This window comes from Gymnogyps californianus, chromosome 5 (assembly GCF_018139145.2).
Source record: "Gymnogyps californianus isolate 813 chromosome 5, ASM1813914v2, whole genome shotgun sequence".
Taxonomy (NCBI): Eukaryota; Metazoa; Chordata; class Aves; order Accipitriformes; family Cathartidae; genus Gymnogyps; species Gymnogyps californianus.
This window is the reverse complement of record NC_059475.1, coordinates 1,653,648-1,723,802: the sequence shown is the minus strand read 5'-3', so window position 1 is coordinate 1,723,802 and position 70,155 is coordinate 1,653,648. Positions and strand designations below refer to the sequence as shown.

At 47.6% G+C, this 70,155-nt stretch overlaps 1 protein-coding gene and 1 long non-coding RNA gene across 3 annotated transcripts in view; both read left to right on the top strand.

Moving 5' to 3' along the window:
- LOC127016706 (uncharacterized) overlaps positions 1–4,344 on the top strand; it is a 35,591-nt gene extending 31,247 nt beyond the window's left edge. For both annotated transcript variants that reach the window (XR_007766512.1, XR_007766513.1), the window contains one exon: positions 4,211–4,344. This is a non-coding gene — a long non-coding RNA (uncharacterized LOC127016706). The remainder of the gene's footprint in view (positions 1–4,210) is intronic.
- Positions 4,345–14,042: 9,698 nt separating this feature from the next.
- Positions 14,043–54,779, top strand: DAGLA (diacylglycerol lipase alpha). The gene is made up of 19 exons (XM_050897375.1): positions 14,043–14,140; positions 14,685–14,896; positions 17,301–17,402; positions 17,997–18,135; positions 21,419–21,506; positions 25,909–26,043; positions 26,744–26,821; positions 28,074–28,198; positions 29,386–29,542; positions 29,869–29,952; positions 30,073–30,150; positions 34,313–34,393; positions 36,617–36,759; positions 38,330–38,398; positions 39,479–39,551; positions 40,648–40,844; positions 41,218–41,347; positions 42,382–42,563; positions 45,101–54,779. Exons 1-19 carry the CDS (start codon positions 14,046–14,048, stop codon positions 46,026–46,028), a joined length of 3,096 nt encoding a protein of 1,031 aa, XP_050753332.1. The 5' UTR covers positions 14,043–14,045; the 3' UTR covers positions 46,029–54,779.
- The last annotated feature ends 15,376 nt before the right edge of the window (positions 54,780–70,155 follow it).

Here is a 70,155-nt window from a genome sequence, read left to right as displayed (position 1 = left end):
AGATTCAGGAAGAGTCTAGCTACTTCAGTTTGGCAGGATTCAGCCCAGGATTTCAGTTTTATCTTGCTGTGTCATTAGGGAAGCATTGGACGGGCAAGAATTTCTGGGAAGAGGAGGAAGCATTTGGTCTGCTTGTCCCAGTGATCGGTGGTATGTGGAGGGGTGGGACCTGTGCTGTTGTTTGCTTTCTTGTGCCTCTTGCAGCAGTGCTGCACATGTGTGGTGACAGCATCTTTATCTGAAGCACCGGCTGGAGAAAGTGGCTAGAGGGAAAGCAAACTGATAAGTCACAGGGGAACTGCCCAGATTTGATTTCCACTGGGTGTGAATTTGGGACTTAATTTCCTGAGGTGGGAAGGAGTTGGAGCCGCATGCACTGAACAGTTGGTGATTTTACTTCTCGCAGGCACGCTGCGCTCTTCCTCAGTGATCCCCTCTGGGTTCCTAATGGACAAGCCTTTTGGGCTGGAGAACAGCTGGCAGCAGCTGGAAGGAGGAGCTCTGCTTGTCTCGAGATACTCCAGGGCATCTTAGCAACAAAAATGTGGAGAAATAGATGGAGGGCTGCAAAGCAATGTAATCAAGGGAAGCCACAGAAAATGTGGAGACTGCAAAAGAAAAGGGAGTAAGAGAATGACAGAATAATGGGGGAGTGGGTTGCCAGAGGAGAGAAAAGATGCATAAAATCTAAAGGATTGGGTGAAGAGACAAGGGAGGCTTTCAGAAAGCGGTGTGCATACGTGTGTGTGTGAGAACAGGACTGTTCTGAACACAGGAGGATGCTGTTACTAGCAGGTCTGGGACTATGTATGAGAAGAGGAGCTGTGTGTAGGAGAAGCGTGTTGGGGTGTGTGTAACTGTGGAAGGAGGTTGCTCTTAAAGCTCGTGTGTGTACAGAGCAGGGCAGACTTCAGAGGGTCTCTGTGAGGTGACTGGGATTTGGGCCTCTGCAGCACTGAGCCCTGGAGGGTGTTATTTATAGCAGCAACCGCTGAGGCAGGAAAAGTTTGCTGAAGCTGTCATTTGTGTGAGCCGGAGAGCTGGAGTCTAGCTCTCCCTCCTGCTCTTGCTTTCTTCAGATTTTCACTGTAATTAGCAAGCTTTACATGAGCCGGGTCAGAGCTAGCAGCTTTCTTTAGAAGACTCTGTTCTCCAGGCAGGAATAAGGAAAGATTTTTCTTCTGGGAATACTTAGCCTGATCACTTGTTTTATTTCAAGGGCTGTCCTCGTGCATTGAGGTGGAAGCCACGAGATGGGAGGGGCAGAACCACAATTCTTCTGAAGTTGCAGCAGCAGAAGCCAGCATCTGAAAATTCAGAGTCAGGCTTTAAATGTTCACTTTGAGCTTAGGGGTGATAGAAGAATCTTTTTAAGATTCTAATCTACTAATTTGGGCTTGTCTAGGATAAGAAAAGCATGTTAGTCAATACAAAGCTGTTCTACTGTTGTTTACCTTGAAAGCCTGTTTCCTTTAAAATCTGAAAAGCTTCCTTTTGAGTACCCAATGTGATGGATTGAGAACAGCGGAGGGTCAGTGTACGGATACAGATGGTTAATATCTGTGTTTCTGTGACAGACGGTGGCAATGCTCTGTTGTCACATGCTGTAAGGCCTCTTACAGTGTGTATATATATGTAAGTGATATTATCCAAGTCAAGGAAATTTCTAAGCTGAAATTCACGATTCTCTGCTATAGGATTTTAGCAAATATGATGTGGTGTTTACGCTATGGGTGGTATACATTAAAGGTAGTCACTGCTGTGCTGACACTTGTGTTGGTAAAAATGCCTACCATTGCCTGTGTATGTGTTCATGCGTCCTGAGCAACATGCGTATCCTTCACCAGATAGAGCTCATTACTTTGGTGTTTAATCTTTGCTTCATTAATGCCCCAGGGTAAACATTCAAGTGAAAGTGGATATGTTCCATGATATGGACAAGTGGCCTGGATTCATGCCAAGAGAAGCCCTCCTCTGGAAAGCAGCAGTCCTCTAGATGTTAGGAGATTATTAGACTTCACAAAATCTTGTTGGAAAGAAATGGATTTGGTGGGGGGGGTTGAGGTTATTTCTGTGAAGTCAGAGTTATACTGAGGAGGGGGAATGATGGCAATATAGAGTAAGGTTTCTAAATAGGATGCCATAAATATTGCTTTAGGTTCTGTTTTATTAAATGTGTTTGCAAGAATAACTGATGCTCCTGCTTGCAGCGTATCCCGATGTTAGATTAATTTTCAGTGAAGGCTCTAAGAAATCTAGAGTTGCGGGCAAGAAATAGAAGAGATTCTGCTTAATAAGGTACAAGGCTGATGCTCTCAGGAGGAATAAGCTATCGGAAAGTGGGAACCTGGAAGGTTTGGGGAGTAATGGGAGAAGGCAGACATGGGCATTTGCGATGAAATACAGACATGGTATTTTCAGGGAAATCACAGTACTTGAGAATACTCCCTCTTTGAAATAACTGCTGCAGAATGAGGAGGGCCCCTGGAATAGTGTGTTGGTGTCTGTCTACTGGGAGTTGCATTTGAACACTGGAAGGAAACGGATTGGGGATCCTGGGGGACTGGTAGGAGAGGTGGAGTTCTAGGACTTCATGGTTTTGGAGTGACCTGTTGAAAGATAGTTGTGAAATAGGTTAACTGCATTCGTGTGGCTGTTTGTGTGAGTAGAGATGTAATGGGAGAGCATTTAGCAAAGGGTAGTTCCTTGCGAGTTAGAAGAAGCAATCCGTAGTGGTGAATGACATGGAAAACAGAGCTTAATTGTTTGAGTCATTTACAGTAACCTAGAGAGAGCGCTTAAATTCAGATCTCATCCTGGGTGATTTAAGGACATGACGGAATATGCATGGCCTTTGGGGTGTATGACCTCAATGACCCAATCTTTTCAGTCTGATTTCTAGGAATGTAAGATACAGGCATGTCCTTGCCCAAAGTAAAGAATATGAAGCAAAAGTGGCAATCTGAACCCAAGTGGAGGCACAAACTGTCCGACAAGATCAGCAGATGCATTTTAGTGCAAATGTAAAAGACCAGAGAAGCAACGCAGGGGCCAGATGTTTGATTAGAAACAGAGCTGTCAGCCCATGGTCCTGTGATCAGGGACATGATTGAGGGAAATCGCTGAAATAAACAGGCAGCACCAGTAAAATGAGAACAGAATGTATCCAAGTAAGGTTTAGACTGTTTGAAGCCAATTTCCAATGTAGTTGAGCCTGGCAGTTTCACATAGTTAGCATGCACATTTAACGATTACAAATTGTATTAAGAAAAGGTGCGTTAGGGTTTAGTCTACCAAAGAGCTTGCCACAAAGCAGTGATTCGCAGCATTTTTGACTTGCAACTGGGCATATACCTGCCTAACCCCTTAGCAATGGGATGTGAGAAAAGGAGAAATCACAGGATAAGTTGTAGTGGGTTGTGAAGCAGAAAAAGAAGTGCAACCTGTGAACCCTGGTGAACAGGGGGTTGCAACGTGGAGTGAGAAGCTAGAGGCCCTGAAATTTTGCATGTGCCCCTATTACTCCTGATTATATCCCCTTCAGTGCTGGGGGGAAGGGAGAAGGGGCACTGTTTTTTAATTCCTTAGCATCTTTCCCTTCCCGAGGCTCCTTCCCTTCCTGTGTCAAGCGGTCCTTGGCTGCGAGCAGAGCCAGCATTTCCTCCTTCTGTCCTGGCAGTTGCACGTGGAGGAAACCGCTCCACAGCGATTCCCTTCGCTCGGGAGCCTGGTGCTGCCTCTCTCCTGCTTGAACGGGTGTGCTTCTGCTCGCTGGCACGCTTTTTGGGGAGGGGAGCAGGGAAGGACTGCCAAGGAGTGTTGTTGACCGCACAGTTTTCCCGAGTTTGGCACTGATCTTCTGTTCTCCCACTTCTTTCACTCTTCTCGTATTGGCAGCGGTGGTCCGTTTAGCTCCCGTAGAATGACTGGTGGCTTTCCCTCTATGTGACTCATCCTTTAGGGAATTCCTGAAGCAATGAGTCAAGTTATTGGGAAAACTGTTTGCCCACTAACGTAAACTAGGAAGGCAGGGAGCCTGCCTGTGGTACCATAGAGAGGCAGTTATTTTTTGGTGTGGCTGGGGTTGTCCTCTGTCTTCCTAAAGGCAGGTCACTTCAAGATTAGCTGTAGCAGGGATACATTGCTGAATATATTTATTTTCACCTTGAAATATACTCCTCCTGATTTTTTTTCTCCTGTTTTTTTTAAGGTGGCTGATCTGATAAGCATTCCAGGGTGGAGTAAAACTGACAGATTTGAATTTGCCAGTATTGTAGTGAAAAATAGCTTGCCTAAAGAAATGAGGCTGTCAGATTGGCACCAGTCAGCTACATCTGAAGTACTCCTTTCGTAAGTACCGTTTACCACTTCATTCTGCCCTGGCTGACTTAATCCAGCCCTTGTTATTTTTACTATAGACAAATTAATGGTTGTGTAGTTTACAACCATGAATTAATGAATTTTGGATATGGCCGTGGGATATTACAACAAAAACAAAGAACTTTGATCCCCAGTAATTGTGTCCAGGAAAAATTAACTGTCGTACCACATATGTGAGCCTGGGTTGACCAGGGTTGTTTGCATTGCCTGCTGCTGATGCCAGTTGGATTTGGGGTGCCCAGCTGCTCAGCATTTTTGAAAGTGAGGTGCTTGCTGTATCTACAGACTTAGGTCAACTCATCCAAATGCTATCTTTCCACATCCTTTCCCTGCCCCATTCAAGCCAAGCTTTTCTTGTCACTGGTTGCTGACTATTAAAGATTAGCAGATTTTATTACCCTGTAGAACAGTAAGTTCTATTTAAAATACAAAATTAGTTTCACTTTTTAATACATTTTTTTCCCCCTAGCAACTTGGACATTATTTTTGCTCAAGCTTGGAATCGTCAGAAAGCTCAGATTGTGGGCTTCGCTAGCACAAAATGTAGGTGGCTGCAGATATGTCGGCATTGATACAACGATTGGGTGTTGTTTTTAACTAAATTAGTGTCAGCAGACTTGGATTGTGCTCCTTCTCCACTCCTAGGTTTTCAGTAAAGTGGCTCACTTTAAGGTAAGCTTATCTGTCAGCTTCTGTTGTTTCTTGACCAGTTATTCATGAAGACTTTTAATTTTCTGTAGTCTGACAAGTATGAAGCTTGGAGTTAAATTGTGCTCCTACTGAGGTCAAGGAGAAAAGTACGAGTAATCTTGGAGCTGCAGGGTGAGGCTCTTTTCATCTCTCAGAACGTTATTCTTCCTGTAATTTGGTCAGTTGAAATGTCTCACGGTGATCACTGTCTTTGTGATGACAGTGCTTCTTGGGGGTGCTTTTAGGGAAATGAAAGTGCTTTTACGGAGGAGGACTGTGCTTATCCCTACAAACTTCTTCCTTTTTGCCCATGGACAAATCCTGGCCTGTGAGGTATCCCAGCTGGGAAAAAAAAGGGGAGGGGAGACTTCAGATCCTGCTAGTTTTGTTTTTTTTCCTGTTTACACACACATCTTACTAACCGCAACTAAGGCAGGTGGCACCCTTGGCAAATCCACCTATTAAGTGTACTTACTGGAAATGTGTGCTCTGCTCATGAGGGTGCCGAGAGTGCTCTCAGGATAGCGGTGTTCAGCTTGCGTATCATGAAACGGGGGTGCAGAGATGGCGGGGGGTGTCAGGGGATGCCCTCTGAGGGAACCGTTGTGATTTACGGTGTCACTGGTTTGTAGGACTGCAATCCCTGGGAACAGGCTCTGGAATACACCTCCTCTAATGAACTGGTATCAGTTCAAAGTAGAGAATTTCTTGGTTTTCTCTCTAATTTAGTGTATCCATTATCCTGTTTCTAACTGGTGGTTGTAAAGTTGTGAACAAGTGCTGTGAATAGTAGTGTTTTGGTATCATTTAACTCTACTTAGGACCTTTCCATACTCTTGCACTAAAACCAATGAGATTTGCAAGATAATACTTTTTTCCTGAAAATACCACCACCCCTGTGGACAAGGACATGCCAAGCAGATACATTGGTTGTTCTGGTGTCTCTATAATAAAAAAGAATCATTCAGAAAATGTATTCAGCTTTGCAAAGAATAGCTTTCTTCCTGAAGGCAGCAGTGGCATGGGCTAGCCAGCCCTCAAAAAGCAAATGAGCCACTGTCACAAGCTGAAGATGAGAATTTTATCTGGTTTCCTCTTGCATATTGCATGTTTGCCTGTGACCCCATTGAATGGAGGCAAATGGATGTTGCCAACTTGCAGTGTATTTGTTGTTTTCTTCTTAAATGATCACTTTCTCTCATGTTGCTGTTAGACAGGGGAAAAGCACTAATTCTTGCAGTTGCAGAAAAATGCTTGAAAACGTGAACCCTTTGTGTGCAGAGCCCAAAAATCTGACTTAAATATTTTAATGGTAGCATCTCTTTTTGAAAATACTTGTGAATTTTGACATCTCAGTTAATGGCTTAGCCTACCTGGGATTATCAATACTACTGCTCAAGAGCAGGCGATAGGTTAGCATTGGACCCTTTGCGGTGTGTTGTGCACAGCATTGTTCTACGGGAAAATAACCAGTTTGGAGTGAATAGCAAATGTGATGCTAAATCTTCTGCATTAGTAGTAAGGTTTTGAGAGCTGATTTTGTTTTTTTTTCTCATGAGAGAAGAGGGACTGTTTAAGAAAGTCTGATAAGAGGCTTTTGAAATTCGAGAGTATAAATTGTAAGGCTGCGAGGTTCAAGAAGGTAACAGGTAGGAGATGTTGTCTATGTTTGAAGATAGGGTAGGTCTCATGAGAGCTATTTCTACCCAAGGCAAGAGGTGTTTGGAGTAAGGGACAAAGGGGATGGATTTAAGCAAGGAGCACATGCACTTAAGATGTGTTTATGCTGCCTGAGGCAAAGGGGCTTTGTGAAGAAATATTAGGGAGGAATGAGCTGAGATGAGCTAGTGTTGGGCCAACTGGCCAGTAGTCTGTTCTTGTTACTACCAGTATATTCTTGTGACCATCACCAGTGCACTTCCAAGGGTATATTTATGCCAGTATTTATGATTTAAGCTGGTGGGACGTACAGGTAAGTTCTTGTCCCCTGGGTTTTGAAGGTCAGTTTATACTCCGAGATGTATTTTGGGTATTTGTGTCAGTGGGCAGTATTGTAGTTCCAGATCTAACCTAATCATATTAGTTCTGTAATGATGACATTGTAGTGAGATGATTGTGGTGCAGTGGCCTTATCCTGGGGGAGCTGCATCTGAAATGTGCCAAGCCACAAGAGGCTTTTTGAACCTTCCTTTCTCAAACCCGATGGCTTAGTCCCATGGCTCTGGCACTGACTCATTTTATTTCCTTCTCCTTGGAAAAATGGGAGACTATAAAGGAGAATCTTAAAAGTAGGTGTGAAATTGATATTCCAAAATTAAAGACCCCATTGATTTTTGCCAGTGTTCCCTGCCTATGCTGAGCAGTCTGTGGCTTGGTTGTAAATATGGCGCTTAGATGTTACATTAATACATACAATATTCTTTAAAGTACAGATCTGTTCCCTTAATCATATCCAGTCATGCTAGAACTATCCTCACAACCTCCTGGCAGCTGCTGTACCATCTCCCCCCAGGGAAGGAGCTTTCCCTGCAATTCCTGCAGGCATCGCAACAGATATCTTCTGCCACTTGTAAAAGGCACCCCTGTCTTGGAAGGGCTCATCTTCCTTTGGTGCTGTGTAATTTGTCCCCACCTTATATTATGAGCCTCTGTTCCATATTGTGTGTGTTGAGTAGGTATTCCTCCCTCTTACAAGATACTCTGAGATATTCCTACCCTGGAAGGGCACTTTTTGAGGGTTTGGATATTTTTTCATCTGTCCTACCACTTCTGCTGTTCCTTGCTAATGGTAGTTATGGGTAAACTGTATAGGGGAGATACACAGCAACAGACCTTGCCGTCGGGTTCACGCTGCACGCTGGGTCCTGCAAGAGGTGCTGGAGGAGAGATGGGTTTGTGTGCGGACATAGGCAAGCAAATGCCTCCTAGCCAGCTTCATGGATGTAACCACATCCCCCTTTCTCCCTGCAAAGGAAGAACAATTCCCCGGTTCCAAGGAACCAAGCTCAGAAATGGAAAGAGCTCCACTTAAGGCCCTTAAAAATAGCTGGATGAGGACTGATGAAGTTTGATCCAAGTTCTGATTGATGATTTCCATCAAGTACAGTAAGAGCTTATAGAAAGGCGTGCTTAATGGGAACAGGAAGTTTCTGTAAGCTGCAGGGGTGATGACCCAACCTGGGGTAGAAAGCCCATGTCCCATGTGGGACATCCTTGTGAGGAGGGGAAGGATGTGGGGTTCAAGTAGGGGTGACTTGATGGGGCTGGAACCCTATCTGTTAGTGAAGTACTATTTCAGGGCAAGAGTTTGTATTTTATGAACCAGTAGATGTTTAAGGGTCAGGACCTGTATGGTTAAGCATGCTGAATGTCATTTTTGGTCACCCAAATTTGACAAATGTGGCTATTTTAAAGTGCTGTTGCTTTTTTGGGTCACTTCAGTATAAAACCACTTTTGGCATCTGCAAGAAGTACAGAGAGCTTCAATAGCTCTAATAAATAATTTCAGAAAGAGGAAATGCAGGTATACCGGCAAGGGACAGAACGTGGTTCTGTTGGTAGAAGGAGATGAGGAAGGTTGTGCAGTGCTGTGGAGGAGTACTTGCAGTTGCCATCTTGTGTGGTGGGAGGCAGAAGGCAGTTCTAGAGGACCTAACTGGATGGAGTTAATCTGGTGGTGTTCAGACACTGTCCTGGGCCTGCCTGGGCTACTCGGGTGACTCTCGGGGACCTCCACAGTAAGCCCCCTATTCTCCTCTTGGGGCTCTCAAGCCCTGCTGCAGCACCCATGTGGCACCCTCAGAACAGGCATCTCCGGATACCTGGGCAAGGCAGCCTGGTTGTGCTGCAGGGGGAAGGGAAGGTGCCTCTGCTCTGGTAGCACAGGCAAGCGGAGGAGCAGAAAAGAACCCCCAAGGCAATGCTGCTGTTTGAGCTGCCACGACACAAACATTGCTTCGTTTGTTTTCCACATGGATTTTCCTAAGCAGCTCTAGCAGCTGATCTGTGAGAGCTGGCAGTCCTGGGCTATGACTTCTCAGCGGGACAGCACGTTGGGGTTGGGACATTCCCTGGGAACATGGTGGCATTTCATCCAGTACTGCAGGAGCGTGCCACTGGGAGGATCAGCGTGCCAGTGCACATGGCTGGATTTCTGCGGAACAGCAAAGGGCTTTGTCCTGTAGTGACTCCTGCAGCCATCTACAGAGCTAAGACCTAGAAATCACCTTTCTTTTGGGCTTCCTGTAGCCCTAAGCAGTGAAGATGAAGGTCTGGTCACTGGGCTTTGAACAGTTGTTATTTTGAGGGAGTTTGGGTGAATAATACTGTAGCACTCGAGTTGAGGCAGAATTTGGGGGAGACCAGCTGAAAGAAGGTGCTGACAGATATGAAATGCAGATGAGATGGGATTGCTTTGTCATACCTGGGTCGTGTGACTTTGCAAGCAGGTCACCATCTCAGGCTGAGGTGAAAGGTAGGTGACGAATGTATTGGGCTAGCAGGGCTTCGTCCTGCTAATGCCTCTGTGGACATGACCAGTGGTCTGTCAAAGTGAGAAGAAACTATTGGCACTGGCGGATCCAATTTCAGTGTGGTGTTGGCCTCCCATCTTCTGCTTGACAGCAATAGCAAGTAATGGTCTGAACTGCAGGAGGTTGAGTTGGGGACCCAGGAGGAGGTTTTTTGGGTGATCGAGGTGGGGATGCTGAGTGAGTCTGCAAGCCCTTGTGGATCCAGGGATGAGGATTTGCAGGGGGTTAGTGTGTTGGGCTGTGTGGGTGCAAATGTGCCTTGGGTGTCTGCATGATGCTGTGAGCTTAAAGCAAATCCTGCTTGTGGATTTGGGTGGTGGGGAGTAGCTGATTCTCTCCTGGGGCGTTGGCGTGGTGTGGGTGGTCTCCTGCGGTGCAAGATCTACTCATGGCCCTTTTCCTTCAGCTATGGCTGTGTTCAGCTCGTATTTACTTGTATACCTTCTTCTGAGGCTAATGTCAGATGTGATGGGATGTTGGATTAGACTAAATCTCCTAGGTTTAGCTGGAATGTTGTCTCGCTGTAGCATTTTTCTCCCTTGCTCTTTTCTCTAAGCCTTCCCCTACAGACAGCTAATTCTCCCCTTCCCCCACATCCTGTCATACCCCAGAGCATGTCACAAGGAATTAACGGCTGAAAAGGCCCGGGAGAGGCTGCTCCTCTGGAACAGTCTCTCCTTTCTGTGACCAGGGTGGCCCCCTCTCTGTGCCCCTTTTGTGTCCCATCCAATTCCCCTCCCCCTGGCCATTCAGTACATGCCAGAGGAGAGACCAGAGGCCCTAAGCCTTTCCCAGCCCTGCTCCGGCAGCGCTGCCCGATGCCATCCGCTGCAGCCGAGGGGCTTCCCGTGCACAGCCGGGGCTCCGGGACAAGCCTGAACCGCTGCTGCAGCACTCCCGGTCCCGCCGGCTTCTCAGCGGCAAGAGGGAGGAGGTCTGTGCTGCTGCAGTTGCTGCTGGAAGGCTTTCCTTCTCTCCCATCTCTGTACATCTCTGACAGCATCGCCTGCTCTCGCTCCCAGTCCTCCTTCCCACAATTCACATACAATTGCCTCAGAATAGGGATGATGTCACTTCCTTCCAGAGGGTGCCGGGGGTGTGGAAGGGGGGAGTCACGACCCCTGGCTCCGTGGTTCTCAGCAGCCCTGATGAATAAATGAGGTTGCTGTCTTGGAGGGAGGGCGTTGCTCTGAAGATGATGCCCGGCTCTGTCGGCAGGCAGTCACCACACCGTCCTTCCCTTTGCCGAGTGGGATTTTCAATGGCTGCGAGAAGAGTTTGCTGTTCCCTCCTTCGCTTGTGATGTCTGTCTCCGTGGATGTGCACTTTTCCTGAAATACCCTTACAGGAGAAAAGAATGTGCAGCAGCTGGACCACATGCCATGTAAGATTTCTGCTTCCATAGATCTTTCTCTGATCTGAGGGTCAAGGGCTCTGGACTCCTTGCACACAAAGCTTGTGCCTGCATGTGCTTCCTCCTAATTTCAGTGTTGGGAGCTTGGGGCTTCTTGTACTGGGGTTCAGGTTTCAAGGTCCTGGGAATTTTTCACTCTTTGCAGCAATTTTAGGGGCAGTGCAAGGGGTTCTTGCTGTTGCAAAACTAGAGTCAGTGGTCTCAGGGCTGTTTGCACTCTGACCTTCCACTTTCCTCCCAATTCCTCTGCTAGATCATATCTTCATCGTCTTAAAATGTAACTCCTGGGATCTGCTACCCTGGGATGAAGCCAAAGAGTCCTCACACTGAGAGCTTTACTTTTTTTTTGTGGGCTTTACAGTCTCAAGCATTCTACCATCTCCCTTCTTTCCAAACTAGGGGCAAGGCCCCAGACCTCATGCTTTAGATTTTCAATAGACAGTCTTTGAAAATTAATTGGGACTCTTTCTGCGGTGTACTGAAAGCCTGGTAAGCATACAGCTAGGAGTGACAGTCCCACAGTGAGTAGTCTCATGTGTGACAGTGAGTGACAGGCTGCTCTGCTCTGTCCCCATCTGTTGCTGTGGATAAGGAATTCACATGAGATGTTTGCTACTCTTGCCGATACCCTGCCTCTTAAACTGGCAGAGGATGGTGAAAGCAGGCAGAGCACAACTGCTTGCGTCTGGAGAGGTGGAAGAGTTGTGGAAAGTGCGTTGGCGGGATGCAGCCGTAAGCCGAGGGATGATGGGAACTGAGGTCTGAGCTTGGCTGGGAAGTGCTGCGGTGGCCAGAGGCAGAGTGAATGAGCATGCTGGAAAGTGTATCCACATATACTGAGCAGGGTTAGCGATATTCAAGATATAAGCGCTTCATACGGGCAGCGCATGACAGGCAGGCGGGCTATTCACGGCAAGGCTACGAGAAGTCGCCAGATGGCCAGAGGAGTGAGCAGTTTGAAGGTAGAGCTGCGATGTACTGAGTGCTCTGATTATTATGTGCTAAGGAAGTGTGAATCCAAATGGTGTTGTAATTTCACATTTGCTTTGTTTGTGGAATAGAGCATTTCCTTCACCCAAGTGAGTAACGTACTGGAAGTGTGTCAGCCTGTTAACTATGGAATCTCCCGGAAAGTGTGAAAGACTTGTGTAGGTTTTCCGTACTTGGTGACTGAAACGGGTAGGAAGGTCTAGTCCACTGCCCATAGATGTTGGTACAGGAGAGGAGACTCCTCTGTTTTGAGATGTTCTGCACAGTAGGTGAGTGATGGGGTAACCACACCTGACTGGTGAATAAGTTTTAGTAGGACAAGACAGCTTCTGTTACTGCAGCAATCGGTGCTGTGATACAGTCTGTGGTCTGTCACACAACCAAACTTGTGTTACTTTGAAGGTTCAAATTGGTTTAAACGTGATCATGTCACTCCTCTTCCCCCTCTTTTTTTATTTTTTTACCCAGAGCACTAAATTAGAGACATCATATACAAGTTTGATTTTTTTTTTTTTTTTTGCCTGGTGCATGAGGTGTGGCAGATGATATTCCATCTGAAATGCTGTTGGAAATCCTGATTACATCGTAAGTAAGAAATGTGGACACTTTGATTTTTGTCTCGGTGAGCCTAACAGCAAATTGCCAGATCAGTACAAAGAGCAGTTATTACTTCGGAGATGCAGCTTTGGAGTGGCGTGGTCACTGCAGGTCATGGATGCAGCGCTCTGGCAGCAGTGTGTGAAGGTGAAGATGGGGAGGTTAGTGGGGTTAGAATAGGAGAAGTGCTGTTATTTGGAACTGAGATGCATCAGTTGGGAGAACTTGGCACTCATGAGATGGTGGCTTGGAGCAGAGAGGCACAGGCCAAAGTGTGGTGTCCCCCAGTCTGTGGTAGCGCAGGAGGGTACAGGTAAGAAGTGTGACAGGGTTTAGGGCACGGAAGAGGGGGACAGGTCCGCCCGCTGCAGTCAGGAGATCACTGGTGGCTGTGGGCAGACTGGATAGATGTGATCTCAGAAACCAAAGGTTGACAAAACCAAACAGAAGTCATGGTTGTGGGTCATGGTTGCAGTGTGTTGTACAAGAAATGCAGAAGGGAGATAGGGTGTGCTGCAGGAAAGGACTGAGCTGCTCTGATGCTGCGGACTTGGACTGGAGCAGGCTGGAGTATGTACAGCAGAACTGAAATGGTGTGGGAGAGCTGTGTTGGGAGGAGGTGTCTGGATAGCCCTGTGGAGTCTCGTGACTTACACCACTGCTGTTTCTTTTTTTAAAGGGTTTGTGAAGCTTTAAAAATAGGAGTACAAACAAAATGTGGGGAGGAACAGCCAGCTCCTCAATCTTCGACCTTTTAATTGTTAGTGCCTGTCAGGGCCAGTGCGAACACAAAGGAGATGTGGAGCTGGCAGGGTGCTTCTGTGCAACTGATGGTTGAGTGCGAGATCTCCTAGGAGCTTGCTCCCTCAGCTCTAAGCGCTTGCTGTTGGGAGCCAGTCAATGGCTTCCCCAGACGCTGCCACTAACTGCTAATGGGTATTTTGGCTTGCCGAGCCAAGTGAGGGAGGGAACTGTTGGACAACAAGAGAAGAGGCTGGCAGCAGGTGTGCCTGTGGAAGAACATGGTAATAGGGCCGCCTTTAGAGTTGAGGCCAGTATAACCTGTCCAAAACACCCCACGGTGACTGCTTACCAACATGCAGCCCTAACAGGATTCCAGGTAATCTTGTGAAGTGGAGCTGGGTGAGTGGTGATTATGTTCTGTGAGTTATGCACCGGCTTCACCTAATACTTCCCACTTTCAACTGTACATTCCTCTCCTGTACTCTCCTTCTCGAGCGTGCCATGCCCCCTGGTGCTGGAAGGAAGAAGCTCTGCCATCTTTGGTGTAAAACAGGATAGCTCTCAGGTGCAGTCCTTCTGCTGGTGTGGAGTTGTGGGGCTCTCCTGAGGGAGCTGAAGAGGGTCAGCAGCATTTTTGATTCTGTTCTTTTCCAGGAGGTGAGTGTCGTGCCTGCTGAACTTCCTCAGACCCGCTAGCCATGCCAGGGATTGTTGTGTTCCGCCGTCGCTGGTCTGTAGGCAGCGATGACCTGGTTTTGCCAGCCGTCTTCCTCTTCCTCCTGCATACCACCTGGTAAGTGAGAAAGGCAGAATGATGGTTTGAATTCTCCCATGAAATCTTTTTGCTACTCCTGTTTCTTGCAGCTGTAACTCTTCCTGTGCTTATACATGCAGCTGGAAGGCTTGTTTGGGGCATTTGTGACAGACACCAACATATTTCCAGCTTCTGGTTCTTTGGATAAGTTCTATTCTAAGTTCTAGTTCCAGTTCCAAAGAGGGAGTCTGACCAGAGCTCCCTGCATCCTCCTGTGCTACCCAAGGTTGTCCACTGGAGTTTGGGACTGTGTTTCTGTACAGGGGCTCACGGAAAAACAATTGGAGTGGCAGATCCCATGGGATAATGTGACTTGACACAGATCATCAAATTGTTCTGACCGGGGTAGCAAGGCCTCTGGATGGCTTGTGGGGAGGAGATTTCTGGACCAAATTAATAGTAATTCTAGGTAGCTGTGGGACACTGAGGATCTGCAGCAGCTTTGTGAGGAGAGCAGGTGTGGGATATTACATGTAGCTTGCTTTGGCTTACTGCTGGTAACAAGCTGGTTTGTGACTGGCAGGTTTGTGATCCTCTCTGTGGTGCTCTTTGGGCTGGTGTACAACCCCAACGAGACCTGCTCGCTTAACCTGGTGGACCACGGCAGAGGCTACCTGGGCATCCTGCTCAGTTGTATGATCGCAGAGGTGGCAATCATCTGGCTCAGCATGCGAGGCAGTATCCTGTACACAGAGCCCCGGGACTCGATGCAGTATGTGCTCTATGTCAGACTGGGTAAGAGGCAGCGGCCTGAGGCCTCCTAATGACTCAGCCTCCACACTGCCATCTGCTATCGCAGAAGACTTCTCTCCCCACACCCTGACAAACACACAGCTTCTGAAAGACATCCAGATGGCCGCTTGTATGTGATATGCATCTGAATACATCACATATACTGCACCCTGTCATTGCTGTAAGACTCTCATGCAATGCCCCAAATATCTTTCTAGCAAACCTTTAACTTGTCATCCTCATTGCGATGCAGGTACATCCTTTTCCTCTAACAAAATATGCTCCCCTTCTGTCTCGCAACACCGATCTGCCACAGTGAGATGCATCTACACCTCTCCCCCACCTTTTTTCCACACGTTTTCCTATGATACAGGCATATATCTGTGTAAATCATGGTGGTTCTGACCCCGAGGCATGTGCATGTCCTTGCCTGTCAGACATGTCTACACCCACCTACCTTGAGACATATACTTGACCTCTTGACTCACATGTGATGCATCTCTCCATCCAGCAACCTGCACTTTGATACTCCACCTCCAGGCACCATGAGATAAATAGGTTTACCACCTGCTCACTGGTTGCATCCTCTCTCTTAGAGTGCATATTTGCCTTCCTAAAAACACTTCCTGTCTCACTCACCCACCAAGAACTAGATCAGAGAAGAGATTGTTCCTTGATCTCTCAGTCAGGGCTTCCCTTTTAGCTTGTCTTCCCTCCTCTGTTCCCTTGTCTTCCAGGTACAGAAACCTGATCAGATTTTTCTGTGCTGACTGAAGATTGAGAGAAATCTTTTGGAGATGCAGAGTCAAGCCCATTTCAAACAGAGCTTCTCATGTTTTTGCATCTCTGTTTTTGCTGGATTGTTTTTATGCAGAATTCACTAACATACGGGTAACCTTGCTTGAAAGCTCTGTCTGGGAGACATTTCCGCCTTTGAGTGCTAAGTGCAAATCATTAACATGAATAGCAAACAAATCCTTCTCTCCAGTTTCCCAGACACACTGCAGTCTCCCTAGGGAAGCACGTAGAGCCTGACAGTTTGAGTAACACTGTGTTAAAACCAGACTAAATGGGGCAAGGGAGGCAGAGAGAATCCAAAGGGCCATTTTCCTACCCAAGAATCATCCACTTTTCTTCCTTGTCTGCCTTAAACTATGCGAGTGTTCAGGATCTGTATTTACACTGTATCTTGGGTCTTGTATATGCTTGTTTCATGGGGCTTTTTACTCTTAATGGCTTCATCAGTTCTGATGATAGAAATAGGAGTGTGACCATTGTGTGGGCAAGGTCCATGTGACTGCCCCATTTTAAGCATGTGCTGTTTAGTGCATATGAATCTAGGGAAAGAGTTCCAATATGAACCCAGGAAAGTCTCGTCCGTGCTACTGCTGCTCCTGTCCTGCAGCAGGTAATCTCAGAGGGGAGACAAGCCAAGGTAGACAAAGCCTAGCTCAGTTTAAGGACATAGGTTGGGCTGATCAGGAACCAGGTCCAGCCCTGGTTCCTTGCCCACTGCTGTTGAAAACTCTTTGCTATGTGTCTCTTTAAACTGGTCTTTCCAGACTAGGGAGAGTCTGTAGTAAGCCACTTCTGGAGAGATACTGTGCCAACATGTAGATAAGGAGGGTGGATGGTTAGTCGGCTAGGCTGGAGCGTGGGTTTAGTCTCAGCTGCACCAAAGGCTTGCTAGGCATTGCTAAGCAAGCTATTTACCCTCTCCATACCTGACTGCCCACCTGTACTTTGGGGTTGTAATGTGTAGAGAAAGTGTGAGGATGGGCACTTCAGAGCAGCATTTCCCATGGCTTTTGTTGCAGGGAACTGTTGTTAATCCCCAGTTTCTCGTTCATTACCAGGGTAACGTGCAAAACTGAGCAGCCAGTAAATGACTCCTTAAGGACTGTGTCCTGGGAGCCCTTACTGGAAGGACTGCAAAGGGCAGAGGTGCTGGGAACATTTGCTAAGTGTAGTAAGCAGAATTAATCCCGGATACACACTACTATTTATTTCATATCTTTGAATCAGGCCAGCTGTCTGAGGTGGTTAAGACCTCGGTACTGTTACACGGTGATTCTCGTTACCTAAGGGAGTCTTTCTGCTGTCGTGGGCAGAAGGTATGGCTATCTGATTCACACCTCTGATACAGCCAAGGGCCCTGACAGCTCTGTGCGCGTGTGGGCCTGGTGTCATTTAGGAGTAGTTAGTGTTAAGGACACACTACACTTTTGGTTCCTTTTCTTGACTATCACCTTCCAAAGCATCGGGGCCCAGTCCTGCAGTCATTTATTCTGTGCAACTGTCCTGCTAAAGAACCTGTCTCTGGGTTTCTTCCCCAGAAGATGGGGAGAGGCAGTCATTAATCCTTAGGGAGATGCTGCTACTATCCATTGTGTTCCTTTTGTTTCAGCTATCTTGGTGATTGAGTTTGTGTATGCTATTGTGGGCATCGTTTGGCTAACGCAGTACTACACTTCCTGCAATGATATCACAGCAAAGAGTGTCACTTTGGGTATGTACTTGGAATCTGGTTTGTGTGCGTTCCTGTGTATGCGCAGACATCCTCTTGCCTTGGAGAGCTAATTCATTCACGCATGTGGGGATTGACTGTTGGAAGTGGATTGTAGCTGTAAATGTGGTGCTTGTTTTCCTGAGACATTACTGCTCAGAACAGTTGTTCTATTCATTTGTTTGTGCAGTCTGCACTGAGGCAAGAATTCATGTTCCCATGGAAGGGTCTGGCTGGGCAGTCTGTAAGACCTGATTCCCCTTCTTCAGTTCAAAAATGGCTTTATTCTTTTCCTGGAACTCCTTGTCAGTCTCAGCCAGTCTCCTGGCAGGGGTGATGCTAATGTTGCAGTCCCCCTAGATACTCAGTGAGTAGTTAATGGCCTTCTGCATGGGCAATCTCCTAAAACAGCTGGAAAATCTAGCTGTGGTTTAGAAGCCTTTCCAGAGGATTTCCTTTTGCTGCTGCCAGAGTATTTGGGGTAACTTTCTCTGCCCTGCAGCAATGGGAGAGGTGGGTCTGTGTGTGGTGAGAAGCAGGAAGCGATGCTGCCGAGACTTACAGGTGGAGCACCTGATTTCTCTTCTTTCTTTGCAGGAATGGTGGTGTGCAACTGGGTTGTCATCCTGAGCGTCTGCATCACTGTCCTGTGCGTCTTTGACCCGACAGGCCGGACCTTTGTCAAACTGCGCGCCACGAAGCGGAGACAGCGCAACCTGAGGACATACAACCTGCGGTAAAGCAGCATTTCTGGAAGGGTGCCCTGCTTTTTTTGGTTCTTGACATTCTCCTTGCCTTGCTTCCGGGAGCGTTCAGCTTCAGGCATTGCTTCCCTTTGGTGAGGGTGATTTTGGAAGAATGCAGCTCAGACTGTCAGGTGCTGTGTGTGGGCATCTGTATCCAAATGAGGCGAAGCGACGCGGTATCTGGCTGGATTGTGCGTTAGTCGCTGGATTTGTGAATCCTTACGAGCCCCTTGAGCCAGTGCTGACCACAACAGCTTGTTTGTCCATCCTGTAGCAGTGTTTTGCCTCATAACAGTGAGGCAGTGCTTAGATTTTGCTTAGGTTGAGGCAGCATTTTCTTCTAAAGCTCCTTTCTTCCTTTATTTTTGTCTTCAAAATACGACCTTTTGGCCTGAGGTTTCTTGTATTCGGTCTTGGCCAAAAAGCAATTTCTTCTGTGTTGGCAGTCAGATCTTTTAATTAAGAATTGATTACATCTTTGAGCTACCCAGATGGGGATATGAAAGCTTTTTTCACCAAGCAAAGCATTTTTCAGAAGTTTTTTTTCCAGTAGCGGGACAACACAAACAGGCTTTGTTTTCTTTTGCAGTCTTGACATATGTAACTGTCAGCAAGGAATGTGGCTTTGTAGGACTTGAGGGCATTAGGTTTTGAATGCTAAAAAATGAGGCTTTTTAATAATACTCTGCAAATTTTGCATTTCTCATTGGGAATGTATATTCAAGAAGGTGTTTTGAATATATGCTCTTTCAGTGTCTTGAAATGGGATCCTTCAGGCTGTCTTTTTGAGGAAAAAACAGACTTTTCTAAGGACCATGCAAGCAAGTTTTGTTTGAAGGAGCCTGTTTTTTGTTGCGGAATGCAAGACATTCTTCCTAAACTTTCCAATATGTTACTGACACTAGCCTTGAATATTTGGAGTTAGCACCATGTTAGCCTAACGTGTGTGATTGCTGCATTGTGATCAGGACATTCCCAGGGAGATCAGGATGAGAAGCTGTGACAATACTGTGGATCTAGTCTAGTACCCCACACTACATCAAAGCTGTTTGGCTCAGTGCATTATTTTTCCAAAGGGAAACTGAGTCCCACAGGTGGCAAAGATTTTTGCCAGAGAACTTAATTTTTGGGTTTGTTTTGATTTACTTTTGTCTCCCCTGTGAGGAGTTTTGAGATCCCAGACAACTGAGTGAAGGTATTTGTCCCTTGGGCCGTGGCCAGGTTTCTCCCTCCAGGCCTGTAACATTTTTGGAGAGCTTGTGCCTGCTGTTTGCAGATTTCCACTCTAGAAAGGGAGTGTTAACAGATGTTAACAAGCAAAATGCTGTGGGCTATAATGTGAAAGGGAAACATAAAATGTTACTATGTGTTCACTACTAAAGCAATTGTTTTCAAAGAATATATTTTGAAACTCTCCACTTGCTTAAAGCAATCCTTTCCAAAGAATCTGTTATGAAATTCTCTGCCTGTTTCTGGGTGCTGTAGGATGCTGAGGGCCAGCCATTCCTATTGAAATCCCTCGGTCTGCAGTGATACTTGCCTTCTGATGTACAGCAATAATTTGACCTCTGTGTTATACTTAGCCTGAGCCATATTTCCTCTGTCTTAACTAATGAAAAAACTTAATTTGTTTGTCACATTAAGGAAACATGTAACTTTGGCTTCCTTTTTGTGTTACTCTGCTGTAGCTATTGGACTCTGTTACACAGTGGTTTTCCTTTACCAGTGGCATCGTGATGTGTGTGGGCTTTTATGTTCTTGCAGAGCTAAGAAAATAAAACAACAAAACAAAAGGCTTAGCTAATTGTGCTGAGGCTTTTCTAAGAAACTTGCTTTCGAGCTCATACTAAACATGTGGAAGTTCAGTGTTAGGAAGAAAGAATTTGGGAAAAGCTGGAGTGAAAATAGCTCAGAGCACACTTGCTTGTTCAACCCCCGCGGTGAAGTTGTGAAGTTCTTTGCATTGCTGCCTGAGTTCTTTGGCATTTGGTGGAGCAAACTGAGTACTGCCAGCTCTGTCTTAGGACACTCGTATTCCCGTTCCTCTTTTGGAGTCTTCCTTGGACGTTATTGATAGGTGTTTTAAAATGCTCAGGCATGAGTTGATGGATTGCCCTGCAGGATCTGCTCCTTCTGTTGCAGGCAAATACTCCTTTACCAGCATCTTTTTCTTCCAGGTGCAGCACACTTTCTGTGCTTGGGCTTTTCTTGAGGTGATCATTTGCCAGAAAATAGAAGTGGTCTTTTTTGGTTGGTCTGACCTGTGTTGAGTTAGTCTGTGCTCACATTAAAAAAAGACCCTGCATTAGAGGAGCTGTGGACTTTATGTGTGTAGGCAGCGTGGCGCTCTGGCAAAGAATCACACGGTCACCCACTTCAATGCCACTAAGCCTGACTTGATCTAAGGATTGTTTGCAGGTATGCCAGTCAAAAAAAAAGGGACTGTCACCCTGCAAAATGTAGTAACTAGGACAAGCTCATGATGGTGGAGTGAACTCAGCTGTAGTTCATTTTAAATAGGGTTGTCCAATTAGCTAATTTTGAAGCTGAAATTGAAATGTCATATAAACCAAATGTGGGTTGAGCTAAACCTTCTGTATTCAGCCTTTTTTAACCTTTTCTAAAGGTTCTCTTTGCATTTAGCTTGCTTTCCTTTTTTTGATTAAAGTTACGCACCATACTTGAATAAAGAGTGCAAATTGTTTCAGTTCTGATGCTGTATTATGTTTAATAAATCTATTTTTCCAACTAAGCTATTTATTGGAAAAAATTGCACAGCTCCTCTCATACTAAGTGCTCAGGGTCTTTTGTACCATTCCCACCCCCTCGCTCCGAGGCGGAGTTTTCCTACTGAGTGGTAGTACCTCCTAGCACATGACGCGGCTGCCAAGTTGCCAGTAGACCCTCCTTCCATCCGGAGTGCTAGGTGCTCTTGAACGTCCTGCTTCCAGCAGATATCATAGAACAACAACAGTAGCTTCATTATAGTCATCCCATTCAGGCAGGACACCATGTATATAAATACAGAGGCTTGATCCTGGCCGGAACAGCTAGATTATGAATGATCTCCCTGTCCTATAAAATAAGCTGAGTTTTTAATCTATATGTGGTCTCCTTGTCTCTGCTAGACCAGGATAAATATAAGAGTATGGTTTAGCATGCATTTTACCAGTGATAGCGTAGGCTGTGTGACTTTGTATGGGATCCTACTATTTGTTTGCAGTCATGTTCTCCTGCCTGTCCTCATGTGCGTACTCTACCCTTTATTTATAGACACCGCCTGGAAGAAGGGCAAGCCAGCAGCTGGACACGCAGACTCAAAGTCTTTCTTTGCTGCACACGGACAAAAGACTCTCAGTCGGTAGGTACCAAATATCTCCTGTCGGAGAGCAAGCTCTGTGTGTATGGGTGACGATACGTGGGACTCAGCAGAGCGTAGCACTGTGGGGTTCCTGCTGTCAAGCCTGGACAATGTGTGTCTCATTTCACTGTGAGTGCTCTCTGAGATCTGGAGGCACAAGGAGTCCGGTGAGGCTTGACTGTAGTGCATGCAAGGACTGGAAATGCCTTCCAAGAAGCAGCAAGCTGACGTACCCTCAGAATGACCAGGCTTGAAATTTTGCTGCATGCTGGTTCCTTTTCCTTCCTTTCAGCCCAAGCGTAGCCTGAAAGAGCACTTGCACTCCTGCAGGGAGGGTACCTGGGTATTCCGTGCAGAAACAGAAGCTGCTGTTTCCCTCTAAATGCAGATGTAACATCACTGGGTAGGGCAGTTGTCTTTTCAAAATGGCTAGTCTTAACGCTCTGGTTTTGAATATTACAGGACTCTCTCTGAAGGTAAAGTTAGTCGCACTGAAAAGCAATGTTGTCAGTGTTAAACTCTTCTCCTGCAGCTGTTCTTTACCTCGCTGTTGCAGTGAACTGGGATAATAATTTTAAGTGAAGATATCAGTGGAAGAAATACACATCTTCACTATTTTCATGTTTAGGTTCAATGTTTGACAGCACTTTGTGGTCAGCTTCGGTTTCCCTTTATCAGCCAGTTTGCTTAGGCAGTTTCTCTTATTGTTTGCATCAGTCTCATACACTTAAGAAGGAGAGAGACCTCTTTGAAAATAGGAAAATGTAAACCTGTCAATCAGCAAAAGAATACTTCTGGGCTACTAACAGTCAAAAACTACTACTTAATCCATAGATTCACATGAAGATCATTGGTTTCAAGTTTTCACGTGCTACAGTTGGGATTTTCCCTTGCTGTTATCTATCCAGCAGGGAAGGGTGAGGGGCTTGATATTGCTTCCCCAAAAGTTAGCAGTCCGTTCTTATTGGAAGCAGTGGGAGCAGGTTTGTGCCTTAGGGTGGTATTCAACAGGACTTCTGAGGACCTGCTGGAGAGGTGAATTTTCCACTAAGGTGGACAATTTTGCTGATGGCTCGTAATATTTAAGCTGGTCAATTATGAGTATTTGAGAACTCTTGAAAGACCATGCAGAACCAGGGAATTTGTTACCAAAGATAGAAGAAAGTCATAAAGAAAGACGAAGTGATGCGTGCATGTCTGAAGAAACAATTTAAATTACTTGCATATACTGGGCACTGGATTAGTTACAACCTCTCAGGAAAAGAGCTAAGAGTTATCAAGGACACTTCAGCAAAGACATCAGTGCACAGCAGCAGCCAAAAAAATCAGAAAAACGTTTAGCTTCAGTAGAAGGGCATAGAAAATGACAGGGAAAACACCAAGGGACTGACCACATCAGTGTTGTCCTCACTAAATATAGCCTGGTGTTTGGTCTCCTAAAAGATGCAGCAGAAAAAGGAGCATATTGGAGGGGATATGAACTTGTATAGGAAGAGAAATGAGGCTGGGATTTTAACCTCAAAAGGGAAAGGTGTAATAAGATGAAGAGCTGTGTAAGAATAATGGAGAGTCAGGGGAAGGCTACCTGAACATTTGTTCATCACAGATGGTAACCAGTATGAATTAGATTAAAAGGGTTTGTTGGTAAGTGCTGTGTAGTTATCCGCAGGGTGCGGTTTCCAAAGTGTGGATGGCTGCAGGAATTGTCATAGCCCTTTTGCAGAAATCCAGCAACATGTACTGGCACGCTGATCTTCCCAGTGGCACGCTCCTGCAGTACTGGATGAAATGCCACCATGTTCCCAGGGAATGTCCCAGCCCCAACGTGCTGTCCCGCTGAGAAGTCATAGCCCAGGACTGCCAGCTCTCACAGATCAGCCGCTAGAGCTGCTTAGGAAAATCCACGTGGAAAACTGAAACGAAGCAATGTTTGTGTCATGGCAGCCCAAACAGCAGCATTGCCTTGGGGGTTCTTTTCTGCTCCTCCGCTTGCCTGTGCTACCAGAGCAGAGGCACCTTCCCTTCCCCCTGCAGCACAACCAGGCTGCCTTGCCCAGGTATCCAGAGATGCTTGTTCGGAGGGTGCCGCATGGGTGCTGCAGCAGGGCTTGAGAGCCCTGACAGGCATCCGAATGGCCTGTCAGGTCTGAATAAAACTCTATTTTATGCAGGAATGCAAAATATTTCATTTCATGTCAAGCTTCTTTTAACAAACTTTTCATTCTGCAGTGACTGTCTGTTTCTACTTTTTTGTAGTTCAGGATAAAAGCAGATACCAGAATCTCCAAATTCCTTGTGCTATTGAATTTCCATTTTACATTCAGCTTGAGCAATTTCCAGGCTCTTTTCTTTGCAGAAACAAGCTCTGACTTTGTGTGTCTTGGCATGACAGTGTGTGGAATGAATGCGTATGTAATGGATCAGAAATGAATCCATTGCTGTCTCTCCTGGTCTTCATGGAAAAAATGTTCTAGCAGAGAATCATCGTCCTCTGGGCTGGAAAATAGTTCTGCAGAGTGGACATGGCATCAGGGCAAGAATCTGTTCTTATGGGTCTGGAGTGAAGTCCGAAGTGCTGTCTCCACCGGCTCTGCCAGCCCCAGAGCCTGCAGGGTTTGTAGCAGAACACTACAGTCAATCCTACGATATAATATCGGGTGCTCCAGCAAAAACTCTTCCTTCGGAACAGAACATACGAGTTGAACTTCCATTATGGCCTTTTACGTTGGGTTAATGGGTGTTCATCATATTTTACTTCAAGGCTGTTTGGATTTCTTGTGTGCTTGTAGGAACTGTGCTAAGATTTCTGGGGTCAGTACTTCAAGGATACTGCAGTTGTAATGTTGGAGAGGTTAATGCCAGTCTACTTGCTCTTCAAAGGCACAGCTGGCATGGAAACCTGCACAGTGGGCACCTGAAGCCCCATTCTTAATGGTGATTTAACTTGCTTTTGTAGGCAAGTGAAAAATGATAGAAAGTAATCTTGCACTCCAGGAGTTTGTCAGAGATGAAAGAATGTAGGTCACTTCCTGCAAGACTGCTAGGGAGAGAAGGGATTTACTTTCTTGCTGGTCAAAGAAGAGAGATGGAGAGATCCTGTCCTGAAGACCAGCCTTTCTTCAAGTGCGTGGCTCAGGCTTTCTACAGAAAAGACTGCAGTCGCATGGCTTTAGGTGCTGAGTAAAGGGTGCTATGAAAACACAGGCTAAAAGTTCAGGATAAGGCTGTGACAGACCTGGGTAGGAAAGGTTATTGATGGCAGGAGTCAAAATACTGACCATTGGTGTAATACAGCACTGGCTCAGTCCTACATTTTGTTGATCCAGCCTCTGGGTCACCTTTGTCTTTAAGCTTGCTGGTCTGAGCGATGGCCAGATCAGCATTGTCTCACAGTCCAGCCCATATCCAACCTCCCAAACCATTCTCACTTAAGATCTTGTGGGGGTTTTTTTGTAGTACAGAGCAAAAGGGAAAATAACATTTCTCCTCAAAATATCTTTGTTGCTCTGCTTTGGAGCCTTTGCTTGACCCTCTCAGGTCACTTCTACTTCTGTCCGTCCTGTGGTGTCTTCCTTTTTTGGGTTTGGTCACCTTCTCTTCTGGGAACTCTGCATTTAGTGACTCAGATCCTTTTCCAGGTTTTCCTTTTCAGGCCCTTTTGCTTGAGTGTAGTCCAAGATAAACCTGGAAAAGCCTGGTAACTTGGTCAGCTCCTTCAGTACCAAGAGCTGCTGTGTGTAACACCTGCTTGTTGTAATTAAGTCTTTGAAATCGCATAGCAAAGAGTGTGGTGGTGAACAATGAGCAGCTACAGAGGCTGTTCGGTGGCAGGATTCAAAAGCTGTCACTTTCTCTGTGATGTGCCTGGGATGGTGAGGCCTGGGTTAAGTATGGGCAAAATGATCGCAGGACAGAGTTACAGAATTGAAGAGGCTGTTAAATAGGACAAAATCAGTGCTTTTTTTCCCTGAATAGCCTTTGTTCAAATGAAATTGCTTTTGAGGAGAAAGGATGACCCTGGATTGGTATTTGCTTGGTTTTCGTCTTACTTCCTCTGTCTTATTTACAATGTAGAGATCAAAACACTTCCTTTCTCTCCCTTTGTGTCTGCCTGGTCTGTTTTGATGTTGAGGTGGTCCGCTTGCCCACACATAAGCACCGAGCATAGTACAAATTCAGCCTCAGTTGAGGCCTCTGAGTGTGACTATGTAAAATAAATAAGAGATATTAATATGATTAGACCAGATATGGTGTTCCCCGAAGGAATCTTGTAGATGTTTTGGAGAGAGCGCTACAGAAATGAGGCCATTGCTGCCGCATTGGTTCTCATTCTGTGTCCTGTTTCGAGGCTCCCCACACCCAAACTCCTCCTCCTAAACTCTTCTCTCCCTGGATTTTGCAGGACGCCTACTCTGAAATCGCCTACCTTTTTGCTGAGTTTTTCCGAGACCTTGACATCGTCCCATCTGACATCATTGCAGGCCTGGTTCTTCTGCGCCAACGGCAGCGGGCGAAGCGCAATGCCGTGCTGGATGAGGTGGGTAGAGGGGATGCGTCGCTGTGCACGGAGGCAGTGGGTATCTCACTCGGCCTCTGACTTACCTGCTGCTCTTGTGACTTGCTGTGTGAGAACTGCATGACTCTGCCCACCTTGTTTCTGTTGTGCGATGGGCTATTGCTAGTCACTGAGCTGTAAAATAAAAATACTAACTTCTTCGGCAGCTTTTTTCCGAGACTCCCAAAGGGCCCAACTGACACTGAGTCAAGCTTGTGAAACCTGTCATCCTTTCTAGGCAGGTGATACGTACAGATTTAGCTCTTGACCCCAAATGGGCAACTGCCTTGAAGGAGGTGGTAGGTATGTGAAAGTGAATGGGAAGATTACTCCTTCTTCTATTCAGTGATGTGGAGAAGACTCCAGCATCTGGGTAAAGCTGCAGGAGGAACTTCAGGGAAAAATTCCTAAATTCCCAAGCCGTTACTGGCCTTGAGATTTGCAGATTGTCAACTTGGTAGAAAATTGTTTTGGTTTCTTTTTTTCCCCCAGAGGTGGAGTTCAGACAGCAGTGATCAGATCAGGCAGAAATAAGAACAGCAGAATTGGAACCAGTTGAAGGGACTGGTTGGGATACTTGAAAGTATCTTGTCCCAGGTTGCATAGTGCTTTCTGTTTCTCAGGTGCAGATTTTGTCTTGGTGTCACAGAGGAGAATGTTTATGTATGTTTGTGACTTACAGGCAAACAATGACATTTTAGCTTTTCTGTCTGGGATGCCAGTGACCAGGAACACAAAGTATCTGGATCTGAAAAATGCGGTAAGTCACTGGACTGTGATCTTGCAAACTCACCACGCTTCCCCGTGTAGCCTGTTTTCTTTTTCTCAGTGGCTTCTCTTACTCCTTTCTGCCCCTCTCTGGAATAATCAAGATTAGTACAACAGAATGTAACAACAACACTTGCTCTCTGGAGGCTTTTTGTCTTCAGATCACTTTTCGAGCATTATCTCTGTCCCCCACTTTCTGGGAAGTGGTAGTATTTCCACTCAGATGGGGGAAGGCAATGTGAGGTTTCTCCAAAGCCAGAGGTACGTGTTGAGCGCTGCATCCAGGAGTGTCGTGCAGAGCTCCATCTGGAAGTACCACCAGCAGAGCTCGTGGAGCCCAGCAGGCAGGGCTCCATCTTGATATAAGGGCAGGGAGCTGCCTGGAGTGAGATGGAGCCTTCCTCCCTGGGGCTGATTGTCAGCAGTTCTCAGGATGGAAATGGCTGCAGTCTGTTCTGTTCTGTGTGAATTAAGCTTGGCTTTTCTCCTGGCATGCTGCTATCGCAGCCCTTCACTGGGCAAACTGTATTCACCCCCCCTTGATTAGATGATACTGCTGCAAGAGAGGCAAGACTGACCCAATCCCAGCATCTCCGATCAAGTGATTCTGTGATTAACCTGCTTGTGGCTGCGCTGTACCGCGTTGTGTTTAATGCTAACGTCCTGCTCGTGTTCAGCCTGTCTCCCCTTCTGAATAGGGGTGTGTGGGGAGAGATGTCAGCAGAGCTTACAGAAGACAGCACTGAGGCATGTGGCCCCACACTGGCTTTACGGTCCTCGCTGGGCATCTTATGGCCTTGTGACTATGTGGAAGCAGTATATTTAGAGAGCTCATCTTCTTGGGACTTAAACTAGTTTGTTTTCTCCTCAGCTAGGGTAGGGTGGGGCAAAACCCACAGAGGATGACCTTCCTTTGCAGCAGGGTGTTCGATACGCAGAGGAGAATTTCTCTAGAACTAACTTCTAGTTTTGTTAAATAGCTAGCAGGGCCCCTCCACTCAGGAGAATAGGCATAGCTATACTGAGCTGTTCTTGGGAGGGGGAGGATCTTGCCCAGCATAACCAGCTTGCTCTCCTGCAGTCACCTGGAAATACTGACAGTGTTGTTCTGGTGGTGCTGAGAGAGAAGGCTGATGCTCAGAAAGAAGGGTGCACGTGTCTAACTGATGGAAAAAGGGAAACAGTGGGAAAACTCACTGTCTAAAAGAGAATAAGGCCTTTAGTGAGTCTCTTGTCTCTTTCAGCAAGAGATGCAGCGGTACAAAGAGGTGTGTTACTACATGCTGTTTGCCCTGGCTGCCTATGGCTGGCCCATATACCTGATGAGGAAGCCCACATGTGGACTCTGTCGCCTGGCCAGATCCTGCTCGTGAGTGGCCATCCTGTCTATCACTCTGCCTTCTCTTCTTCCCTTTTCTCTTCTGTTTTTCACAGATCTAGAAATATCCTTTCTTTCATCAGTTTGTTCTCCATCACCCCTCTATTTCTTCCTCTTCCTTTTCTCTTCTGCTTCTTTCCTCTTTTCCCATGCTTTTTCTTTCCATCTCTCGGTAACTCGGTGCCTTCATACTCCAATGTCTTTCTCCTCAATCTCTTCCTTACAGTTGCTTATCTGCTTACCTTGTTAAATAAACCAGACTGTCCTATGCTCTATCCTCTCTGGTGCACTAAGGATCATGCCAGTCCTGTGCAGTTTGAACAGCCAGCGGAGAGAACTCATCTGGCACAAGACTGCTTTCACACTGAGTCAAAATAGCTGTCTCGGAGCTCAGAAATAGATTTATCGGCAAGCCCAGATATGCAGGGAGTTGACATTTGGGTCTTTATTAAAGCATCGGCAAGACTTGGCCAGAGTTAGTGCTGTGTTCTCTATGACTAATTGGGTTTTTTCTGCCGTGCTGTATAGTGCTCGCCTCATGGTAGCAATGCTGTAGTTCAGTTCAGGATTCCATTGTTTTAAATGTTTGCTTTCAGCTGGCATAATGCTGTCATCAGCTTCTCTTTGGGGTTGAGCGTTTTGCACTTACGCAGGTAACTTCTGTGCTGAACCTATTAGGAGGAATATACTTCCTTTTGAGTACTTTTATTTGTGAAGTGTCTCAAAGGAAAGACAGAAAAAATCTGCGCTTCTGTTTTTGTTCTGGGATGATTCTAGACCTGTTTTCTTTCTTGTTATAAATAGATCTAGATCTCAGTAAATGCTAGGTGCTTTGTGTGTTGAAGCAATATAGGGCTGTGCTGGGAAGCATAGTAACCCTTGAGGAGAGATCCCAGCCCCACCATGCGTTGAGTCCTTGGGGACTGGTTGCACTGTAGCTCTCTCTGGTGCTCAGAAGGAAAACTACATCTGATCCCAGTGCCCCTTTTTGATGCTGAAACATGAGTTGCGTGCTGTTTTGTGTAAGAGCTCCTACAAGTGAAGGAAATCACTGCTGTTTGAGATGAGGCCAGTGTGGCATGCAGGGTCTGTCTTTCCCTTATCTTTAGGCATTCCACTCTAAAGCCAGTCTCTTCCATGTTCCTCTCTTTCCTCAAAGCTTTTTTTTTCTTCTGCAGATGTTGCTGTCTCTGTCCTTCACGTCCCCGCTATGCACCTAGTGTCACCATTGAAGAGGATAATTGCTGTGGCTGCAATGCCATTGCCATCCGGCGCCACTTCTTGGATGAGAATATGACCTCGGTGGACATTGTTTACACATCTTGCCACGATGCAGTAAGGAGAATCTGCAACCCTCTTCATATTTGGGGCATGCTCCTAAGGCCCTTCCTAATGGGATTTACGTGCTTCCCAGGTGTAGTGGTACAAAGAAGGAAACTTAAGCCTTTTTCTGACCCTAGAGCGTCCCATCCTATCTCTCCATCAAGAAATTCTGCCACTTGGACAGAAATATTTGCTACTGCCCAAAATCAGATCATTCAGAGGAGTGCTTATGCATAAGGCATAACCTGTCACGCTGCTCTGCCTCCTTTTCCCTGAGCAGGAGAATAATTAAAACAGCAGTGTCTCACCCGATTGTTACAGTAGTGGATCTTTTCCAGGTTTATGAAACGCCTTTCTATGTGGCTGTGGACCATGATAAAAAGAAGGTGGTCATTAGTATCCGAGGAACTCTGTCTCCAAAAGTAAGTGCACTGTGAAGTGGCCTCCCATACCCTTGGTCAACTTTCAGGAGAGTCTGAGACCTTCCTGGCTCGCTCTCGGTGTTTGACTTACCTGAAACATGGTGACTTCTTTTCTTCCAGGATGCCCTTACTGACCTAACTGGGGATGCAGAGCGCCTTCCAGTTGAGGGTCACCATGGAACATGGCTGGGACACAAGGTGTGTAAAACAAACAAAAAAAACCCCAACCAAACACCCAAAAAAACCCCCAAACAACAACAAAAAACCCCCAACAACAAAAACCCCAAGCAAAAAGCTACCACTTCTTTTTCAAATGTTTTGACTTTTTAATTATAGGCCGAAAAAAAGTGGTCTTAATTGCCTGAGGTGCTTTTAAGAAGTGTTACATAATTGCAGCAAAATGGCTTTGAGATGTTAAAATAAAATCCTTAGTGTAACAGTTAAAATCACTATGTCTGTAATTAAAAAAACCCATACAATTAGTAAAAACCAAACTATAAAAGGCATCTGCAGAGACCTAGAACAAGATTACTGGAGTCATTCAAATTACTTTTTCTTCCAATGACCTTTTCAGAATTTGCAATCAAACCCTGAGAATGTGTTTAAAATTCTGTTGCAATGGGAACAGGCATTGAACCTCATAAAAGGACGCTGGCAGGACATGCATCTGTGTAATTAGACTGATGCTATGTGTCTGTGTTAGTGATCAGGACTGGGCTGACTAAATCAATTTACTATAGAGCTGACCTTTGCCCCGGTCCAGCGAAGTAATGACACGCATGCTGAGTTTTAAGATTATCAGGAATTTGGCAGCCTCTCAAGATGCAGTGCCAGATTGGGAAAGAAAAATACAAACCGGAGGTTGTGTGTGTTGGAAGGAACGTAGCGGTTGCTGGAAACGCTGCTGCTGATCACCCGGTCAGGGTCCCTTCAGGGCAGGACACTGAGCTCATAACTCCTAGGGAGCCACGAGCTGGGAGCTCCTGCTTCATTCATGGTGTCCTGCCTGAATGCCAAAGCTCTTGTCTGTGCTTTGATGCCCTGCTTTAGGAAGTAGAGCATTAGTAGCTGATAGATAACTGCGTACTCAAATGCTTAGCTGGATATGGGTTTGATAAAGAAGCGGTTACCTAAGAAAGTGTTGTTTGGACACTCTCTGGGCTCCAAGTCTCCCAGAGTGGGTCTTTTTGAAAACAGTGTTGCGTACCTCCTATTTGGCTAATGAGTATTTCCTTTGTTTCCCCCCCAAATGAGAAGATTAATCAACCTGGCAATTACATAAGACATGTTATGGGAACATAGATAAATGAGGTAGTATTTTGTCACATAACTGATATTTAGCTATGTGAATCTTTACTGTTTGTTTAACGCTTCTGAGGTGTTATGTCTGCTGTCAATGATAATGTCGCTTGGCTTTGTACTGATTCATTTAGCTCAAAATGACTTTGCATGATCAATGTGATCAACAGTTCGTACAAAGAAAGGAAGGTAAAAGGAAATGAAAGGGAAGCAAGGGGAATTTGTTCTATTTTTAATGTGCAGAAAAGCTAGTAATAGATCCTTGCAGAAGCTGGCTTTTCTTTTGATCTTTATGTGAAAATATTCATATGCCAGTGACTTATATGAAACGTTATCAGATCATTCCCTTTGTTCTATATTGAGTTTTTATTTGGCCTTTGTGTTATTTCTTTTTTGATTGTTGCTAGTACAGAAATATAGCTTTATCTTAAATTGTTATCAATATTAATCTTCAGAGAATAATGTACTGTTGATTCCTGAGGGAAACTAATGGAGATAATAGAATTTAAAAATGTCTGTCTTAATGCATTTTTAATGTCCAGAAGTCAACTTTAATACAAATATAAATGAAGTGTCTTGCTAACACATTTAATTTGGAGAAAAGTACTTGGCTGTTCGGGAGCTTTCTGTAAGTTGTTTGATTTCTGTTATTTTTCTTACTGATTCTGTCCCGCACGCCCAGCAGGCTGCATGGCCTGTTATCTCTACCTGTGGAGCCCGCCTGTCACTGTGCTTCACACGGTGTTGATCAGACATCCTACAAATTAAAACTCTTGATGTTTACATGAGCCTTCTTATCACTCCACTGGTACCACAGCTGAAAGTGTTTGATTGCTTGGGTTGCTGCGAATGCCGCAGTTAAAATATATATTGGGTCTCTGAGCTATTTTGGGTCAAAAAACAGAGCTGTAACTGAGGTTTATGGGTTAGTATGCCAAAAAAAAAAGTATTGTCACAATTCGGAGGGGAAATTAACTGCAAAAAAAAAATCTAGCTTCACTATTTTTGAAATAAAATCCACTGATTTTATAACAAAATTAATTTAAAAATAATCATAAGTCAAGGGCCTGAATCCATACTTAATTCTGTTGAACTTGTATAGAACAAAACTACTAAAATGATGATGATATGGAAGTTTGCTTCCTGGTGTTGAGCCAACCGGGATGACAAGAAGTAGCTGCTAGGAGGAAGCCCTGAAAGCTCAGCCATGATAACAGCTCTCACCGGTTTGATAGAACACTCAGTAATAGCAATCACTTTCGAGCTCTTTCCTCTACCAAATAGACCCCCTCTGTGGGTTTTCACACACACAATTCAAATAATGCAGAGCAGTTTCGTGCCTTCAAACTGCAAAGCAATACGGACTATTTCCATTTCACTTTCCCTACATCTCCAGTCTGGTTATTTACGTGTGAGCTTTGAAAATTAAGCCCAGATAGTTTTGTTCCTTTGAAACGTATGAAACAGTGTCTGTTTTAATGGAAAGTCTAAATGTAACTTTGCAGTGATGAAAGTCTCATTCCATAATATTAAAATCACTGTCTATATTAGAATATACTTTAATTATCAAAAATATGGCTATAAGGCTGACTAACAGCCCATTAGTAATATCACCATGGATTTAGGTCACGCTTTTCAAAAATAGAATCCTAAATTCATGTTAGAAATTTATATAAGTAGTATGCTGTTCACTTCTCATTAGAGTTGGAAATGGAGGCTCTTTGGAATGCAGTGGAAGCTGGCTAGCTGCTGAGAGATCTGAACACAGACATGAAATATCATGGCATCTGCTTTTTGATAATGATGGTAGCATTACAGATGTCCCATTTACACGCTCAGCAGAATCACCCGTGTTCTGCTCTTTCTCTTCAGTAGTCACATTGGTTTTGATGGTGTGTTCGATATTGAGGACTCTGAAAATTCCACATTTCTTTGCTTTTTGAGGGGGCCATGGATTCTTTTATGTCCCTGAGATTAAACAGTGCTCAATAATGTTCACTTTGTACTTAAACTGTTTTCAGGTAGGGGTGTAATGGAAAATAGCAAAGGAGAATGAGCTTCCCTGGTCTTTGACCAGCCCAGGCAGTGTGAATTATTTGAGGTCTGTAATCACCAAATTAGAAGTAGGTGATTTCTGTTTACGCATGTTTGCCCTGGACTACATCACTGTTTCTCAGCCTTTGTAGTTCAGGCTTGCTTACCACTGAGTTAAACTGTAGTAAAGGCATAACCAAGAATTTATGCAACAGACCAAATTTGCTTGTTTATAACATATCAACTGCATTTGTAATTATTACACAGAGGGAGAAACACTCTTCAGATGCAGCCATCAGCAGAGAGGATAAATGTTTAGAAGCAGACTATCGGCTTGTTTCCTATCTTCCAGCAGTTCTTAGGTTCTAGTGAATAAAAACCTTTAATAATTTGTGATTAATGTCCTTTGACAGCTGAATCCCCTTAATAGTTGCTGCCTTCTCCAGTCATCAATAACTCTTCCTATACAGATAGTGCTGCTGCTTTTTTCCCTCCAGTAGCGTCTTGGTGTTTGTATTTTCCCTGTGAACTTGTTAGGCTAGTTCATGCTTTCATTCACAGATTTAAATGGAAGAGTACAGTTCTGCAGTTAAGGCACTGATGTGCAGAAAATCAACATTTGTTTCTCCGTTCTCCTGCAGATCTCAGTGTCTGCTGAACTAACAGATACACAACCTTGTGCTTAAGAATTGGGTTTGTTTTGTGTTGGTTGTTTTTGTTTTTTTTTTTCCCCTAGACTTTGTACCATGAGCCCAGGAATAGGGCCTTTGAGCATTATCTTAATTTAAGAACTCTCATTACTTCTAAACAGTTTGTGGCTCTGGTAATCAGTGAGCCAAGACATGTGTCTAATGAAGTCTATTCCTGAATGTGGAGTGGAGTCAGTATTCTTCCTCAACCCTGACACGTGCTGTGTGGCACTCTAGAGCTTACACAGCATTCGGGGCAGTATGGGGTCTGTTAGATGTTTAGATCAGGGCTGATACGCAACCGTTTACATCCTGTTCTGTCTTCATGTTTCCCTCAGGGAATGGTGCTATCTGCTGAGTACATCAAGAAGAAATTGGAGCAAGAAATGGTGCTTTCTCAAGCTTTTGGCCGAGACTTAGTGAGTATTAGTTTTCTCTTATCCTTGCAGCCTATACAGAAGATGAGGTTTCCCTAAAACGCTGGTTTTAGGGAAACCTCCATGTCCCTGAATCTGCTGTACTAACTTCTCAAAACTTCCTTCAATTCCTATCCCCCTGGATTGCCAGACAGGCAACTACTCATTCCCCCAAGGCTTTTTTATTTTCAAACCACCAATACTGCAGAGCTCCTGATTTTTTTTTTTTTTTTCCCCTTAGGCAAAACTAAGGCAGGAAGTCCCATTTGGTGGCAATGCAGGACAGGGAACACTAAAAACAAATCAACAGGAACTAAAATCCCATCTCTATGGAGATTCTCTTTGGAGACAGTAATGGGATGCCATGCTGACTGTCTGTGTGTGCCCACTTCTTGTGATAGAGAGCTATCGGAGAACCCAAGAGAGACGTTACAAAGCAGCTTACCGTAGTTTATATGTCAGTAATAGTACAGTCTGTCCCCGTTGGGGAGGGAACTTCTGAACTGCTTGATTCCCTGCTGTCACACAGCTGTCCTTTTCTCATGCCCAAAGAGTGCCTTGGCCTGAGCAGTGCCCATGGGGAAATTAGCAATAGCTCAAGGGAGAAAGAAAAGAGGGATAAAAGCCTCTATGGTTCCCTGAAACTTGAGTGTCATACCAGTCAACGCTGAAGTGTCTGCCTTGTGATGTTTGGTAGATGCAGGGAGAGATACGTAGGCATCCGACTTCTCTATATGGTGCTTTATTCCTCTCTGCCTAGAAAGTGAAAATTGGTCTTAAGTGAGCTGTTGCTTATGAGGAATTTTTCCTGATGTCCTATAGAGCTCAATTCCTACCTGACCGGTAAGGGTACAGTGATGTTCGAAGCTCTATACTTCGGTTGTCTCCTGTACATGATAATAAGTATCATATTCTGTTCCGTTTGAAGTTGGCTTTATGTATGGTGGTTCCAACTTCTAATTGATGAAAAATAGTGTAACTAGCTGGACCTGACCCACAAGGATGGAGAGAGCTTGATTAATATGAGATGGAGCAACTGGCTTGTGTGTGGAAAATTAAGTACTGTCCGAAGCTGAACTCGGAAGAATATCTGAAAAAGTGCTATAGCCAGAACATAAATGCCATCCCAGGTCCTACCAAAGGTTCATCTAGCCCAGTACATTGTTTCTGACAGTTGCCAGCAACAGATATTCAGGGAAAAAGTGTAACATGTGAGGTGTATAAAGTCTTAAATCTCCCCCAGCATTCACCTCACTGACTGTAACAGGCACGACGGTGGCTTAGAGGTGGTCTTGAGAAGGAAAACGACACAAAGATAGATCTTTCATTCTTGTGGCCTGGTCTTATGTTCTATGTGTGTTTTCTCATCTTATGCAGAAGTCCAAGTATAGCCACCACTGTGGTGACCTGTGGCCACGGAGAGTCAGATGCTGGATTCTCTCTCCCTGTGTAAAGCCTACAGGGCATGGCAGAGTTCTGCAGAAAAACAAGACTGAAACTTCAAACGTTGTCTGAGTGAACTTGTAGGTTCTAAGCCATGCCTAGCACTCTAGCCTCTGAATAACAAGAACTGTACAAAACATTAGAGGATAGTTTTCTCTGAATTACTTGAGCAGTGGCCAGCTGTTGAGAGCATCTAGACTTAGAAGGCTACTGTTCAAACTGCTAGTTAGGATTTCTGTTTTTCAGCCTGCACAAGTGGCGGAATTAGTGAAAGCAAGTAATTTCTAGAACCAAGGAGACCTCAGATATGTGAGCCTGGACTCTGGTATTATCAGAAGGCTGTCGGATTCGAGGAGGAGCAAAAGGCTCATATCAAATCCTAAATAACTCGAACAGCTTGTGTACATTTCCTTTTTCTTCCTACCTTTTTTCTTTAAGGGAAGACCCAGTAGGTCACATGCTGACCGATGGAGATGTAGGAGAGAATACTAGAAAAGAATGAATTCTAGCATCCCTTCAGAACAAGCAACATTGCAGGGCAGGAGTGTGCTGGGACTGCCACTGTGACTTAGACTAAACAGTGTAAATCAGAACTCTGCTTCCGCTTCAAAATCTAACATACCCTCACTGGTTCCCACTGGTTAGCTGGAGTCTGGAGTGCTCATGTATAGGAAAGACTCACAGCTGGGGAAAGGGACAGATTTTGGGGGGTTGTGGACTTACCTTTCAGTCTGACCTCAATTTCTGGTTTGGGATTTTTTTTGTTGTTTTTTTTGTTTTCAGGGGAGAGGAACAAAACACTACGGCCTGATTGTGGTTGGTCATTCCCTAGGGGCTGGCACGGCTGCCATCCTGTCCTTCCTCTTGCGTCCGCAGTACCCATCACTGAAGTGCTTTGCCTATTCTCCCCCAGGTGGGCTGCTGAGGTAGGTGTTGGGGCAGGAGGACCGGTGAGAGAGAGGCGGGGGGGATAGTTGTAGCTGGATCGGATCCTGTTTGTGATGCTCTGAGGAGCAGTGAAAGACAAGTCTCTGCATGCAGAAAAATGGAGGGGCAGTCTATAGGAGCTGAGGGTTGTTGGCAGCCTTTGCTCTGTGTTATAGTTTGGAGTTTAGGTTATGATGGCAGGTGGCCACTCTCCCAAATATTCTGGTTTATGACTTAGTTGTCTGTGGCTATAGCTCTAATTTCACCCTGACTTGTCGAAAATGCAAGTTGAGTGGATGGGGTGCAATTTCCTTATTCTCTGCATAGTGCCAGTGTGTCCTCTCCCCATCTGCTGTGAATAGATGTACAATAAGGGAGATATTTGACCAAATGTAGATGTCTACCTCAGTTGATCTAGTTGTTTGGACTCCTTTTGCTGCTGACAAAGAAATTGGCACTTCTGGGGTGTGATTTCTGTCATTCTGAAGTGGGTGCCTAAAATAGGGCAGCGGGATTGTGCTTCTTGGGTGCCTGTTTCTCTTTCTTGGCTATAGGGTAGCTGCCTCGGAGATCTCTGAAGAGACATATGGTGAATTCCTCCTGCTGTAAATTGGAACAGGCCTGCTGGTCATGTTATTTACATGGCAGCCAAACAAAAACATCCTGCTTGATTGCTGCAAAGTGAGATAAGGCCTTTCTAGTTGTGACAGATATCATGGGGGCACTTGAAAGCAGCTATGGATTATCAGAAGCTTCTTGTGATAGTTACTGCATCATGTTCCAGGAGCAGCCAAGGGTTTTAAACCATCCTGCTAATGAATCTGGATATTGGCATGCCTTGTTATGATAGTAATCCCTGGTCTTCTGCCGCTATAGAGGAGTTGCTCTGTGGAATGTTTCATGAGAGTTTTACAGCTTTCTGCTCGGAGCTTCCACTCCTGAGATCCCTTGATAGCTTGGGCCAAGCTGTGCTGTGTTACCTTAACTGTTTCAGAGTCCACGGAGATGCCTCTGACCGCCACACTTTTGTTGCACTGTGTGTCATGCCCTGGATCATGTCTAGGTCAGTGATGCAGGCTCTGCCTGTGGTGTCTGGTTCAGAAGATCTCTAGGAAGGTAGCTGACTGCAGAACCAGCTCATAGAGTGGAAGCCTTAATTCCCTCTTATCTTGGTACTCAGGTTGCTGCAGAAAGTGGCCATCTTAGTTCTACAGTGTCTTTGTAAAGTAGTCTCGGGAGCATGGAAAATCTTCTTCCTTTCTGCTGTCCTGGCCATTCCCAAAGTATTGGAAAATGACTATGAGGCATTGAGTTAAAGTACTTTTTCTTTTCCAAGTATATTTAGAGCCATATGCAGAGTAGTGTTGCTTGGGGCATGGGATGTGAATATCAGGCTTTTCTTTATCAAGGTGCAAGTCCCAAAAGCCTTGAGCAGCTTGGGTTGTGGTTTTTATGACCCTGGTTCACTGTTTGGTAACCTCTCTAACACCAGTGGCAAATTGGGGATGAAGTACAGTTTGCTTCTAGTGAAACACTGTTTGCTTCTTCTTGGTCCTGTTTCTCTTCCAGTGAGGATGCCATGGAGTATTCAAAAGAGTTTGTGACTGCAGTCGTGCTTGGCAAAGATCTAGTGCCCAGGCAAGTTGAGAAGTGTCTCAGTTTCTTGATGAGTACCTGCTGTTCTATACCAAAGTCACCTGTTTCCTATCAGAAACACCTAGATCATATCTGTCTCCAGTTTCCTCATTTACCTGTCCTTGTATGCTTCTTACTTGTCTTCCTAGTTACCTGTATTGCTGCGTCTTTTACCTGGACACCTATACTGGTGTTTCACACACCTTTTAATAGGCATATCCCTCCCTGTCTCTCAGCTGCCTGTAAGAAAGAAACGGGTGAATATCCTGCCTCTGTAATTATACTCATTGTGGTATCTGACATGTCAATGCCATCTTCCTGGTTGCCTGTGTTATCTCGGACCTCTTTATGCTCCACCCTGAACTAGATGTGCTGTCATCTCATTTTGTACTGTTTGTCCCTGAATACTTATTCCATATCATCTCACATCTCTGAACCGGCTCCCTCATTTCTTGTGTCTTGGCATTTCTCACATCTCGTCATCTCCTGGGACATGTTCTGCTGAACAGGGTGTTGGACTAGGAGCCAGACAACCTGGGTTTTACTTTTGCTTCTGTCCTGTTGTGTGACCTCAGAGAAATGGTGACATTTCTGTCTGTACAATATAAGGCATGTAGAATCCAGTGGAGGAAAAGTACTACACGGTATTGAATATGCCTTTTGGTAACCTGTATGACAAAATCTTGCCCATGCTGTAATCTGTTTAGTGGTGTCATACAGCTCTGACATCTTTCTAACTTACCTGTTCTGTGTCATCCTATACTGGTTTCTTGCTCACTTGTTTCTCTGATTGCATCATCTCCCTCCTTATCTGTTCATTGATCTCTCTCATATCTGTGTTCACTGATCTGATTCTGCTATTACATTTCATACTTGTTTATTGTCACGATGGTTTTCTGTGGCCTCTTAACCCTGGTTACTGGTCCTGGGTGATGCCACAACCCGCCCCTGAAATGATCTGCATTACGGTGTTGGTGCATTCTTGTAGTATCTTTTGTAGCATAGGTTCTTGTTCTTCTGTGCTGTGTGTCCCTACCATCCTGTTACCTGCCTGCTGTTGTAAACACATCTTCTTCTTTCCAGAATCGGTCTCTCTCAGCTGGAGGGATTTCGCCGGCAGCTTCTGGATGTTCTTCAAAGAAGTAACAAACCAAAGGTAAGAGTGAAGATTAACAGACACCTGAAGGTGAGTCTCTGAGCAGTGATGGTAAACTTTTAGTGTCACATAGCAATACTGCAGACTTCTCCTGCCCTCCAGGTCTCCTCAGGTCCACTGTGACTACTATTTAGGTAACCAGAGGAGTGATGGCAAGAGCTGGAAGGCAGCTAGAGAGGTCAGGGCAAAGGGCTGCACTCCGTTTGCAGGCTGTGTGATGATTCCGGCTCACGTGCTGTAAGTTCACTATCACAGGTGTAAAATAACTGAGCAGGAAATTTTCTGATCTGAGCCTGTTTTGAAGTCTGTGTTCCAACTGTGGCTTTTCTTGGCCAGTAACAAATGGTAACAGGCTAGGAAGTACAACAGTTGGCTGCTTATAGACACTGCTGCGTGCTGTCTGGGTGGTGCTGTTCTAGGATAAGCGGTCTGTTAATGTTTTGGAGATAGGAAATGTGGAAAGTTGTTCCTCCCCAGGCTTCTTTACCGTTACACTGAGATGGAAAAAACATGAGATCTTAAGATTTTTTAGGGGTAAAATATTATAGAAATGACCTGTAGAGGGAGAAAACCGAGCTTATATTTCTTTTTCTTGTTAGCATTCTATGGTTTTTGTGTTTTGGCTTATGGGTTTTTTGGTGAATTTTTGGTTTTTTAGGATTTCTTTTAGTGCATAAAGAAAGGCCTAAACAGAATTTTTGTCTGGTTATGTTGTATAATTTTCTGCTTATTTTTGTACATTAAAAATTCAGATTCCATCTACCTTGTTTATCCTGGAAGATACTAAGTTCCCAGTTGGTGGACAAGTTGGTGCTTCCTCTAGATCCTTAACTCTACAAAAACCTCCAGCAAAAAAAGAAAGGATGAGATGTTGCCACTTCTAAGGTTAAAATTGGGAAAGGAAGAAACAGCTTTTCTGGGCAGGGTTATTTCTTACCTCTAGGTCTATTATTTAAGCAATCAGGGCACAAGGCTTGTTTTTTCTGGTATTAGGTATTCAGTTTAAACCTCCCAATGGTGTCTTGTGAGATGACTCTTCTTTTCTTTGATGTTTTTCTCCTTCAGTATTCTCCCTCCTTTCTCTTGTGTTGAACAGTGGCGAATCATTGTGGGCGCTACGAAGTGCATACCCAAGTCAGAGCTCCCTGAAGAGACGGAAGAAAATTCGGTAACGAGTAATCGCCTCTGGACCCATCCCAGTGATCTGACTATTGCCCTGTCTGCAAGCACACCACTCTACCCACCTGGCCGCATCATCCACGTGGTGCACAACCACCCTGCAGAGCAGTGCTGGTCAGTATGCGCAGAGCTGCGAAGCCAGCCCATGGGTGGGGGTGAAAATTTTCCTTTTGGAAAAGGCTCCCCAAGACAGGAAACCATCTATCAAAGAGGCAATTTTTTTTTTACCCCCACGCTGTCTTATGGTGACAGTGATTGTGTCTGTGCTGTCAGAATAAAAAGATAGTCATGTCACCGTTGGCTAGTGCAGAGTTTTGGAGCAATGGCAGTAGCATGTGTACTTTAATATCTTCTCCCTCTGTTTTTCCTCCTGTTGCTTTTTCTGTCTCTGCAACCTGCTGTTTCTTTTGCATGCCAAAATATTGGCCTGCTTTTCATCCCCTGCTCCCTGTTTTCCCCTCTGTTTGGATCCCAACTCCTCTTCCAGTTGCTGCGAGCAAGAGGATCCCACTTACTTTGCTATCTGGGGTGACAATAAGGCGTTTAATGAAGTGATCATTTCACCAGCGATGTTGCACGAACACCTCCCATATGTGGTCATGGAAGGGCTCAACAAGGTAATGCAGAGAATTAGGATCGGGGTGGGGAGGGATCGTTCAGTGCGATAACATGGGCTCCGGCTTTGAATGCCTGAAACCCAGGTTTGGGCAAGAAAGGCTCGGCATAACGATGCTGATGAGGTGAGCTGTAAACACAAAATGGACAAGGGGCCTGGTGGTTCCAGCGTATGAGCTGATCAGGCTTCTTGGTGCCAAGCTAAAGCTCTGTGTGCTTATTGAAGGGCCAGGAAGGTACCCTCGCTGGGGTCCAGTTTTAGTAATTCTTATTGCAAGAGCGCTTAGGTGCCTTAATAAAACAAGTACCTTGTCCCAGGCCTTTATGTACACAGAAGAGGTAGTCCTTGCCCAGGAGAGCTGGCTGTTTAAATACACAGGGCCACTTACTTTGGAGGGGAGGAGGAAAGAAGATTGTGCTCTGGGCCAATCGTACACAGGCAATTAGTGTTGAATGTAATGATGCCTGGAAATGGAATGTAGTTCTCCATCCCAATACCCAGAGTCCCAGACTAGGTCTTCTTTTCAAATTTAATGTCATAATAATGTGAGGTTGGGTGTTGTTTGCTTCCTTCTCTCAGAAGCTGCCCATTACAGACTGCAGTTTGGGTGAAATCCAAGCTGTGACAGAATTCCTCCACGCTGTGGCTGCAGCCCCTCTGTTAGTCTGAGGGGTGATTGAGCTTATGTTTAGCAGTTGTAGAATGGGTCTCTGCCCCTAAGCTGCAGTTGCTAGCCACGCAGCTCTACCATGGAGATTTAGCGAAGTCTCCTCTGCCCTGCTGGTCTGAAGGCTGCTCGTACCAGCTTCCTTCCAGTCACCTCCCCAGCACTGGATTCCCAGCAGGGCATTCTGACAGGATAGAGCATGTCAGAATTTATTGATATAATCCTTTATCTGAAGACCTTGCCCTGTGCTTGCGGAAGACGTTGGTAAGAAGCAGAGGCAAATCCAGCCGTTTGAAAGTCCTGAGCTGAGAACAGCAAAGCTGCTACCTCCAGTAAAGCACTACTGTTCCTCTGCTTGCCTTGAATAGGTCTTGGAGAATTACAACAAGGGGAAAACAGCTTTACTTTCTGCAGCCAAAGTGATGGTGAGTCCTACAGAAGTGGATCTCACCCCGGAGTTGATCTTCCAGAGTCAGCCCTTGCCTAGTGGACCCTCAGTGCAGATCGGAACTGGCGCCGTAACAGTGGACAGAAGGAACAGCAGTACTAAGTAAGGATATATCTTTGATTTCTTTGAAGGATTGTTGGCTCTAGGTGTGGGTCCTCTTTCTCTTGGGGCGTTGTGATCAGTATTTGTGGGAAGGATAGATCCAAGGGCTGCATTTGTGGGACTTTTACTTAGCTTCAGTATGTTTTGTGTCATGTTGGGGGGGGAAAATCCTTTGTGTTGCTCAAGAATCTGTGAGTGCAGCCAGGTCAGGAGAGCCTAGAAGTTGAGGGTATGGAAGAAACTTCCTTTTCTCCTTTTCCAGAGAAATGGGGTTTTCCCTGAAACCGTAAAGGCAAAGCTTGCAGCCAAATTTCTGTTTTCCTGTGTGATTTATGTGCCCAAAGATAGCCTATATGGTGATTCTCAAAAGCTGAGAAGCAGTGAAAGCCATAAGCTTGCCAGCAGATAGGCATTTAAAGCTACTTTATGATGTGACTTGTGTAATATTATAAACAGGACAATCTGGGAACATGGATACCGGTGAGGGGAGAGCAGTTGGTGTCCTGTTTGTGAAGGACAAGAGCAGGAAGCTCAGTCCAGTGGAAAGCAGGCGAGGGGAAACGGCATGTTCCGAGTGCTGAAGGTGTTCCTACAGGGGCTGTTTTTGGAAAGCTGGACCATCACTGAGCACTGACATCAGTAGTCTGGCAAAGGCCGAAAGGTGGAGGAACATCTAGAAGGTATACAAAGGAGTGGTTTGGGGAAGCGCTTATTCTTTGTAGTGTATGTAAACAGCTTTCCTCCAGGAGCCAATGGCAGAGGGACTCCTTGCAGATTTTCAGATAACATTTGAGGCGTTGCAGGAGCACAGACTTGCAAGAAGCAAAGAAAATAAATATAAAAATGTGGGCAAAGACTTATTTCAAAGTTGGAGCACATGACTTCAGTCACAGAATTGTGTTTTATAGGGCAAACTTGCAGACAAAACAGGGAAGATGAGAGAAGGAAGATGGTTTGTAGTCAGAGATAGCAAATGGGAGTTGTGAGTGGAAACAGAAGACAGCTTTGTGGGTGGGAGAGGATTATTTCTTTGCAAGGGAAGCACTCCTATGGAGATTTCAGGTAGAGAGACCCAAGAAGAAGCTGTGTGTGTGGGAAGAGGCAGGGTGAGATGGTCTGTGCTGAGTGATGGACAGCTGAGTATCCTTGAGATAACATGAGTGAAATTTAAATTTAGAAGAAAGATAAGACAGCAAATAATATGAAAATGGTAAAGTTCTTGTCACAGAGAGAGTGAATGGTCAGAGGCAGTGAAGGAGAGCTTAGAAACAGAACCGCAGCTGTGATGAAACAGCAGGAACAGGGATCGGCCCATGTTTGTGAAGGCTACAGTAAGACTGAGAATGCAAACTAGGTCAAGCAGCAGGGAGAGGAGTGGTGGTTTCTGTGCCGTAGCCAGAGCAGACCCAAGGAGCTGCTTCCCCTTGAGGTGTGAGTGAAAGCAGAGGGGGAATTCTGAGATATGAAAGGGAAAGGAACAAGGGAGGGGGCAGAGAGGCTTAAGGGAGGTGCTCGAGTGGAAGCAGTTGTAGGTTGGTTGTGTTTAATTCAAGGTTAGAGCCAGCTTACTGTCAGAGTCCCTCCTTTGGCGGTCTTGAAACCTATTCTCAGATCGCTGTTACTCTGAAGTTACGAAGGGATCAAATATTGGCCTAACTTACAAACCTTTCCCTATACATCATGTCCTTTTGGCAGGTGCAACAGTCCTCTCCCAAGCTCTTTTCCCAGATACTTCCCTAAGTTCTTGTCTTTAGGGCTGTTGCTTTGGCCACAGCTAACCCCAGGCTTTGTGTGTGCTTGGTGTGGGGAGCTCCTTCCCTGTGTCTTTCTGGAGGAGCCTGCCTGATCCTTTAAAGTCTTAGTGTGACTGGAGTCTTTCTAAAGATCTGTACTTGTCTTAAGCTGAGTAAACTGCTTTTTTACCTATTTTAAAATCTGCTACCTGAAATGGTCGCTGAATTGGTCATGGGCAATGGTCTAACAGCCTCCTGGTATTTGTGGTAGTAAGGTAGGGATTGCCAGCATGGAGAAGGAGGGGAAGGCTTGAGACTGGAGTGGTTCCAGAGTGTGAGAAGAAAAAGTAGCAGGTTAACTGTAGGCTAGTCCTTCAACCTCTCTTGCCTCAATCCTCTCTGATACAGAGGTGTAGGGTGAGAGAGGGGTTTGTCTGCATGTGTGGAGACTGCACCATGGTTTTGGGTGCTTCAGTTAGAAGCGCTGCAAGTTTCACTGGGAGCAGAACCATGGTCCTGAGTGAAAACGGTGCTTAAGAGGGAAGACATTTAGCCAGGAGAAAAGGGAGAAGGGCAAGAACCTGAGTTTGCAGAGGGAAGAAACCATACCTAATATTTTCAGCTGGGAGGATGGAGAGATAATCCACATTTTTTGCAGTTGTGGATGGCTCTGGTTAGAGCAACAACATGTGCCCTCAGTGTGTATGAGGAACTCTGTGCCCAAGACTTGGTTCCTCTGGCTGTTCTGGCAGCTGGCGGTTCTGTGGAGTGACGCAGCCTCACGTTATCTGTTTCTCGTTGCAGGAGCAAGTCCCAGTCTGAAATTAGCTTGGAGGGGTTTTATGAGACAAAGCCAGTTTCTCCTGTGCAGAAAGACCCTGTGGAGCTGCTTCTCCTGGACACAAAGGAACGTCTGTCTGTGGAGCTGCAGGACCGTCGTGCCCCTCTCGCGACCATGGAGAGCCTCTCGGACAATGAATCCATCTACAGCTTTGATTCAAGGCGCTCCTCTGGTTTTCGGAGCATCCGGGGCTCCCCCAGCCTCCATGCTGTCATGGAGAAGGATGAGACACACTGCTTTTATATAGACCCTGTTATCCCTGAGGAGAACCCCTCCCTCAGCTCGCGGACAGAGCTGCTGGCTGCTGACAGCCTCTCCAAGCACTCCCAGGAGACTCAGCCCCCTGACAATGTCCTCAACAGTGGTGGCACTACCCCCCAGCGACGCTGCAGCGAGGAGGGGGCCAGCAGCGAGGGGGACCGCGTTTCCTTAGCCCCTCGTGAGGAGCTGTCCCTCCAGAACGGACGGCTCACCGATGTTCCCAGTCCCCAAGTGCTGGAGTTTGCTGAGTTCATAGACAGCCTCTTTAATTTGGATAGCAAAAGCAGCTCCTTCCAGGACATCTACTGCATGATGGTGTCAGACAGCTCCAGTGACTTTGCAGAGATGCCCAAGTCTGTCAGTGATCAGGAGATCCTGTTGAGGGCACAATATGAACCCAACCTAGTCCCAAAGCCCCCGAGGTTGTTTGCAGGCTCAACAGATCCTTCGTCGGGCATCTCTGTCTCACCCTCTTTCCCCCTTAGTTCGTCTGGAGAACTCATGGACATCACTCCCACAGGCGTGAGCAGCCAGGAGTGCCTGGCCACTGACAAAATCCGGACTTCCACCCCCTCTGGGCATGTAACCAGCCCTGCCAAGCAGGACGACCTCATGATTTCGGCCCTCTAGTGCAGGGTAAAGGGGTGCGGCTCTGAGAGCTGATCCCGTAGGCTGAGTGCTGGGATAATACTGGGAGGAGGTGGTCATCGGGCAGTTCGGATTGGAGGAGACAGCTGGAAACATTCCTTCTGGGGTGACACAGTGGTGGCACGCTGGTGTCTGGAGGATGGATTGTGCTTGAGTCCTGTGCTTGCAGCTGGGAGAAGAAGCATTGCCTCGCGAGGCCTGCTACACTAAGAGGGTCTGAGTCACTACAGGTAGATGCAAGTTCCCTACCTCAGCCTGTCTCATTTCATTTCGGAGGCAGATTCCTTGCCCCAGGGCACCTGCTGAGTTTGGGAGTGAGATACCCTCCTTCAGGGAATCCTCTGGGGTGAAGGGGTGGATTCTTTGAAGCTCGAGGATTGGATAGACAGAAGCAAGGGGGCCAGGCCAGATCAACCCCTTGGTACTGTGTCAGTGGTTTTGGAAATGAGCGGATTGAGACTTTGGGCCCTATTGCACTACCACGTCGGATCTGGCCCAAGATCCAATTCGTCACACTTCCATGGGGATTGCTTTTGTAGGACACTCTCCTGTTTTAAAGCCATTGGGGCTGTATTCTCCCCAAATGCAGTCTCCCCTCCCCTGGCCAGGTGCAGCAAGAATGGGGCTGGCGCTGTGTTTTCTCTCCCCTGAGTACTTCTGTGTTCAGTGACCACCAGGCTGCTTCGGAGAGGAAAGGACACCGTTCTGAAGAGCCAGAGCCCTCTGCTATGTCCCTCCTTTGCCAGAAAGAGTTCTCCTGGATGTCACCATCATCACTTCTCAGTTCCCTGGACCACTCTGAGCTGGCGACATTCCTGCAGGACTGACAGGATTCTCATCTCAGAGCTGCATGGATGGATCAACTCAAAAATTTAACAGGCTTCTTGACATCCAGTGTTATTTGCCAGGTCCCTGCGGAGCCTGGGAGCCTCTCCTGGACTCCGCTGGGTCCTCACACCGCCCGTTTGCAGCAATTGCAGATCAGTGCCAGCCTCTGTCATTGGGAGTTCAGGGAAAAGATGAACTTCTACTAAGTATTGAAATCTCTTGTGTGTTTACAGAGCTGCTAAGCTTTTTTGGAAGGTATTTATTAAGCAAACAGGGAGGCTTTCCCTAAGCAAAAAGCACGTTCATTCTCTCCTTCCTGTGCTGTTCCCTCTGGGGACTGAGGGGAGAGAGGATGGGCAGGTACGATTGCAAGTCCCCTGCTTTTAAAGTGGATTGGAGTCTGGGGGAAGCTGCGTGTGTCCCTTGCCCACCCTCCCTCGTCCAGCTCCCCATTGCACAACACCGCATTGCAAAGCTTGACCAAGTCGCTAGTAAAACTACCTGAGCGCTGCTGCACAGAGCCTCGGTGCCCGGAGGAGCCTGCTATAGACCTGTCTAGGCAGGGACTTTCCAATGATGGAAGCAGGAGAGAAACTACCTATCTAGAAAGTTAAACATACTGTGACCTGTAGAAGGCCTTTAATTGACAAAACACCTTCATATCAAAGCTCAGCGCAGTTACCAATCAGTCTCACTGGAGCTCTGTCCTCCCTCACTGGAAAAGCAATTCCTGTTTTAACTTCCTTATAATCACAGAAATGTTATTGCCCTCCTTTCCCCTCCTTAGCTGTGATATTTCCGTTGTGGGAGGATGCTGTGCTTCCCAGGACCTTAGCTCATGACAAATCCCTCAGCTCCTGTTATCCCCAGCCTCTAGCTGTGTTCGTTGAATTGTCTCTGGAAGCCCCAGGCATGGGTCAGGGCTGTGCTGTCCTGGGTGCCACACAAACAGAGCATGAGTGGTGTCAAATGCCATCGAGTCAGAACGAGAGCACTTTATAGCCGGTGTGCATTGGTGTGAATGACTTCAGGTGCACAGAAGTGAACTGGACTTTGTGTCCAAGTGCCGATCTCCCACTCAACAATTTCCTGTGGCATACTTTGTCCCTTGCTCCTTATAAATTACAGGGCCTTTAGAAGCGCAGGGACTTTGTTAAATGGGCAGTAAAATACTGTCCCTATGGTTTAGGTTCCAAAGGTGACCTTTTCTGTACTGTCTTGAATTGGAGGGAAGAAGCCCCTCTGAATTCCAAGTAATTTGTAAAAGAAGAATGCTTTCATGCTGCGCAACAAGAAGTTACTTTTTTCTTTGTAAGCCCTTCAGAAAAGAGCAGTGTTGTTCCCCTTGCCGAGAGCTTGTGTGGTTCAGGAGCTCGTGTAGAACAGCTATGTAAGTGCCATCAGATCATCCACTATTGCAGATCACAGGGTAAGGCTGAATTTGCTGCACACACCCAAGAAACACTAAAAAGGTGGTGTCTGGGAATACGCACAATAAACTGGGTAGTTTTGAGGGGGGAAAAGGGAAGCCGAAGTGTAGGGAGGCTGAGGCTAGCAGGCTAGCTCACCTCCTGATGCAGACTGCTGACACGTCTTGATAGAGCGGGGAAAAGGAGTTCATTTCTGCCTTTAATCGTCGGCAGAAGATGGGTAGTAATAACACTTAGCACTTAGGCAGAGCTTTATATCTGCCTTTACAAACATTAATGAAAGCACTTTACAAACATTAATGAAAGAATCATCTCTGTCCCTGGCAGTGAGGTATTAGGAGATGGCCATCTCTGCGACTAGGTGGAACTACTGGTGCCCTACCTGAGGATGGTGGGGAGATGACTCAAGGTGAGGAAGGTGGATTATCTCCCTCTTAAGAAAAAAAAATGTTGTTTCAGGAGTGACCTGATGATGTTTAATGGGTCACGATATTGCACTAGAAAGTCACTTCTGACCTGGGCGTACCTCCGCTATGTCCTGGAAGACACAATCGTTGTGTGTGACTGTTTCCTTCTCTGTGCCATTGGAACTGTGTCCCCAGGGAATGGGGTTACCTTGCCCTGACCAGCTGTAGCAGGAAACAGCCTGGCATGCTGCATTTTTTTGCTTTGTTTGTGCTCTGTGATTATTAGGCTTCTTCTGAAAAGCCTGGAAATACCTAATGCTTGTGACCTGGGCTTGCCATAGATCACGGCAGTAAAGGTGCAAAAGAGCCCTTTTAGTTAAGGTTCTTGTTGTATCACATTATGGGTAATTCCTGTTTTCCGTTGTTCTCTCTTGACAAACACATCTGTTCCCAGTCCTCACAAAGTAAATCCACGTTCTTTGTGTTATTTCTGCTTTAAATGTCTTTCTGTGTCTTGGTTCTCATCACTCCTTTGCTGTAAGAGCATTTGGACAGGCTGATCTCCTATTTCATGCTGGAAGAGCATATCTGGAAAGTTTTGGTTTTTTTTTAAAAAGAAGCTAAGCCTGTAGCTACCTCCTTCACTTGTACTGCACACTGTTGCCTGCTTTCTCTGCCCTCACTCCACTCTGATGTGCAGCTGTCTTTGGAAACATGAAGCGTCTTCAGATTTCTTAATCTCTTGGCTTCTGGTTCCTACTCTTACGCTTTGTGCCTTCTAATCTTTGTATGTTCCCTCGATATTTCAATGGGATGTTCCAGCCCACGGGGAGGCAGTGCTGGAAGTGCAGTTCATAGTGCCTGACACCCTAGACCCCAGCCAAGCAGCCAGCAGTTCGCTCGGTTCAATGACACATCCTTAAAATCCCCTCTCAGAACTTTTTGGTAGAGGTGTGGAGCCGAGGCCATGCAGTTCCTGGAGAGCAGAGAGTGGGCTTTGTGCACTTTAATTTTAAAGTGCAGCAAGTGAAACCCTCTACACCAATGCGGCTTTGCCAAAGAGTCTAGCAGGGTTCTCTGCCCTTTCCACGATCCCCTGGTGCGGCAGATCTCAGCTGGCTGTGTAATTGGCACTTGCCGTTGCATGCTTGTTCGCGATATTCTCGGCAGGCTGTAGTGGAATGTAATCCTGAAGCCTTGAAGCATTCACAGGGGCGACACGGGAGGCCCTTAAGTAGGTGTGTGTCGAGCTCCATCCAACAGCTTGGGAACGGCCTCTGACCCTGCTGCGAACGCGCTCACAAGGTGTGAAGGGTTTGGTACTGCTGTCCATTTTTTTGCACTTAGAAGCTGCACTCCAGCCCTTTTGGGTGTGTCCAAAGTGGAATAAAATAATCCCATTGATAATATCCCAGTGAGTTTTGATCGTCAAGCCCTTAGCATGTAATGTTGGCTGGCTGTGGTTTTGGAGGCTCTTTTGCATCAGTAATAATTGCTTTTATTGTTGCTTTAATTGCAGCAGTGCCAAGAACTTATACAGGATCTTGCTGTGCTGAGTATGTACAAGTGCTGAACAGAAAGAAAGCCCTTCTCCAATACTTACCATTATTCCCTCTCCTTCTCTGGGGAGCTGCCCTCTCCATTTGGAACATGGGTTTTTTTCTCCTAAAACTGCCACTCTCTAACCTTTCCTCTTTTCTTTGCTCCTTATTCCTGTCACCTAACCAGGAGCCACCTTAGCTCTCTTCTTGGTTGCTCTGTCTCAGGATGATGGTGTCTTAGTCCACATCCTTGATAACACCACTTAAGCACAGGAAAGCTATTCCCTGTGATCTCGTGATGACCTGAAACAGTTGAATGGGATTCCTGTCTTGATTCACTTGAGAGTGCTGCTGCCCTCTGTGGCAGCTAAGGCTATCTAGAAAGGTCAAAGCGCTATCAACACTGAGAAGTTCTTTAGCCATCTCCTAGCTTTTGCTTACCTGGTCTGTGGTCAGTATTTTCAGTGTTCGTTCATAATCTCTGCAACTTTTTAAGAACTTTTTTCAAAGTAAACAGGCGTTACATGAGATATTTTGCTCTCTACCAGAGGACTGAGGTGGCAAAGCTGGTTGTGAGTGTAGCTATACAAACCCAGTGACTCCCATTTCTGTATTTTTAGGACATCGTTGCTTAGATTGCAATAACAGCTGAAGGTCCCAACCAGGAACAGGATTTAGGTGGGAAGTAGGTGTTGCTGTCAATGAACAAGGGCACGTAAGAAGGAGGAAAAGCACTGAGCATGGAGATAGAGGATCAGTGTGTGCTCCTTGGAGCTGCTCCTGCTGCCGGAGTCTTGACTTGTTGCTGTGTCCTGTCTCTATCAAAAGAAACAGAACAGGGCTGATCTGTATCAAGCGCAGCAAACTGGATGAATACGGCTTTACTTTTTCAAATATCATCTCCTAATAAGGTTCCCCTCTGCTCGGTTTCACTCTTTGTAATCTGGGCCTAATTAAGCGGGGTTTTTAAACCTTCCCTTAGTATCTTAAGTGATTTTGTTTCTTTATCAGGTGTCCCTTTGATTTTTCACTGCTCTAGATTAATGTGGGCCCCAGTCTTAATGTGCTCTCTGTAAAGCTTTTCCATGTTTCTGGTTACTACTGCTTCCCACTTTTAAATTCATTTTAATCCTTCCTGTATCCTGCTTTTAGATGGGGCGATGAGATCTGTACATCTTTGAGAGCATCCTGTTGATTTGTAAAATGGCCTCTTCTAATACATTCTTTATACACTTAGATGTTTTCTCAGCTTTTTTATCTGCCTGCAGGCAAAGACCAATATTTTCACTGAATCGCCCACACAGATACCCAGTTTAATTTACAAAGTGGGGCATATGAATAATCAGAATTATCCCTTGCAATGGGGATTAGTTGGGGTTAATCATTGCTGAAATGCATGTGTTGGTGTGTTTAGAGTTTGTCTTTTGTGGCCATATCCCTACAGGGAAGACTGGGAGAAAGAGCATCAGTTTTAACTAGCCCAAAATATCCGTGCTCTGTCGTTTGCTGTTGTATTGGCACCCTGTTGCTTGCCCCTTTCCTAGGATAGCTGTTAGACCTTTCTCATAGGATACATATTACCTATGCAAACTGTACTTGGGTTCCTTTACACGTTTGACAACCTGAACAAGTGGGTTTTTTAGATGTAGTAAAACTTGGAGCGTCTTAAAGTTTAGCTACTGAGCTACAAGCTCCTCGTTGTTTCTGCTGGTGAGTGGATGCCATGTGCACACATAAGCACTGCGCATGTTCGTCAACGTAGCCCGCATCTAAATCCCAACAGAACGACGATGCTGGAGGGCATTCTAGCCTAACCTGTTGCATTTCCACAGTCAACAGAAGCCCTTCTGCGTTTGCCTTGGGAATCGGCTGGGCTGGAGCTCTGCTCGATGCTGGGTTCACTTTGTGCTTACGCGTACCCACCGCTGGGATATTCCCCTCCCTTGGCAGGAGGAGGACGTTCTGGCTTTGCAGCAAGGGTAGCGGTAGCATTTTATTTCCATTTTTGTAGGTATGGTGGTTGCAACTGCTGCCTGCAGAGCATGTTAAGCCACGCAGGTTGGTAATTTGCTGATAAAGTGGTTTATAAGTCTTTAAATGTAATGCAGAAATACTGGCAGACATTTAAAATTACCTCTAGCCCTCAACAAACCTAGCAGCTTTGCTTTTTGCTTAAAAGCTCCTTCAGCTTTCCTCCAATCTGTAGCATTACAATTGTTCCTTTCTGCTCAGACAACTGAAGTCTGAGATGGCTTTTGCTGACAATCCTTCCATGCTGTCACTTGTCATCCCTTCCGTTTAAATTCACCCCGCTAAAGCTGGATTTTTGCTGAGACCTGTTATTTAATTATGCTGCTGCCAACAGACTCTCACAGAGCTTCTCTGCACTTTAGGAAGTTATAGACAATCTCTGCGGTCCTCTTTCTAGTTGGAAAAGCATAGGGTGAGTAGATACTCATTGGCTAAGTGCTCCCTTATTAGAGTTCTGTAGCAGCAAAAGTCACGAGTTATGGAAGTAAAAGGGAAATGGGTCAGATATCTAATGCACTGAACCTGAAAGCTCAGTGTAAAGAGCGAGACAGATTTAACACGGATGGTGGGTGTTTCTTAGCTGTGAAATGTCAGCTGCTTCCCTGCTTGCAGTGTGCCCGGTGCCTCTTTAGCCTGCCTAAGGAAAGGGAGGGTTGGAAACTCAGCGGTTTTGCACAGACTGCTCTGAGTGAAGGAATACGTCGCTCTGAAGCATCGGAAAGCACTGGCTGGATCAGGCTTGTTGCACCTTCTTCTCGGAGCCTGTGCGGTACTGAACTGCAGCGCTGGATTTAGGGAAGAACTGCATCTCTTGTGCCAAAGCTCCCTCTCATGGTCCTCCTGCGTGGAGGAGGCGATGCTCCATGTTGCAGGCAGAGTGCATCCTGGTGGAGGCAAACGTTGCCTGTTCTCGGCAGCTGTGGGAAGGATGAGAGAAAGAAAGATTGCAGCTGGGAGGTGGGACTTGGCCTGGGAGTTCCTTGCTCGCCAGTCAGATGGTCATGCTGGTGTTATGGGTCAAGCGTGAGAGGTATGTGAAATAGATTATCTGCATTCATTGATGTCCTCCTCCCCCTTGCCAGCTCCTGAGCGGGCTGTGTGTCTGCTCCGTTCCCTTCACGGCAGGAGCCACTGCCCCTCGCAGCGAGACGTGGCAGGTTAGATGGCAAGGACGAGCCGGGGGGGGCTGTGGTTTGTTTGCTTCCGAGTTTTATATTCCAGCTCTGAGAGTCGGGGCCTTCACTGCCAAGATGGGTGAGTGTTAGATCTGTGGCAGACAGAGCCTGAACCCTAAACCCTATTAATTTGTAAACTCTGTGTCATTAGAGCGGAGAAATATTTTTAGGAAGGAGATCTCTGGCTGTATAACGACAGCCTGCTGTGCGGAGGGCAGCGTGTTCTGCAGAGCAGCAAGGCTCTTGGCTTCCTTGTGTGGCAGGAGTACTGCGAACTGCCAAACTTCTGCTGCGCTTTTCTTCCCCGTCTCCCGACTGTATCTGCGCCTAGCATTTCCCTGAGAGCTGTTACGCTCTGTGCGGGAGGATGTTGCTAGCCTAAACTTAGGCTGCTTAAGGGCATGCACCCTGGAAATTGAAAACAATCGAGGAGAACACAATTCCTTGCTTTGTCATAGGGACTTGCAGTCCTAAAAAGCATCAGCTGTCTCCAAGCACTTTGCTGTCTCTGTTACTGTTGTTGTTTTCTTTTTTTTTTTTGCTTATTTTCTTGAGTTCATACCTGTTGTGCCTTTGTTTTCCTTTGGCTTGAGGTCCAAGCCTCCTGCTTGGAGACCAGACATCTGCCAGCTTCCTTTCCCGCTTCTGCGCGTTATTTCTTCTCTGGGTGTATGAAAGGGAATGCAGCGTGACCAAGGACGGGTTCAGAGTTGCCCTTGCTGCCGGGCCCTCTCTCCCTCAGCTAGGACTTGCCACGTTTCCCCCCTGTCCCCTGCTGCCTCAGGTCGTACCCAAGTGCCACTAGCAAAGCCTGACCTGAGGCAGGCTGTTCCCCCGAACCCACGCCGCAGTTACCCTGCCAGCCCCCTCCGATCTACAACCTCATCTTATGCAAAGCGAGTGGTTTCCGTGCAGGAGGAAGGGAAGACTTCCTACCACTTCTTACCTTTGGTGTACGTGACCTCAGTCAGTATTTTAACAGGTCTGTTCATGAGTAAAACTTCCTCTCAGGTCTATTCACGAGTAAAACTCTTTCTACTCTTTCAAGATCTGACTCTGTTTTTGCAAGAACTTGTGCTGAAAGGGACTTAACGTATTCTGAACTGTCCGCCGCAGTTTTGATTTATTGACGTTTCTCTCACTGGCTCTGGGACAGCCATCTTCCAAAGGTAAGCTCTCTTTTTAGAGAGTTGGGCATTTTTTGCTGCTTTCATTGCTGTGTTTGAGACCTCTGACCTCACCGTGTCATCCTGTGCTCTGTTTCTCATTTACTGAAGTTTTCTACCTGCCCACCATATCTGTATGACGAGGGGACCTCTGTCTGGCTACTTATTTATTTCTGAAAAAAAAAAAAAAAAAATCATTAAACACAGAGCAGCACAGGAACAAGCCTTCATTTTGGTTTTTATTGGGATTCCACTGCCCTGCTTTCCATCACGGGCTTTGTGCAGTTCTGATGGCTCAGAGTCGGAGGTGCCTGGTGCCTGTGGCAGTGCCAGGAGGAGGGAGCGGTCCAAAGCAGCGCCTGCATCGCTTGGCGCTCGGGCTGCCTCGGTGGCACGTGCCTGTACGGTCTGTCCTGTCTCGATGCGCTGCTTTGGGGATGATGTGTGTGCAAAGCGATCACGTCGCGGGGTGTTTGCTAGACCACTGCCGCGCACCTTTTTGGGTCGTAACTCCTTTACCAGTATGTCTGCAGCGCTTGCTGATGGCCAGTGTCGGGTGGCCCAGTGGCATCATCTGCAACTGCTGAGGCTACAGCTTCCCAGCTTTGCCTCCGCAAATGCTGCAGCTGACTCACGAGGTGATGTCCAGGGAATAGTCTCAAGCTCCTGTCCTAGTGATAAACTTAATTACTAATGTCAACACAGGGATTGTTGGTGATGGGTTGCTCCTCCCTGCCCTGTGTGCGTGGGGCAGCAGGAGAGGAGCGCTCTGCCCTGCAAGACCCTTTCCTTTGGCTCAGCTCTCTGCTCCGGTGTCCTGCCCTGACAGCCACCAGTTTGGCCTGTCCTCCCTTATGGCTGTGAACGAGCAGAGACAGCAAGACCAGAGGAACTGGCGGAAACGATTGCTTTTTCTCATCTTTTTGTGCTTTTTTTCGTGCCAGCTGTGCTGGGTGGAGCCCAGCTGGATGGCCTCCACACGACAGGAGCTGTCTGCTGGTGGGGGGCTCCACGCAGCAACGGCATACAGTAACTCCCTTGCCTCCCACTTCTCTCTCTGTCAGCGGACACCGATGCCTCTATGGAAAAGCCCTTCTGCCTGCTTCTGTCACCTCTCTCACATCATGTGCTGGGGCAGCTCAGAGGAGGGTAGCAATGAATTAACTCTTTGACCCCCATTGCCTCTTTATACCTAAAGCCTTTTGCGTTTATGGGAGAAACAGTCCTTCTGGGGAGCTCTGAGCTGCTCTGACTGCCTCTTGCAGGGCTTAGAGCACTTGCATATGCAATCGGGGGGGAGACAGCACAGGATCCTGTGTCCCCATGCTCAACCAAGAGGTCACTGCCTGTCCCGGGAATGCCGCCCTCCGAATCCCTTCTCCGAGCTGCCCCAGCATGAAGACTACAAGGAAACTAAAGCACTCCTCATGTGCCATTCTCATGTGACTTTTTGTACCTATGTATGAAAGATCCAAACTAATATTGCTGTAAAGAAAGATACAGATTAATATAGCATATTATATAAAGATCTATGTATATAAAAGTTTCTGTATATTGTATGGTACTGTGTATAAAGTGGATGTAGAAGCATGACTGGTGTATGTGACTGTTCCCAAGTCTGACCTGGAGAATGACAGTTGTGATTTGCCTGAGGTTATGTCTTAAAGGCTTGTGCGTGAGTTTGAGAGTTGGAAGACGCTGCACTGCCCTCTCTCATTGCAGAGGGATGAGGAATATGGTACTGGTGCATCGCTACAGCTCTCTGGAAGGCTCTGGGGAACAATTTAGCTGCCACTGGGGCTGACTGTCACCTCGCTAGCTCTGTCTGTTCTGGATCTCAGCCATTGATGGAGTGGGAAAAACACTTTGGGGAACATCTCTGTCCCTTGAGATCAGCTTGACACTTCTACGTCCTGCCTTTCTGTGCAGCACTCGCTAGCTCCAGCTTGGCCCCGTGCAGCCAAGGGTGGAAACTGCAGGAGACTCAGCTCTAGCAATCTCTCTTCGGTGGAGAAGAGAGTTAGGGAAGAAACTTGATGCTTTGAGTTACCAAGTACTTGAATTCAACGTGCCATACAAAAAGAATGACATTAGCACAAACAAAGGCAGTTGATTACAAGGGACTCTTTGGAAGGGTATGAGAAAGTGGCGGGGAGAGGAGGACTGAGTGCAAGCAAGAATAGTGTAGAAGTCTGCCCTGTGGAAAAATAGCGAGGTGCTGGGATCCTTCTGCAAGGAAGGTGAAATCGAATGGGTGAGCAAGAGTTGCACAGAAGCCTGGCAGTAAGTGCCCTGCAAAGCAAGGGACGTGTTTTTTGCGTAGGTTTGTAAAGCAGGGTCTCAATGCCTGGTGGTGTTTACGCTGCAGCTGAATAATGCTGTAGTAATTCATATTCTGGAAAGGGGAAAGCAGTGGCTGTGGCTTTACAGGGTCGGAGAGGAGGAGAATAAGGGGAGCCAGTGGGACAGCTTCAGGAGAGGAACAGGAGCTTTCTGAGCAGCCATGAGAAATACAGGCAGGAAAAGGAATGCCTGGAAGAAAGTAATCCTATTAACGGCTACATGGAATAGTTTTTATGGTTGCTCCTGAAGAGACTATGTACTATCAGGGAATTAAGAGCTCAAAGGTGGCTGAACTACTGAGTTCCTATAAAAATGCCTATAAAAAGTGCTGGTATGTGTAAGTGCCTGCCTGATGCTTTGGTTTTGTTTTGTGGTTTCTTTTTTTTTCCCTACCCATAACTATATCAGTCTCATAAAAGGATATTGCCTCTTCTGTAAACACTTCCTCTTGTGGGGAAAGAAAAACATAAAACTCTGGATAGTACCCTTGTATAAACATAAAATAATCCATGCTGAGGAGTGACTGTTTTAGTACAGTTATTAAGGAGAAAAATATATGAATGTGTACACAGCAGGCATGGCGGTTGTTGCTTTAAGACCTGTTTTACTATTAAAAGCCTTAGCTATTGAATGGAGCTAGGGATGTAGTTGCTATTTCCAAGAAAACTCTCTGGCTGTTTGGTATGTTGCTGGCTGTGGGAGAAGTTTCCAGCTTATTGAGAAAAGTGTTCTTCGACCCATTGGCCATAAAGCATCCAGAACTACACCAGAAAACAAGTTTTTGAACAATTTGCAAGCCAGACTGATGCATTCCCAAGCAAGCAAAGAAAATGAGTGAACGCTAATGGAAATATGTAAGTAGTTAAAGCGGTGATCTGATTGTTAATGACTTGTAAATGGAAACCAGCATTGCACAAACTGCTTCATCAGTTTTTTCAAGGATGCTAGGTTGTACTTCAGTTAGAAAAGAGAAACAGTGATCTGAAGGTGATTGTACCGAAAGCATATTTAAAAAAATCATGCCATGAAAGGTCATTTAATTAGCCTGTACTTTTCAGAAGAGGTAATGGCCTGGTCAGCTGCAGTACACAAAACCTTACCTGACCAACTGATTTTTTTTTCTCTGGAACGGTGTTAAGGGGGGGGGGGGGGGGGGGGGGGGGGGGGGGAAGAAACAATTTATGTATGGAAGGATTTCTAGCTGGGTGGTGTCCAGCTCTCAGTGCTTTGATGCAGGTTAACTTAGTGCTTTCGATTAACAGTAGAATAGAGAAAACAGGGGTGCTACTTGCAATTACAGGGTGATGCTCACTTGTCTTACGAGGCCAGGTTAGTACCAAGAGATCAGGAGCCAGGTCAGTCTGCCTCAGTGTAAGGAAAAACTTGGAAAATCGTACAAGCAGAAGAGTGGCATGTAGTGGTATAGGAGAGGAAGAGTGTGGGTCGGAGCTCGTGACAGGCCACAGCAGCAGAGCTGGCGCATATAGAAGGATGCAGCTCACGCAGCAGAGGCCCACGTAGCCTGCGTGTATTGCTCTGAAACCACTCGCACGAGAATACACGGGCTCTTCTGACAGCGTTTGAATTTCCCTGCCTTTTCAGCAATCTCTACTTACGCTGCCGTTGTTCCAGTAACAGAGCTTCCTTGAAAGGCAAGCCCAGCTTTCGTGCGCTTGTTTGTTCCTGTCGAAGTCAGCAGAGGGGCTCGACTCAAACCTCGATTTCCTCGTCTGGAGATGCAGAGGTGGATGCGTGACGCTTCCCTGCCTGGTCTGAGGTGCCCCGTGTCGGGTGGCCGTGCTGCAGCAGAGGGTGCTGTGCCCGTGCTGGCGGTGCTGCCTGCCTTGGGGGCTCTGCAGGGGTTCCCAGTGCTCAGCCGATCACCCCTGGGATTAAGATATTGCTCTCTGCCCACTCCCAGTGCTTGCTGTGCAGAGGGCAAGTGCGGGCCTGGGGAACAACAATAATAGATGTGAGGGGCTTGCCTCGGGGGGGGTGTCTCGCTGCTGGAAGGCCTCAGATGTACGGTGAACTGGCACAGGCTCCGTGGGGTGCGGTAGGAGCTCCTTTCCAACCTGCCCTAAAAGTTTTGGACCAATCTTTTTTTTTTTTTTCTTTGGTGCAAATGCTCCCCCTCTGCCCTAGTTGTTCTGAATCCTGGCAGTGCTGATTTAAGCCCTTGTGCTTCTGACTCTGCTGGTCTCCCATGATGGAGAGGTCTCTCGGAACGGATGTCCCTCGCTGACAACCGTCCTTTCTTCTTTTTTTTTTTGAAATCAATGGTGGTGTTCTCTCCATCTTGGGAACGAACCTCTTGCAGTTAATGAATAACCAGCGAGAGATTTATCAGTGCGGTTCTCTTGCCAAGAGGAGATAAGAGAATGAGCCCGCAGCAGTCTGCTTCCGCCTCCAGCAGCGTGGGAGCTACCTTGGGTGTGCGCAGGGCGTTGGAGAAGGGCAGGATTGCATCCTCGGCTGTCTTACCCTGTCCGTGGGCTGATGCCGAAGGAGGCTTGCAGCTCAAAGCGTGAGGATGCTCACAGTCAAAGCAGGCCAGCACTGAGAGAGACTCCGTGAGGACACATCTCCTTGGGCTGACCAAGCTCTGCCTGCCCCATCTGTCTGCATTGGCCCTTGTGGTGGTGCGTCTTGGGTCATACCTGGAAGACCAAGGTGCTTGCGTGTGGGATGGGTTCTTGTACGAGTGGGTGCTCTTGTGTCGGTGCTGCTGACGAGAGAGTACTCGTCTGCGGGGGCTTCACTGAGGACATCCTCTTCAACTTTCATGATCCATTGTGTCCACAAAGGCCTCTGTGCCCATCACTTTGCCATTTTTGTTCTGGGCTGTGTGACAGCAGAGCCAAACTGGTCTCCTGCTGCGGCTGTGCATTGATTTGAGACCTCTTGCCCCAAAACTACTGGGGGGTACCTCTGCTTGGCTTTTCCCTGCGTTTCGGATATGGAGCTCCTGGGAATGGAGGCTCTTCACTGAGCGTTTTTTTTGCACCCTCCAGGCTGAGGAGGAGGCTCCCAGCAAGGCCCCCTGGAAGTCCCAGTTTGCCTAGAAACTGGCAGGAATTGCCTGAATCGTGAGTGAGAGGCAGCCCAGGCAAGCAGCATTTTGTTTAGGTGGCTGCACAGCTTCCATTATGAACCGCCTCCGTTCCGTACAGCTGGCGGGGGGGGCTCCCAGAATAACCACGCTTGCTGGGGAATCGAAGAATTGCAGCAGTGTTTGAGGCAAGGAGATGCTATAGCACAAAGACGAAAGCTTTCGGGCAGCTTGGAGGGAGCGACCCACAGAGAGGAGGGGAGGTGTGGGAAGGAGGAGGGGGCTGGAGGAAGAATTAAATGTACCTTGATTTCACAGGACTGCATGCCGATTGCTGTGCTGGCTGGCTCAGAGGGAGCCATAGAGAAGGACGCCCGCGGTGTAAGGCCAAAGGAGGATGGAGGCTAAGGAGAAAGGGTCTTCAAGGTAGGAATATTTGTGTAAGTGCAAAACCAAGGAAAGAAATCAACTGGCTGGACTTGCGGTACAAGCCCTGGTTCTTCAGTTGGCCTGTATTTAGGCTTGCTCAATCCGGTTACACCAGCACCTTTCAAAGGAGAATGAGTTGGGAATGTCAGAGAGTATGGAGAGTTAACTGCGTCCACCAGCCCTTCAGCCAGCGTCGCCTTGCTGCCGGAGCAGGGAGGGCTCTCCTAAGCTGGGAAGCGCTGGCGGCGTGGCGAGGGGCATCTTGCAACAGAGAGAAAACAAAGCCCCTCTGCCCGGCGGCGGGTGCCCTCCTGAGGCTGTGCGGAGAGGGGGATCGCTTTCGCGTTGAGGCTGCCTCGGCGAGGCAGGCTGTTCCCAGGACGCAGGCAGAACAATCTAGGATGTACCTTAACACATCCCTGATAACTGTTATCAGTGATGTTGAAGCTAACAAGGCCGATGACCCCAAAGCAAACGACACTCTTGTTCGTGCTGCACTAACGTTACCTCTCGCCGGTCTCTCTGCGTTTCCCTCTGCCTTTTGTGTGTGCTCGGACAAAGCCCAATTACAGGAACAGGAGGAAGGCGCTGAGTTCAACCAAGGGAAGTTCGGTAGGGCGTAGTAACAAGAACCAGAGCAGCGTTAAGGCTCTCGTCCCTCGTGTCCCCAGCTCAGCAGAGGTGTCTCGCACGTCCCTCCATTTGGCCGTTGGAGCCATGCAGACCGCAGCGCTCCTCCTGCCTGAGACCATGGGGTGAGGTAAGAACAGGGTGGAATAACCGGCATCCGAAACCCTCTCCGTAACCTCTTGCCAGCTAGCTCATTCCCTGGGCCACGCGTCCTCTGCCTGATCACAGCCCTTCTGTACGCCAGCTGCGGTATCTCGCTGGCAGATACCACAGTATGGGTCAAAATCTGACCCTCTTCTCACCTGCCTTTTACTGCTGAGACCACAAAATAATCCACTTCTCCAGCCATACTGATCCAAGAGATTATGCATCAGCCTTTGGCTGCAAGCCTCAAGGTGCTGCGTCCAATCTCAGTAAAATTTCCAAATGGATTTTCTCCATCCTAGCATCCTTCCTCTCCGCGTGCCACTACACTACACGGTACCTGGAGGGATTTCAGTCTCAGATGTCAGCTAAAGGTGTTAGAGATCCTTATTTTCCCCACACAGGTTAAATTTAGCGGTAAGCTAGACTGCCCTATGTTAAAGGGTGGCACAAAGACACATTCTCCATCAAATTCAATGGAACCTGAACCGGTCTCCATTATAAATTCATCTCAGAACGAGGAAACACAGTTGAGGGAAGAGTCCTCGCTCTGTGACACATGGCTGGCCCAGACCGTGGTAAATACATGGTGCATTCCTGGTGGCATGACCTCTTCATCCTGTGATGAGATGTGGAAGAGAACTTGGCTCCGTGTGGCACAGACCCTGACGAGATCCGGTGGAGGGGCTTTGCCGGGGTGCGTAACCTTGGGCAGTGTTAGTTAGGAAGCAGTTTAGCTCCTCGCTGCGGCGTGACGTTGGCATTCTGCTGGTGCTTTACTCTTGCTGCTAGGTTTGATTTTTTCAAAGGCGCAAGGGGAGTGCTCAGTTCCTACTTAAAACTGACGACTGATTCCAAACTCCCGTCGGTGCCTTTGGAAACTTCACCCTTATGTATGTGTGAAGAGAGAGAGCACTTCAGAAAGAGTGATAAAGTGGGAGAGCACTGTATAGAATAGCAGTTGGGTTTTCAAAACAAGAATGTAGGCGCTTTCTCTGGTGCTCTAGGAAGGAGGGAGTCCTGGACTCTTCAGAGTACTAAGCTCATTCTTCCTGCTCGGACAAATCAAGAAATACTGCACTTGGATTGCTGCAACGTTCTAACATGAAAATCTATGATGGTCATTGCAGGTTTCTTTTGTTGGAACAAAAGTTGAAGCTGTTGATAGCTATGAAGTGATAGCATGTGTTAGATCCCTACGACAGGGATTGAGGACTAGAGTGCAGTTTATGTGGCTGCTGGCACCTCAGAGGAGCAGCACGCTGTACGGAGTGCATCCTGCACGCTTTACAAGTTGGAAGCGTTCGTCTGCAGGGTCTTTCCTAAACACTGGCCCTTGCCTTGCAGCCCTAGAAATTCAACTGTGGGCTTTATAAATTCTTTAACAATCTGATGAGCTCTTCCTACGCTTGCGTGAGGATTTTTCCAAAGTGCCTTGAACCAGTCAGAGAGCTTGTGAGACTTGCAAGCTCCCCAGCTCTGCCTGGCAGCACGGCCCAGTGAATTAAGCATCGTAAAGCAAACCCAGAGAATCCCAGAATCTGAGCTTGGTTCTGACACTCACTTGCTGTGAGACCCTCCAGAAATCAATCACAAAAGGATTCATTCCTCAACTCAGTCTTTGTTTTGGGCTCTCTGGCTTTAGATACCAGCGGACCTTACGGTCTGTAAATGCTGCGCTCTTTGTTTCATTTGGTGGAAGTCAGCCAGAACCGCAGGAGCTGCTGCGAATGCCGAAGGTGCTTTGGAAGAGGTCTGCGCTTGAATTGAAGGCCACCTTTGGAAAGCAGGGCCCTGAGCTCTGCCAGCTCTCGCTATCCAAGCAGCGCTCACCTACCTCCTTGCAGGAGTGTCGCTGCTAGATGTGCCTCCCCGCTCCTGAGCAAGAGATTCCTCTCCATACCTCAGCCCAGCTATGTCATGACCATAGCTGTCCACGAGCAGCCACGGCTTCTTGTCGCTCCTGCTGCTTGGCAGTAGAGGGGACCTGCCTTTCTGGTGGCCTTGGTCCCTGTAGAAGAGAGGCGTCCTGTTTGGCGGCAGGGTTCTGGGAGGTGGTGAGCAGGAGGTGGAAGCCTGGAGAGAGATGACCATGGGAGAGCATATAGAGTTGCACAAGGTCGGCGTTGCGTGAGAGGCAGCTTCGCTGCCAGCTTGCTGGCTCCCGTCCTTGACTGCATTCCCGTGGAGTTAATCATCGAAGCCGTAGTCTTCACTTGAAGGTTTTTGATCTCCCTGTGATCATGCTGAATTCGCTGCCTGGCTTAAAGCAGCATTGTCGTACCAGATAAGAGCACCAGCTCTTCCCCAGGGAAGTCAGGTAGGGTCAAGGAGAGAAGTTTCTCTGTCCTCCCGTGCAGCCAGATAACCGCGGGAAATACAAGTTCTGCACAGTCCCTGGGGCTGAGCTGCCTCACGCCCTGAACAGATATAAAATCTGTAGAGCACAGATGAGGCTGCATGCACCATCCCCGAATAAAATCTTTACACGGCAGATTCTTTCGCACCCAAACACCCAGTAACCCTAGCGCTAGCACACGTAACATGTATAGGAGCCTTGGCAGCGGCTCGTATAGGAGCCTTGGCAGCGGCTCCTATAGTAGACGGGTTGTTTTCCCTGTCACCTACGCAATCTTTCCCGGGTCAGGCAGCCAGGATGGTGTCAGTGAGGGTGGCTGCCAGGTTACGCCAGCACTAACCCCAAGGGCAAGTCCAAAGACCCTTACTGCAGCCTGCCAACGTACCAGAGTGGCCATCGTGCCTGGGTGACTCCGGAGGGATTTGCCAGCTCGCGGAACGGGGGCGGTGGGAGCTGAGCAAGGGAACTGCTGGAACGCGCTCCTCAATTGCAACTCTTTTAAGCCTCCTAGCATCTGTGAAGAGCAAAGTTCTGTGCTGTAGACAGGAATTACTAGTATTTGCCACGATAGTACCTTCTTTCTGCAGCTTTCGAGAGTGACAGTAGATTGGCCACGTTGGGGTTTCTCTGCTTTTTAAACCCCGTGACTACAGCAACCTGTGAGAAATTCTAGGGGCCGTGTGTGCTGTGGCTTATCTTCATTTTTAACCATGTAAAAGGTGACTGAATTCAGAGCGTTTATTTCGTTTACAATTTTCTTATTTGCTTCTGCTTGCCTGTAGGCATGTTTTAAGGAAAAAAAAAAAAAAACAAAAAACCACCCAAACATACCAATGTACAGTATCCCGGTGGAGGAGTACTGCTGTGGCTTGCTTGCACACCCTTGCAGTTGTTCTGCTTCTCACCTTGAATGCACGGAGACTCCATCAGAGAATAAAATCAGTCAGAGAGGTTGTCTTGTCTAAGATAATGCGTATTTTTAGGATGTAGCCACTACCCTGTCCTGGCTGACATATGAAAAAAAACCTCTGGATAGTTAAGGAGGCCACCTAAATCCAGTTCACGTGGTCTACGTGACAGTTTCAGTACATCTTATTTAATGCAGTGCGAAACGTATATAATATTGCCTACCTCTCCTTCTCTTAAACGCCGACGAGGCTGATGAGCGCAGTCTGAAGTTCGGGGACTGCACGCACGGCGTGATTTTTGTAAGCCTGCTTCCCAAAGGAAACCGGACAAAAACCAGGGACTGAGGAAGAGTGCTGGTGCCTAACCACCTTTGACAGGGACACAGCCCAATTGCCCCTTGATTTTTACTGTAGTGAAATTCAGCCACGTTACTAGTAACTTGAGTGGTCCTTGGATCAGAATCAAAACTGATACAGCCATACTAAACAAATGGATGTATGCACACGCTGAGTATGTAATGCATAAACCGTTAGTATGAGGTACCAAGTATTCCAGCATCTCCAACAGCTAAGCAGCAGCTTGTTCGGTGTCTGGTGGCACGGTCACATCAGGAGCAATGTTACATCTCTTGACCCAAGTGCTCTGCTCAGCTGAACCTCACGTTAACTGGATCGACGGTTCCACCGCACTTAGGGCACGTGCCTGCCCGCCTTGCCTGTGGCCCCCGTACAGGGACTGAGGTGTCTGTCCGTGCTGGGGAGGGAAGATAAAAAGAGACTAAAAAGCCTTCCAGCTGTGCCCGAGAAGCCTGACTGGGGGGTGGGGTGTGGGGAGGGATGGGGGGGGGGACAACACACGGACGATGACGACTGCTGAATTATTTTTTTTGTTGTTTTAAACTGAACTTTGAAATTTAGCGCTGGAGGGAGCAACAGCCACACCTTCCATGAGTAACGTCCCTCCACCCCCTTCTTGGCTCGCGCTCCCGACCAGCCACATGGGATAGGGAGAGCAGTGTTTACGGAGAGCGTGACCCGGGAGAAACGAGGAAGGGAGTGTGTCTGTGTGGGTGTGTGTGTATCTGAGGGGGAGAGACGCGGGGAACGGGGAGGACACGGACTGGCAGGGAGGGAGAGCGGCAGAGGGGAGGCAGCAGAAAGGAAAGCAAACGGCATGCTGTGACGGGGACCGGATTTCTATCCCCTGGCGCTGCCTTCCGTGCAGCAGTAGTAGATCAAAGGGACACCTTTTAGCTTCTCTGGGTCCAACTCTCTCTACTATCTCTTGGGGATTACACACGTACAACCCTGAAATGCTGGATTCCGAGCTCATTGCAGTAAGGGACCAGCTGCTCTTTCCCCTTTTGGGAAGGGATGAGGTTGGGTGCGTACCTCGGTGCCATCAGGAGTGCATGCCCAACCTGTCTTTTCCCTTTAATTAGGTCCAGGAAGGGAGACAGCGGCACTCCTTGGGACAGAGCGCTGAGCAGTACTGAGAGGCAAACGTGCACGAAGAAAAACAAGGTGAGAAGGACGCAGCCCGTCACTACCGTGCTTGATTCAGACCCCAGGGAAGGAGCAAAGATGGGTGAACCAGCCCTAGGGAGGGAGTTAGGTCCAAGCGGCTTGGGATCAGGAGTAAATGGCTTGTGTTTCACAAGCTGCCTGCTTGGATCGGGACAAGAGCAGCCACTCTAACCTCTGCCTTCTTAGTGTAGAGTGAGATTTCTTAATCGCTGACGGATCTTACTCTTATGGTAATGTCAGTACGTGATACTGGGCTAATGGTACCCCACAGGTGAAATGGTGTTGAGCCTGCCTGCTGGCATACTGTGGCCGTGCGCTGGGTACGAATACCTGGCTAGCATGATGCTGTGGCACCAATTTATTTCAGCAATTACTTCTGGGCCTTTGGCCTGCCTGTTCTTACGATAGACTCCGTAGCACGGACAATAGAAATGAGTGTTTTGTTTATCCTGCTCCCCCGCAGTGTGTGCTTAAGAGTATTTATCGGGAGGACGGTTGTGCTGGGGGTGGCAGCCGCCCTGCTACGGTTTGCATCGTTAGTGGGTTGCTCTCAAAGGGCTTTTCACGTCTCGGTAGCGGGGCGCGGGGCACTCTGGGGCTGGGAGGGCTGGCTGGTCTGCGCCGGGTTATGGGGAGGGCGTGCGCGGCGGGGCCCTCGGTCGCGTTGCTGCTGAGGAAAGGAGCGAGGTGTCCCGGTTTCGTTTGAAATGAGTTGCTTGCGCAGGAGTTTGCACCTTGGGGGTGGGGAATCCTAGGCAAAGACCGAAGCGGTCGGTCCAGAGGGTTACAAATCCGAGGCAGGTCGGTCTCGGGGTCATTTGCCTTTCAAATCTTTTGATCATCTTTGGACCCAGCTTTAGGGTCCGATGCTATAACAGGCAGGAACTTGTTCTTCTGCCAGCTTAGCCTGTTTACAGGTTCTCTTGCTGGCTTTGACAGTCGCTGGTGAAGTGACCCGGAATAGCCTTGGCCTTCCCTTGTTGTTTTATCGTGCCTGAGCAGCTGAAGCTCCAGCTCCCTCCTGCCACTCCTGTAATTTATTAGCTGTCTCTGAGAGACGTGTTGGTGATGCACCGTAGGCCTGATGGCACAAGAAAAAGACTTACGGGTGGGCAACGTTGCAGTGAACCATCAGGGAGCACAGGGGAGGTTCTGCAAGCGAGACCTGGCCGGGAGGGAGCAAGGACTCAAAGGGGGAGGCTTTCCCGTGCGCCGGTAGCGCTGAGCGAGGTGCTCAGGTCCTGTACGTGCCTGTGAACGTCTTCTGCTGCGTTCTCAAGCGAAACTTGGGTGTACAGGGCTGCGCGCTCACTGGGAGGTCTGTTCCTGACATCTTCACGCAGGCGGCTCTTGCTGAGGAGAGAGAACGTGCTGCTGGCAGGACGGAGGACTGAGGGTCGGGGCTTGAATCCTTAGCAGGAGCATCTAATTCTGGGGTCTAACCTAATACGGCCTAACATCTAACCCGGCACCGACCGGATTTAGGCCCGGGCTAGCACTCGGGCTCCATGGCGAACAGAAATTTTTGCTTCCTTCCCACGCAGCTTGCGCCTGAAGATGGGGGAGGCGAGCGTGTGCGCAGGAACAAGGGGCGTGGGGTAACAGAGAATAACAATTGTCTTAATGGAAAGAGAGAGAGGGAGAGAGAGAAGAAAAAAGGGCTGTTGAGCTCTTTCTCTCCATCCCCGAAATAATAGACCTATTACTATCCCCAAACCTCGGCCCCCCTCCCCTCGCCGCTCCCCTCCCCAGAGAAGAATTGGTCACTGCACAGCTGTGTGAGCGAGAAAAATATATTTATATATATAAGAGAATCTGCCCTTCTGAATTGGTTTGTGGGGATGGACAAAACCTCATTGTGCGCTTTATCTGCCCCGAAGAGAATGGTCCCACAGTCTTTGCCTGGCAGGGGCTCTGCGTTTGGTTAACTGTGGTCAGATAACTGTAACTTCATTTAGATACTGTACTGTTATTTAATTTTTTTTTTTTTTTTTTAGGCATTATTATTGATTGTGGGCACATCTGGGGAAGAAAACACAACTGTCCCTTCCCCTTCCCCCAGCCCCCGTGCTGGAAAGATATTTTTTTGGGGGGGGGCTGGGGGGGGGGTGATTTATGGCCCCGCAGGGTTGTGCTGTTGGAAAAAGCCATCGGGGGTGGGGGGACACGGGGACACGGGACGGGACACCGGGTCTGGGGAGGGAAGGAGAGAGGGAAGGAGGGCGGGCGTGGAGGTGCCGTCTCTCGGGGGGAGCCCCGGGTACCGGAGCGGGCTCTCCCTGCCGGCGGGGGCGCGCGCTGCCCGGTGCGGCCGGCAGAGGGGCGGTGGGAGGAGGAGGAGGAGGAGGAGGAGGAGGAGGAGGAGGAGCGGGGCCGGGACACCGGAGGGCGGGGAGGGAGGGAGGAGCGCGCCGCAGCAGCCCAAGTTTGGGGGCAGCGCTGGGCGGTAAGCGGCGGAGGCCGATGGGCAGCGGGCGGCCTCGCTCGGCGCCGGTACCGGTACCGGCACCGGGATCCCACCGGGGCGGTGACGCGGGGCTCTGAGAGCGGCGGCGGAGCTGAGCTGCGGAGCGCGGAGCGGCCCCCCCCCGGCGCGGCCCGGGGGGATGCCCCGCTGCAGGCGCGGAGACTAGCCCGGCCGCCCGGTGCATGGCACAGCTATGGAGGTGGTGGACGAGACGGAGGCTCTGCAGCGGTTTTTTGAAGGTAAGGGGTACCCCGCTAAGTCCCAGCCCTCTCCCGCCTCGGCCCGGCCGGGCTGGGGGGAGCCCCTGACCCCCTGGCCAAAGGTAGGGCACAGCAATCGCCTCGGCCAGCGTCGGAGCGGCACCGGGTTCCCGTGCCCGGGCAGAACCCGGGTACAGGCGTGCATCCTCCGGTGCGCCGCGGTCACGTCGTGGGTCCCGAGCTGGAGGTCCTGGCACACCGAGGGCTGGGGAGTGCGTTGCGTCGTAGGTTAGATGCCTGCCACCGCCCCAGCGAGGACCTTGATACGGCCCTCGCCACTCCTCGGAGCAGGCGCGGGCTCCTGACAGTAGCTACGGCGTATGGATTGTAGACGTCACCACGGGGCCAAACTCCTGGCCACCCTCTCTGCTCACCTCAGGACTGACAGTCTCTCTACCTGTCCCTTGAGCCACGGCCACTGGGCACAGTGCGTTGGAAGGAGGCTCACCGCTGTGTGCTTGTACCGGGGAAGTCAATCCTCTTTGGTCTAGAAGATAGCTGATCCTACAGCAGTGGCGTCCAGCAGCGGACCCCACGCCATCTCTTAATCAGCGTCTGTAGGCCAGTGCTGTCCAGCCAGCCAGGGCCCGGACCCCTTCGGGCACCACGTGTCTGTGGATCGGAGTCTCCTTCCCGTCAGTGCAAACCAAAGGCAGCTTTTACTGAAACCAACGGCGGAAAAGCGATCGTAAAGAGAATTTAGTCTCTCTATCACGCAGAGGTGAAATGCGGTCGCTCGTGGCAGCTGAGGGGTTGGTAGGGCTGAACTGTGCGGCTGGGGAGGCGTCGGGACCCCGATGCCCTTTGTTGTTCCTCCCTTGGCTTTCTCCTCCTCGGTCTGGCTTTGTTGGCACGCTTCGCTCTTCCTCGTTGACTGTATTGTTGCTTCTCCTTCTCGCTCGTTGTCTTTGTTTCTCTCTTTCTGGTGCTGCGCCCCGCACCGCGTGCCCCTTGTTCTCTGGTGGGCCGTTTGCCAGGCGGAGGTCTTGGTGGCGCGGGCCACGCACCTTGGTGTGAGCCCCTGGCACGCGGATGCCCTGGTCGTGGGGCAACAACGTGCCCGTCCTGGTGAGGCTCCGTTGCGTCGACGGGTCTTGTTGCCGGTGGGAGAGCTGGGGTCTGCTGGGGTGGACCCCGGTCCACGGGAGAGCAGGCTGTGTGCGTGGGTCAGCTCTGGAGCTTGGATTCCCTCCCGAGTCCTCGTGCCGTGCTTCGCCTGCGGTGGGATCGGGCAGCGTGCTGCCTACTCCGCTGAGCTGCTCGCTCAGCGTCGCCTGGGGCGGTTGGGGTGGGAGGACTGCGTCCCTTCTGTTTCTTTGGCTGGTGGAAGGACTTAACCTAGGGAGGAAGGCGAAGGTGCGCCACGAACAGAAGATGCTCTCGAGAGCGAACAGAAGCTCGAGCTGCTTACT

What these genes read in the sequence shown, in the direction of transcription:
- DAGLA (XM_050897375.1), top strand. Translation starts at nt 14,046, where the DNA reads ATGCCAGGGATTGTTGTGTTCCGCCGTCGCTGGTCTGTAGGCAGCGAT. An exon ending in TGTGCTCTATGTCAGACTGG is followed by an intron (nt 14,897 to 17,300) that starts GTAAGAGGCAGC and finishes CTTTTGTTTCAG; the next exon opens with CTATCTTGGTGATTGAGTTT. An exon ending in CGCCTGGCCAGATCCTGCTC is followed by an intron (nt 28,199 to 29,385) that starts GTGAGTGGCCAT and finishes TTTCTTCTGCAG; the next exon opens with ATGTTGCTGTCTCTGTCCTT.